The sequence below is a fragment of the Euphorbia lathyris genome, chromosome 5, assembly GCF_963576675.1.
Source record: "Euphorbia lathyris chromosome 5, ddEupLath1.1, whole genome shotgun sequence".
Lineage (NCBI taxonomy): Eukaryota > Viridiplantae > Streptophyta > Magnoliopsida > Malpighiales > Euphorbiaceae > Euphorbia > Euphorbia lathyris.
Window position 1 is genome coordinate 43,489,628 of NC_088914.1, and position 72,089 is coordinate 43,561,716.

Below are 72,089 nucleotides of genomic sequence, written 5' to 3' on the forward strand. Positions count from 1 at the left end.
GGGATCCGTGCCTTTTATAGGCACGGATCCCGAGGTTGGGCGTGCGGTCAACTGGTGTTGGGCGGACGCCCAACTGCTGGTTGGGCACGCGCCCAACTGGCGTTGGGCGGACGCCGAACGCAGGTTGCGCGATGCCCAACCTCTGTTGGGCAGACGCCTTACGCAGGTTGGGGGACGCCCAACCTTAGTTGGGCACGCGCCCAACGTTCGTTGGGCGTTCGCCCAATGGGAGTTGGGTGGCCGCCCAACGAGCGTCGGGCGTGCGTCAAACGCCCACTGGATGAGCGTTTTGACGCGTCGAGCGCCGTGTTTGGCGTTCGTGGGACGCTCGCCTGCCAGGGGGCGCTGTTAGTTGCCTGCTAACCGACACCCAATCCTTCGGGGCCTTCTCGTGATTTTTATTTTTAAATTAATGGAATCAACTGCTTTAGCCATTTATTGTGGGTTTTTGTCACAGGTCCTCCGACTCGGTGTCTACAGTTGCCCCTACTTTTCTATTTTGACAGTGACGTGTGTGCTTTTTCGAAAATCTTTTTCGTGGATGTGACACATGCAATGGGAAAAATATTAAAGTAAAAGACACGTGTAGAGTGGGAAGAGAAATACCTGATCTCCATGTCGCAAGCTCCTATCTCGTCTTCAATCTCCACATCGCCCGTCCAATCCTAGTCTCTACATCGACCTGGCGAACATTTCTCCCAACAACCCCTGTCTCGCAGGTACCTAGTTCTTTCTAGCAACCCTAGTCTCTACATCGACCGCATCTAATATAGCTCTTTCTAGCGACCCTAGTCTCTACATCGACTGCAGGTACATGACTCTTTCTAGCGACCCTAGTCTCTACATCGACCGCATGTATGTATCTTGTTTAGGTCCCTAGGTTGACCCTAAGACATGCGCGCTCAGGCGATTTTGAATTTCGACCTACTGTCGTCTGTATTTTGACTGGAGTTAATGTCTCGTGTACTAAAGTCATCAATAGGAATGACCTTATCCTTTCGTCTGGAGTTTTTTTTTACTGAAAATTATTTTCCTATTGACTGTCGTCTGTATTTCGACTGGCGCCACTGTTCTGTAAATTTTTCCTGTCGTCTGGAGTCATCTCTCTTGATAACAGTCATCGTTTAGAAAAAACGCAGGCTGAAACGGACTGCCGATCGGAGATTTGTGCACCTGGTAATTATTTATTTACTTTTCACCTTTATGTCACATCGTACCTTTTCCTCTTATTACGATTATGCCATTTTTCACCCTTATAAAAGGGTGGTGGGGGTCCATTTCAACCCCACACCTTCTCTCTCTTCTTCTCTCTCTCTCACTATCATTTGAGTTTTTGCGATGGCGTCGAGCAAATACGACGGTAGGAAGGGTATGAAGGCGATCTTCAAGGATTTGTCAAGCGTCGTTCCTTTCCAGAACCCCGACTCTCACCTTAGTAGGACCAACATAAATCGGGTAAGTACCTCTTTTTTTCTTTCGCGAAGACTTTTAGGATTTAGTAACCGCATTTGGACATTATTTGCATGTTAACATTTAAACCGCTTATGAGCCCTTTAGCTAGAAAACGCGAATTTTTCATGCATGTGAACAACACATTATGATTTTTGGAAAGAATGTGAACTTTACACACGTGAATAGTAAAAACGTGAATAGTAAAACGTGGATAGTGCACGTGAAATAGTAAAAACAACGTGAATAGTGCACGTGAATAGTAAAACGTGAGTAAAAACGTGAATAGTAAAAGCGTGAATAGTGCACATGAATAGTAAAAACATGAATATTGCATGTGAATATTGCACGTGAATAGTAAAAATGTGAATAATGCACGTGAATAGTAAAAAACGTGAATAATGCTAAACAACCTTCATCAAAAATTTGAATTGGATTAAGTTCCTCGCAAGTACGCGGGAGAGTGGAATGCCAAAGAATAACGAATTAAGTTAAATCCTATGCGAATGATCCTACGGACAAAACTTTAAAGAATAATGATCTTAACATAAAGAATTTTAAAGAGTAATGAATTAAGTTAAATTTCACGTGAATGCTCGTGAGAATAAACTTTAAAGAATAAAGGATTAAGTCAAATCCCACGTGAATGTGCGCTAGGATTAAACTTTAAAGAATGACGACTTTAGTAGCCTTAAAGAATAACGAATTACATTAAATTTCACGTGAAAGTACGTGAGAATAAAAACTTTAAAGAATAGTAATTTTGAAGAAACTTAAAGAATAACCAATTAAACTAAATCTCTATTGGACGTACATGAAAATGAAACTCTTAAGGAATAACGACCTTAGTTAAGTCCCGCTCTTATTCGTACTATCCTTTCACATGCCATCATCACATCTGGATCCACTGAAGACATTCATTCCAGGTTTTCTTTGCTTCCGGCGGCGGTGAGAGGCCGCGTGCGGGAGTTGGGCTTCGAGCCTTTTATCCTGGCGCTACCACGCGCCAACGGTGTGTGCGACCGGTGAGCCCTACGAGCCCTCTACGAGAGGTGGGTGGATTCTACCCATACGTTCCACCTTCTGTTTGAGGAGATGACCATCTCGCCTAGGGACTTCTCTTTGTTGACTGGACTACGGGGTAGTGACGTGCCGATCCCCTTTTGTTTCGATATGGTGCGCCCCGAGGTCGACCTTGACGAGATGGACGCCTTGCTTGGTTTAGGAGTCTATACGGGCATCCGATCTACTCCTGCGAAGTTCATTACCACCTTTCGACTGTTGAGTCGATGAGACTTTTGCGAGACGGATGATACGGATAGGGCTGCGCGTAGTTTTCTCCTATATGCTCTCGGCGAGACGATCTTCCGTACCCGGAGCGGGACCGTACACGTGGGTCTCATCCAGGCCTTCAGGGACTTAGGTGCGGTGTCAGCCTACGATTGGGCCGGAGCCGGCCTGGCATATTTGTACCGATTTTTGGACCTTACTTGCCGCAAGCGCAAGGACTTCGGTGGCTATACCTTCGCCCTCCTAGTGCGTTTTCTACAACTAGCTTGTCTTTTATTCTTTCCAGGACTTCCTTTTCTGACGCAGGTTTTTATGAGTAGGTTTGGGCCTATGAGAGGAGGATTCTCCCGAGCGTTCGTGGGAGTAGTCAGCGCGGGGATCCGCTGCCGCTTATGACGAGGTGGAGAGATTTTTATTTGAGTACCGACGCGGGGTCGTCGGTAGCACGAGCATTATCTTAGATTGACACATGGAGCTTGGGACAGGTGAGCGTCTCCTGATTATTCTGAATTTTTATTCGTTCTTGTCTGATTCTCTTTATACTTTAGATATCCTTTGGATGGGACGACCTCAATTTTGGCCCCGAGTATGCTTACGTTACCCGCATCCAGAGGCAGCAGTGCGTGCTGACCGGACCGTGCGTGCGGGCATGGTATTTGGGCAATCGGAGCTTTACTGGGGCCGACGTCTTCTATTGGACTCTGGGTGAGATCCCTGCCTCTATGTTTGCGGTGAGGATTATGCCTTTGCGGAGGATACGTCGTGACCTTGTCAGCCGCTTAGTGCCCCGAGGCAGATGGGCTTGCGCGAGGGATCGAGCTCATTATTTATCGACGCTCCTGACTCCGACAGTCCCGCCTGAGGTCGTGATGGATGTTGATCCCGCGACGGACGTGTTCTCTACGGTGGCTGTAGTTAGGGTCTTCGGCCTTGATGTGGTTCCGGTGAGTACTCGGTTTTGCTTATTCTTTATTTGTGAGATGGTTGGGTGTGTTCATTTTCCCTTTTGTTTGCAGGAGTGTTCTTCGAGGAGCGCTCAGACATCGGATTTCTTCGATGATATGTGGGCCCGGGCGTCCAGAGCATCCCTTACGAGTGAGCCTTCCTACTATGCAGGCGAGTCTTCGGGCGCCGCTCGACTAGAGCAGCTCTCCCTGGGTGTACCCTTCCCTACCCTAGGGAGGGAGTATTCGGTGATTCGATATGGTGAGGCGGGTGTGGCCTACTCAGGTGTTAAGACTGCCCCTCCGGCTTTTACCTCGACGGTGCCTTTTGATCCCCCTTATGCTCTTCACACTTCGAGGGAGACTTGCACAGATTTCGTAGGGTTATCCGATTATTTCCGAGAGCAGCTCAACTTGCGTTGTGCCAGCCACCTAGTGAGTATTCTTATTATGTTACAGTGTAGTGAAATGCATGCATGTGATGCACATATGTATGTATAACTTCTGTTTTTTCCTTTTTATTTATTTATTTATTTATTTGCAGAGTGATCTTCAAACTATCGATCAGAGAGTCGACGAGTTACAACGAGACACCGATGCTCGGGTCGGACGTGCCTACCGGGAGAGGGATGCTAGCTGGGCGGAGAGCATGCAGATTGAGATTGAAGGCCGCCATGTTGCTGAGGAGGGCCGTCGGATTGCCGAGGAGGGCTGCCGGATCGCCGAGGAGGCCCTACCTGCGGAGCGGGCGTCACATATGAGGGGCTTTGAGGACTTTTGGGACTTTCGGCAGTTTCGTCCTTGATAGGCCTATTATTATTATCATGTCTTGTAGCTTTCTTTTGTTAGTATTACCCCGACGTATAAATTGTATGTAGGAAGAGGGGTGGATATAGGTATATGCCTTTTTATTTGGTAGAGATAGGAAATGTACAACTCATGACTTATAATACAATGCATTTAGTCGATCATAATAATTCCAATCATTCTCTTCAAATATATTCATGCCTTTATTTATTTACAAACAACAGAAATACTTAGCCAATTATACATTATTTTTGTAATCGCTCAAGACATAACTACTGTTACCAGGACCCGCTTTTTTTCGGTTTTCAGATCCCAGCGATTTTTCAACTCTCCTTTTATTATCCCGAAATTTTCAAATGAGTGCCCTCTCGGGTTTTCACCCATTGGGATGTCCCTTATTGTTGCATAGATCGCCCTTTGCGGGTTTTCAATCTATCGGGAATTTTTATTTTCCTTTTTTTTACGAAAAGTATTTCTTAAGCCTATCCAGATTGGTAGGTTTGGAGAACTCCATGCCGTCCATAGTAGTTAGCTTCACCGCCCCTTTGCTTAGCATCTTCTTCACGAGAAACGGTCCTTCCCAGTTTGGCCTAAACTTGCCTCTAGGGTCAGTATGTGTCATTCGGATCTGCTTCAGCACCATGTCCCCTTCCTTAATAGGACTAGCCTTAACCTTCTTGTTGAAGGCTCGGGCCATCCTCCTTTGATATAGCTGCACGTGGTAAAGGGCCTCCATCCTTTTTTCGTCGATCAATGCCAACTATTCATACCGCTTCTTCACCCATTCCGCTTCGGGAATCCCTGCTTCTACCGCGATTCTCAGCGATCGCTTCTCAATCTCGATCGGCAGAACTGCTTCTGCCCCATATACTAAGGAGAACGGTGTTGCCCCTAGTAGATGTTCTAATAGTCATGCGGTAGGCCCACAAAGCAAGTGGAAGCTGTTCGTGCCAATTCCGATGTGATTCTACAGTCTTTACGAGAATCCTCTTAAGGTTCTTATTTGCTGCCTCTACTGCCCCATTAGCTTGCGGACGGTATGGGGAAGATCTGTGATGCTCAATACTATATTCCTGAAAGAGATTTTTCACTTCTCCCTGAAACTGAACCCCGTTATCCGTGATCATATGATGAGGCACCCCGAACCTGGTGATTAGGTGCTTTTCAATAAACTTCCTCATCTGCTTTGATCCTAACTTACTAAACGATTCTGCCTCTACCCACTTGGTGAAGTAATCAATGGCAACTGCGATGAACTTGTGTCCATTAGACGCATTAGGCCTCACCTCGCCGATGATATCGATGCCCCAAGCTGCAAACGGCCAAACGGGTGCCAACACGTGCAGCTCCATAGCTGGCAAATGATTATAATCCCCGTGGATTTGACAATCATGGCATTTCTTCGCATATTCGTTGCAATCTCTTTCTATGGTGAGCCAATAGAAGCCTTGCCTTACGATTTTCTTTGCTAACACTGCTCCTCCCATATGGGCTCCACAAATTCCCGAGTGCACTGACTCCATCGCTTCACAGGCTTCTCCCTCGTCTAAGCATCTCAATTGTAAACCATTAGTGTGCCTTTTGTAAAGCAAATCGTTGTGGATGATGAATTACTGAGCTAACCTTCTGATCACAGCCTGATCCCTAAGTTCTGATTCTGTCGGATAAGTTCCACTTTTCATGAAGTTGACAGTGTCGAAATACCAAGGCTTTCCATCCACTCCTAACAACATTACATCTTCGTAGCATGGTTTGTGAGACCTCCTCAATACCAGAGGTTTTGAGGCAAGGTTCCGTGGATTATCCCATACTGACACCAACGTAGCCAAAGCATCCACCGCTTGGTTCTGTGCTCAAGGAATATGATAAAAGCGGCACTCACTGAACCTCTCTGCCAACCCCCCTAGCTGGTCTAAGTATGGGCGCAACCTTTCTTCTCTTACTTCCCAATTTCCTTGGGCTTGTTCGATGATCAACTTTGAATCGCCCTAGATTTTGACATATGATGCTCCAAGCGCTGCTAACGATTCCAACCCATAGATGCATGCTTCATACTCGGCCATGTTGTTGGTGAGAGGAAACGACAACTTCTTTGCCATAGGGATCCTTTCCCCTTCTGGTGAGATAAGTAACACTCCTACCCCCGCTCCATTCGAGTTAACCGCTCCATCAAAGAACATTTTCCACGGTATAACTTCTATCGCATTTAGATGTTCGTCGGGGAAGTCATAGTTTATATCTCCTCTTTTTCCGCACTTAGGGGCTGATTGGCCAAAAATTCCGCTACGGCTCTCCCCTTGATAACCTTCTTCGTTACATATTCGATGTCGAATTCTGACAAAAGCAACAACCATCGGGCCAGCTTCCCCGTTAAGGATGGAGTTCGGTACAGATACTTCACAGGATCCATCTGGGAAATAATGATCACTTTGTAAGACTGAAAATAGTGCCGCAACTTCTTCGTTAGCCATACTACTGCCACGTACGTCCTTTCGATCATATTATACTTAAGCTCATATTCCAGGAACTTTTTACTCAAATAATACACCGCATGCTCCACCCTAGTGTCCCCTTCTTGGGCCAACATTGCTCCAATGGATCGCTCCTCGATCGCTACATATAGGAGAAGTGGTTTTCCGAGTTTAGGCGGTCTCAAAACCGGTGGATTAGTCAAATAGGTCCGGACGCTTTCCAACGCTTGCTGGCATTTATCGTTCCAAACCGTCGGTTGATCTTTTCGCAGCAGCTTAAAGATTGGTTCGCAGATTGTGGTGAGTTGTGCTATGAACCGACTGATATACTGAACCTGCCCCAGGAATCCTCTCACTTCTTTCTCATTCTTCGGTGCTGGAATTTCCTGTATGGCCTTCACTTTATCAAGATCCACTTCTATCCCCTTGTTACTGATTATATAGCCTAGGATTTTCCCCGATGAAACCCCAAAGAAGCACTTCTTTGGGTTCAACCTTAGCTTGAATTCTACAATTCGGGCCAAAAATTTCTCAAGTGCCACGAAATGCCCTTCTCTTGTATCTGACTTGACCATCATGTCATCCACATAGACCTCTACCTCTTTGTGAATCATGTCGTGGAACAGTGCCGTAGCCATTCGCTGATAAGTTGCCCCGGCGTTTTTCAAACCAAACGGCATAACTCTATAGCAGTACATCCCCCACTCAGTAGTGAACGAGGTCTTTGCTTTGTGCTTCTCGGCCATCTGAACCTGCATGTAGCCCATGAAACCATCCACATTTGTGTGCAAGACGCTTGAAGCTGCACTGTCAATCAATACGTCGATGTGAGGCAGCGCAAACTCATCTTTGGGGCAAGCCTTGTTGAGATCTCTATAATCGACACATATTCGCACTTTGCTGTCTTTCTTTGCGATTGGCACTACGTTTGCCACCCATGGAGGATAGTCGATTACTTCGATAAAACCTGCCTCTTTCTTCACTTCTTCTCTGATCTTATTTGCCCACTCTGGCCTCATGCATCGGAGCTTTTGCTTTACGGGCTTAGCATCCGGGTATGTTGGAATGCGGTGAGCTACGATTGATTTATCAATTCCTAGCATGTCCTCGTATGTCCAAGCAAACACTATTTCATATTTTTTTATTATTCTCTCAAATTCTTTTCTCTCTTCAGTAGTTAATTCTTGAGCAATTTGTATAAGTTTAAGATTTTCATCCGTGCCAAGATTGAAAGTTGACATTTCTATTGTATTGATTTCAAATGTAGGCATGTTATATGAATGAGAATGCATGGAATGATCAGAATCAACATCAAGCAAGTAAGCAAAATCAGAATTCATTTCATTGATAGTATTGACGAGTACATCGTCAGATTCAAACAAAGCAGTAATACAATTGTCATCATCGGGGTTCTCGGGGTTCTCATAGGCCTTGGAGGTGCTTGGTTCACCCACGGCTCCCACAGTTGCTTCAGTAGTAATGACCTGCTCCTTGGCATTCAAATCAAGCATCATGATCTCCTCTATGAAGCAGCTTGCCACTCCTTTGCCCCAGTTGGTAACATCATTGAAGATCTCAAATCCCGGTAGAACCTTTCCCTCGGCGACCCGGCCCGCTTCCGTCATTACAGCAATTTCTGGCTCATCATCAGATTCGTCCCAGATATTGATTGGAGCTCTCTGACTAAAACCTTTCTCGTCCGAGGAACTTCCCCAGATATCCACGACCATCAGATCCATCACGTGAGGGACGTTCGGATTTACATAGGAAGGGTCCGACGATCCATACTGAGCCCAACCTATCAGTTCATTATAATCCTTCAAGAACATCCTGCTCAACCTCTTTTCCACAAGTGGAATAGCCCCTTTTCGAATGCACATAAGTTGCTCTTGATCGCTCAAAGTGACCTGACATGAGGCATACTTGAACCTCCATCTTCTTGCGTAATCCACGAACGCCTCCTCGGGAAACTGCTTGATCCTTTCTAAATCCTCCAACGACCCTGTCCACAGAATGTATGTCTCATATCTCCGCACAAAGGCCTCCATGAGGGATCCCCAATCCCCTTTTGTCTTCCCCGAGAGCATTCGGTGCCACATCAAAGCTTCCCCTGTGAGTGTCTTTGGGAAATGCTGAATCAACTCACTGCGATAGAGTCCTGCGTCATACATATAGGCACGGAAACGGTTTATGTGATCGATGGGGTTCTCATCTCCCTTGTACTTAGCCATGGTTAATACCGCCTCTGTTGTCTCCTCCTCGGGTGACTCAGGCATTTCTTCCGGATGTCCCCATGCGGTGTATTTCTTGATGAATCTCTTAGTCATTTCAGCCCAATTCACCTTAACATTCATCGGAAGAGACATATACCACCCTAGTGATTCTCCTGCCAATGAGTTGCAAAACAAACTCATAATTTCCTCCTCTTTGAAGCCCAGAGGACCCATAACTGTCAAATAAAAATGCAGGTGCTCCATAGGATCCTTACCTTCATTATACTTGATAACAGTAGGCAACGGGTGCCTAATAGGCCCAATTTTTCATCGCGCTATGTTTCACCACCTGTGCTTTGGCTTTTCTATACTTCATCAAAAACAAGCTTGACATTAGTGACCAATCATGCTTAGTTGATTCAGGTAGCAACTGAAACCACCTCAAAGGTTCGCCCACTAGCGATAGATAGAACCACGGAGCGACATCTTCCACCTGATATGGCTCTCTAAACATAGCGCACACATACCCGAACAAATGGGCTTCGGGATCTTCTACCCCACTGAACAAACTCAACATGGGCCTGACCCTCTGAGATGACACCTCTTCGGATTTTCCTTCGTCATTTATCACTTCATTTGTTAGTCCTTCTCCTAAGATAGATACATGCAACCCACTTCCTACATTTATCTTTTCATCGGAGTCCAACAACTCTTCTTCAACCTCCCCGAAGGGTCCTACTATCAAGCTTCCTTCTAGCCCAGATCCGATCATGCTTACCCTATGGTTAGGCAGGGGATTGCGCCTAGTGGAAGGGTTCGCTGACGATGGATCAGCTATTTTCTTTTCCTCTATCAAATCTTGGATCTCATGCTTCAACCTCTCACAGTTCTCAATAGTGTGCCCGTAATTACTGTGGAACTCGCAGTACCCTCTAGCTTGCATCTGCGGAGTAGGCTGCGCCTTGTTATAAAGAGTGAGGGCTTTCAACAATCCCTTTTTCTGCAATCACTCAAAAACTTTTGCATAGGTTTGATCAAACTTGGCGAACTGCCTCTTCTCGATATCGTTAAGTTTAAGTACTTTCACTGCGGCAGGTTCTGTACTTGCACTCGGCCCTCCGGCACTATATCCAGACTTCGTCCACTTAGTATAAGTTTTCTTCAGCTCACCGTCCCCCTCAACTGTCAACGCGCAGCTATACATCTGATTGAAATCGGTAAAAGGCATATACCGCAACTCATTCTTAATATACGACAATGTGTTGCCGACTACCATTCGGATCTGATCCTGCTCAAGCGGTTTCTGCTTCATAACTGCCGCCTTTGCTCTCCACCTCCGCACAAAGTCGGACTGCTGCTTAGTACTCTCTAGCTCCTTCAAAGTAACCTCAAGCATAGTGTTAAAGCTATATTGAGCGATAAATGACTTCGCCAACTCCTTCTAATCTCTCTTCGTCACAAGAGGCAACGTATGAAACCACACGAAGGCAGCCCCCCTCCAGGTAAGTATTAAATAATTCGAGAACTTGTTCCTCGGTTAGGATCGTATGTTTCATTACCGCAACATACTGGTTCATGTGAGCCGTGGGATCCCCAGTTCCATCGAATTTCTTCATGTCACGGAGCCGGAATTTCAAAGGCAAAGCAGTCACCGATAAACAGTTCTTCAAATTATAAAAGTCCTGACTCCCGAAGCTTCCCTCGCGCAGATCCTGCACCTCAGGAGTGATGTGCTGCTTCCATTCCTCTTCCCTATCTTTCTCCTTCTCAAGCTGTTTCTGGATGTAATCCTGATAATCATCCTCATTCCCAAAGTGGGGACCAGTGTTCACATCATTCTCAGCGTGCTTACTACCACTCTTGTTGTCCTTCAAAGCCAGCTCAGCTAGCTGGACTAGGATTACGGCTAACTGATCATTAATGTTGTTCACAGAATTCTCCAATTCGGCCACTTTTTCATTGGTCGTAGACATACTGACCGACGACTGAGCAGACTCGAACTATCTGACTAGTCGACTATTCTCACGGAACCACGACCTCTTAATGATGACGTCTGCACGAGCGATACCCATTAGTATGTATGCATGATTTTATATGTATGATTCGTGGTGTGTGCGTTTACTATTTACGGATATATAAGATAAGAAGAACAAACGTTAGTCTAATTACACGTATCACAACATCTCTCTTCCACCCTTATTCCTCCACACACTCGATGGTCCAAGTCTCTTTCCTAAGATTTTGGTTTGGGGCTCACATTGCGGTCCATGGGACGCGTGATGCCGTCGATTATTGTGGAAAAATAAATCATTCATCAAATAATACAATTCGTTTTAACGTATCAGCGTTCGGTGACTAAGATATCGACCAAATTGGATTGTCCTTTTGAATAACTCGCCTTTTGTTATTTTGCGAGACGCATTAGTTCGGGTTTTGACTCCCTTTGAACGTGTCTCGGATTTAGACACGGTACGAGTTATTCTTTCGGTTCAATCGTTCGTTATTGACAATGATTCATCCCCTTTTATTCGCGTGGGTTCGTGTCTCGAGTTTTGGATTACGACGGGATCTTTTGGATCTATCGAGAGACGTAACCACGTGTTTGTTTAGTGATAATATCACTTTTGGATTTTATTTTAGGGAACAGACTCATCGCGTAACGTGTTTGTTTCTAGCATCAAAATTCGTTCGCTCGTTTTGGCTACGTGAAAAGATGGTGAATCTTATTCGAGCGTATGATAATCTTTCGGCAAGCAACAACTCCTTATTTCTTTCGATTTACGGGATATATCATCTCAGCGTGGTTATAGAAAAATCAACGTTTCGTTTAATTGCATGCTTATTCGAAGCAGAGCTATTACCTTTCTCTTCATTTATACACAGAGTAAGCAAACACGCAAATCGAGCCATATTTCTTGTAGTTTTGGTAACGGTTGAAATGATCGAGCCATTAGTCAAACCCACAGTCTCGTCCATATGGTGCAATTACGCGGTTTAGCTTATTTTGGCTTTATGATTTTGAGCGGCGTATATACCAATTCGAGGCACGTATTTAATGACATCGGTTCATTTTCTTTAACTACTCTCGGGATTGACATATATCGTAGATGCGGAATGATTTTGGTCGTTTTTATTTTCTTTTATTTATTTAGTCACTTTTGCGGACACGTCCATTTCTCCTTAGAACAACGCAAGGTGTAACGTAAGAGCTCGTTTTTCATTCGAAAGGGACGGGCCACATTCATAAAACTCTTTACGTTGCAACGGGGTCGTTCAAAACAGAAATGTTCTTCATTTTCGTTTTGTCATAATCTCGCTTTATCCCAACGTATTTAAAGAATGTGAATAACGGCTACCGTTAATATAGTCTTTTGAATCGAGATATAACTATCCTTAATACCAAACTGACTTGTACTAATATGTGCTTATGTGACAACATATTTCCTGAACATGTGCCTTCTTCGGGACACGGAAAAGGACTAGGCGGGTCGCACAAGTTCATTCATACGAGGTGATTAAGTCGTCTTTAGTTCAAATCGTTTCGATGTTTTGGGGTAGTTTATATATCGGTTTAAGAGTACATATTAACGTATTGCTTCATTTTCTTTACGTATTTTAGGATTAGACACGTATCATGGCAATTTGAAAACATGAATTGATTCATTAATCACATCAAAAATGGTAACGGGTAACCCTATGGCAACTTCTAAGGCTACTATATACTGACACGGCTGATCGCGGGACCTTACAGGACCGCACGAATTCGCCCCTAACGAATGGATGGGGACCCTTTGGCACCTTACTGTAAGGGGGAACTTACACTAGCCTCTTTCGAGCGACGAATGGACTCTCAATAGAGGTTTCGTGGAAATTACCCAAAAGGTTTGCAATAATGCTTATGAATGCATACGAAAAGAAATAATACGATCCGTCCCCGTTATGGGTTTAATACACGCCTTCCGGAATCAAATTTCTCGCTTCCTAGTAGAGTCGCCACTTATAGGTGTCGCGGCCTCGTCCGGAAGACCCGGGGGGTGGACACCGTTGACGACAGATGCTGTGATTGGCGCCGAAAGCAACCAATCGCGGAATCAAGCTGCTCGGCAGGGCCGGAGCTCGGAGTATGGAAGAGTCGCCACCCACGAATGCGAAATGAACACTGATCCCTTGCGGGAGACCGGTGAGGGTTCGGGAAATTTGGGTACGAGCTGAGAAGGCTAGCTACTTTCTGGAGAAAGGCTACTAGGCACCCCGACATCGCCCGGTTCTGAACCACCGGCCTCCTACTTAGCATGTTAGACGCTAACGGACTAATCGCATATTTCTTTAAGTTTAAAATTCATTTGAAACCTTTTCTTTCTCGTTTTGAAAACCGTTCTGAGCATATTATGGAAAGCCATTTTAGTAAAGAATCACCCATTTACACGAATTAGAATATGTGGAAGAAAGAGGGAGATAGAAGGAAGAATTGATTTATTTACAGTGTGAGTTATGCTTTAAGCTATACATTTAATCTAAACTAATCTCACTCCCCGAAGGAAGGTTTATTTACATGGTTCGTACCTTAATCGTCGTTGGAACGATTTAGATGCGTTTCAAAATCCCGTTAATTTACATGTTTTTCACTCGAATCGCCGTTGGAACGGTTCGAGTGTTTGGAAAACGTGAAATAAGAAGTTTTAATCGAAAGCGTGATTAAGCATACAAGTCCATTTATTTTTGTACAAAACCGTTTAGATAGAAAAACGATTCAAAACTCTATTATTTATAAGAAAAACGATTTTAACTACAAGGTTCGCTTAATCCGTCGTTGGAACGGATTAAGGTTTCAAAACGTGATATTTTGGGAAGTCGTTTGAAAATGATAACGAACTAAAACCTTTTATTTACATTAGGAACCTCTAAAAAACCCTTAGTTTAAATAACCAAATTGAAATCTCTTTTTGTGATTTATTTTCCCCCTTTTCACTCAATTAATCCACATTTGAGCACAATTACAATGATGATCAATTTAAATCCCAAAACTTACCTAATAGAACCCATTTGAAATATATACATATAGATGTCAAAAGAAGGGTAAATATACATATACCTATACATTTTGGTTAAAAATAATAGTTATATCTATAGATTAAAAATAAGAAAATAAAGGAATAACATATAGTATAATTGTTGATAAGTAAAAATAATAATGAAAACAATGCTTTAATTAAAAAAACAAGTAAAAACAATGAACAAGGTTCATAAAGAATAAGAAAATAACTTTTAAATCCCAAAATAACTATTATGATATATATATATATAATTTTACAAGACCCAATTAATATAAATGATACCCAAATGTAAAATAAATAGCTACTTAATTAAGTTATTATTAGTTATATAACCCCAAAATGATTTTAATAAATTAGTTACATAATTATACCTATATATATACAAGAACAAAGGCCAAAAAGTTAAGAAAAAGGTTCAAAAATGGGCTTTTTAAAGATCCATCAGCTTTAGCGATGGAAAATCTGTCGCTAAACAGCTTTTAGTGACAGAAAAGGGTGAATTACAGAAACAGTCCCAACATTTTCCAGATTTATCAAAAAGCTTTAAATATACTCTATTCGATCATTTTGGTCCATGAACTACCCAAATCGGGTCATGGTCAATAGCGGAGCTTCCTAAAACGATGTTTTATTTCAAAATGTTAATTTTAAAAAGCTTTTTAAATTCTATATTTACAACGTTTTAATCTCGAACTACCCTTAAATCGGGTCACGGTTCGTATTGGGACTTTAAAACGAGGTTTCTTTTATTTTAAATCAAAACCAAAACGTTTATCTAATACGAGACGGAAATTAAATAAATGCGGAAGAATAAATAAATGTGATAAAATAACTAACTAGAATTATAAAACTATATACTAAAATGAATAAATAAAATAAATAAATAAACGAAATAAATAAATTAAACGAGTCTAGTCCTCAGATAATACCTCAAGATCGGTATTGACAGTCGAAGTCGGTTGATTCCACGAGTTGTGAATTTTGCTGTTTTTTGTAAAATATTTAACTTTTTAGAAATTTTCAATTTTTAGGAAAAAAAAATGTTTTTCCCCAAAAATTTACTTTCTCTCTCTCTAAAATAATTTTTTTAGAAAGAGAAGCTCCCAAAATTCCTCCTCCAAAATGCATGGGGATCCGTGCCTTATATAGGAACGGATCCCGAGGTTGGGCGTGCGCCCAACTGCTGGTTGGGCGACGCCCAATGTCCGTTGGGCATTCACCTAATGGGAGTCGGGTGGGCGCCCAACAAGCGTCGGGCGTGCGTCAAACGCCCGCGGGACGAGCGTTTTGACGCGTCGAGCGCCGTGTTTGGCGTTCGTGGGACGCTCGCCTGCCAGGGGACGCTGTTAGTTGCCTGCTAACCGACACCCAATCCTCCGTGCCCTTCTCGTGATTTTTATTTTTAAATTAATGGAATCAACTACTTTAGCCGTTTATTGTGGGTTTTCATCACAGGTCTTCCGACTCGGTGTCTACAACGTGGATGAGGAGCCATTCAATAAACCATTTGAATACTCCTCCGAGATAGAACAATGTTTGTTGGCAAGGAACCGGTGCGAGGGTTTGGACCGAGATAGCAAAGCGAAGCCAAAGTCGTCTCTCGAAGAGCCCCCGACTTTGGAACTTAAACCCTTGCCTCCTAATTTGAAATATGTATTTTTACAACCTCCTAGTTTCTTACCCGTTGTCATATCTTCTCTTTTGACAGAGGAAATGGAGGAAGCATTGATTGCGGTGTTACAAAAACACAAAGGCGCATTTGGATGGACCATTCACGACATCAAAGGGATTAGCCCCACCATTTGCACACACCGCATCTTTATGGAGGATGAAGTCAAACCCTCCGTGCAACCGCAACGATGACTTAACCCGAACATGAAAGAGGTAGTAAAGGCCGAGGTAATCAAACTCCTCGATGCAGGTATAATCTTTCCTATCTCCGATAGTCAATGGGTTAGTCCGGTCCAATGCGTTCCCAAAAAAGGGGGCACAACGGTAACGGAAAATGATCAAGGGGAATTAATCCCTACAAGAAAAGTAACGGGGTGGCGGGTATGTATCGACTATAGAAAACTTAACGAAGCCACCCGAAAAGATTATTTTCCCTTGTCGTTCATTGACCAAATGTTGGAGAGAATGGCGGGACACAAATTCTTTTGTACCCTCGATGGCCTATCCGGCTATATGCAAATCCCCGTTGATCATTCGGATCAAGAAAAAACAACATTCACTTGTCCTTATGGGACGTTTGCATATAGGCGGATGCCGTTTGGGCTTTGTAATGCCCCCGCCACCTTTCAACGTTGCATGACGGCTATATTCTCCGAAATGATTGAGGACTTCATAGAAGTCTTCATGGATGATTTTTCGGTTTTTGGGTCGTCCTTTGAAAATTGCTTAAACAATCTTGATAAGATCCTTCAATGATGCGAGGACACTAATCTCGCTCTTAGTTGGGAAAAGTGTCAATTTATGGTACAAGATTGTATAGTGTTAGGACACAAAGTGTCCGGGGAGGGAATCGCGGTCGATCCGGCCAAGATTGAGGTGATTGAGAAATTGCCTCCACCAATCAATGTAAAAGGGATCCAGAGTTTCTTGGGTCACACGGGTTTCTATAGGAGATTCATTAAGGATTTTTCTAAAATAGCAACCCCCTTGACCCAACTCCTCCTAAAGGATACGAAATTTAATTTTTCTTTCGAGTGTTTAATTGCATTTAATACGCTTAAAGAGAAACTAATTAACGCGCCCATCATGGTGAAACCCAATTGGGATCTCCTCTTTGAACTAATGTGCGATGCTAGTGATTTGGCAGTTGGTGCTTGTTTGGCCAACAGGTGGATAAACTTTTCCGCCCAATTTTCTATGCGAGCAAAACTCTCAACGAGGCCCAACAAAACTATTCAATCACGGAGAAAGAGATGCTTGCGGTAGTTTTTACTGTTGGTAAATTTAGATCCTATCTTGTGTTATCAAAAATTATCGTATACACTGACCACGCAGCTCTTAAGTACTTAATGACCAAGCAAGATGCCAAACCTCGGTTGATATGATGGATTCTCCTCCTCCAAAAATTCGACATTGAAATAAAAGATAAAAAAGGAGTGGAGAATGTCGTGGCCGACCACCTTTCCCGTTTGCAAAGCGAGAAAGCCGAATCTCCGGAACTCGTGGAGATCAAGGAGACCTTTCCCGATGAGACACTTTACGCGGTAACCCCTCTACCTTGGTATGCCGACATGGCAAACTACAAGGCCGGTAATATTCTTCCCCCGCACCTTACCTACGAGCAACGTAAGAAGTTTTTTCACGATTCTAAGAATTATTTTTGGGAAGAACCATTTTTATTTAAATCTTGTGCTGATAATATTATTCGTAGGTGCATACCGGAGGAGGAGGTAAACCATGTATTACAAATGTGTCACACCCAAGAGCCGGGGGGCCATTTTGGTCCAAGACGAACTATGGCAAAAGTCTTACAATGCGGCTTTTATTGGCCCACCATGTCCAAAGATTCTCAAGACTTTGTCAAGTCATGTGACGCTTGTCAACGGAGCGGGAACATCTCCCGTAAACATGAAATGCTCCAACAAGGAATCCTAGTTTGTGAACTTTTTGATGTTTGGGGGATAGACTTCATGGGACCTTTCCCTAAGTCGCGTAACAACGCCTACATTCTCGTGGCTGTTGACTATGTCTCTAAGTGGGTGGAGGCCGTTGCCTTACCCTCAAACGACTCTAAGGTGGTAGGAAAATTTATAAAGAAAAATATTTTTACTCGGTTCGGGACCCCTCAAGCTATCATTAGCGACGGGGATCCCACTTTTGCAACCGGAAATTCGACCAACTTTTGCATAAATATGGGGTTGCACACCGAGTATCCACACCCTACCACCCATAAACTAGTGGACAAGTCGAGGTATCTAACCGGGAATTAAAATGCATTTTAGAAAAGGCGGTTAATACCTCTAGAAAAGATTGGAGCCTAAAGCTCGACGACGCTCTTTGGGCCTACCGCACGGCGTTTAAAACGGCCATCGAAATGTCACCTTATTGATTGGTTTTCGGGAAATCATGTCACTTACCGGTGGAATTAGAGCATAAGGCATATTGGGCTCTTAAATTTTTAAATTTTGATGTGTAGGTTACAGGGGAACATCGTCTCCTTCAACTCAATGTCCTCGATGAACTTCGTCTATGGTCATATGAAAATGCAAAACTTTACAAGGAGCGTACGAAAAAATGGCATGACAAACACGTGCAAATTCGGGAGTTCAACAAGGGGGACCAAGTTCTCTTATACAACTCCCGTCTTCATTTGTTCCCTGGAAAATTGAAAAGTCGGTCGTCGGGACCATACACGATCGTCAATTCACACCCATCCGGAGCGGTAGAAATCTAAAGTCCCGACAACACAATCCAACGGGTAAACGACCACCATTTGAAAATATACCGATACATAGCCCTCCCACAACATGGCGAAGCCACATATCTCCAGACTCCATAAGCACGCACGCACGAAAGTCGAGCTATTCCGACTATAAATGTAGCACCGGTTTGTATTTCCCAAACCTTTTGTCTATATGTATCATATACGTTTTTCAAATTATTTTTCTTCGTGTGTATTTTCATCTTCTTTCAAGTTTTTTTTTATGTTTTTATTTTCTTTCGGTTTTTAAACAAACTTACCGTATTCCTTTCTTTCGAGATCGTTTCGTCCATTTTTAATACAACCCTAAAACATAAAAAAATCACAAAACCCACAATATGAAAAACAAATCCCATTTTTAATCCAAACATCTACGCAGAGCGTACACACCGGTACGCCTCGCGTAGATGAGCTTCTGCTCAGTTCTTGGTGCTAAACAGCACGTTACGCGGGGCGTACCCCATACCACGCCCCGCATACTTTTCAACCTGTAAGTTCCCTACATTAAATGCGAAAATAAATGGTGACGCGGGGCGTGCCCCATTCTACGTCCCGCGTATCTTTGGGGAGTTGCGAAAATCAACTCCCCATGACACCCTACCCCCCTATTCACCACTCTAACACTCTACCTCTCTCATTCACCACTCACATCACTATCCCTCTTCCTCATACATCTTTCCCACTTCTCCACTCCACCTCTTCTAACCCCCAATCACTTCCTTTAATTTCAAATTCAAAAATAAATTAACCTTCCTCCCTAATTAATTTTTCATTTAACCACTCCCTTAATTACTCATTAAAACCCATAAACATTAAAAAAACCATTAAAACCACAAAAACATTAAATAACCTCTAAAAACCGCAAAAAAAATGGTTCCACTTCCGTCTTTTACGCAGGGCATACTCCCATGCACGCCCCGCGTATCATCCTTAATTCAACCATTTTTTAGTTAGAAACCCAGATACGCGCGGCGTACTCCCAAGCACACCCCTCGTACCTCGGTCTCATTGGACCAAAACTCGGTCCAGAGGGTGGGATACGCGTGGCGTGGCCCCTCCACACCCCACGTACCCCCTGGGAATCCGAAAATTCCTTGAATTCCCAGCCCCATCCCTATTTAAATACCACTATTTTCTTCACCTTTCTCCCTCACATTCCCTCAATACTCCTACATCTCTGAACATCTCACTCCTTTTCCCTCACCATGACCCGTAGCAAACGAGCCGCCGTTAACACCACCATGGATGAATGGTTACAGCTGAAGGAAAATAGGCAAACGTTTGGCAGCGGGAATATAAAATTTTTAACCTATGTCCTTTAACCAAGACCTGTTAATCGTTATTTCATATAAAGAGGGATAGAAGGAAATACCTTTTGATGATCTATCTACTGTTGCAATCGAAGTGCCCTCGACTCTTACTCCGAGTTCACGAGCACAAAACAAAAACACAATTCAAAAGTAGTTAGAACTCAACTGTATAATAGCAATCTAATTAGATTGCCTCTAATTAATCAACACAAGATTAAAGAGCAAAAGAAAGAGATGAAAATCGATTGATCGAAAGCAAACGGTGAAGAATTGATCCACTACAGTAGGGGCCGATTTTTCTCTCTCCCGGGTTGGTATGTGTGTGTCGAAATTCACACTAAATGGGGGTTTATATAACCTCTTCCAACTAAACCCTAGTCAGATAGAATTAGGTTACTGAATAAGAATTTAATTCGGAATAAAACTCTTATTATTATTATTTATAATTATATCTGAATATAAAGATAATAATAACTTATTAATAGGATAATAATTAGAAGTAATTTAATCTCATTAAACTTCCTGACTTATTTATCCTATAATTAATTTAATTCAGAATCATAATCTAATTATAATTTTTAAAATTAAATTAATTTCTTATGTGTTTTGACACATAGAAATCGCCCCCACCCCCATTGTTTACTGGGCCTTAGTGGGCTCAGTTGGGCTTCCGTCAATTAATTAACATCTGTTTCTCTTTTGGGCTCCAAGTCTTATGTGTGACCCATTAGGTTCTTATTGCTTCTAGCCGTATACAACTATTAAATTAATTCGTCAGAATTATATTCAATCTTTGTATAACGGAATGAGTACACGAACTGTGATTGGCAGATCTGAAACATTCCCCTAGAGCTATAAGAAGACAAGTTGATTCTGTCGTTGACCTTTCCGTATTAGTTACAGTATAATTCAATCCTTCATCAACTACATCCTTGAACAGAATCTTATGACTATGGGCAATGTCAAGTCATATATAGCGAGACGTTCATTTTACTTGTACAGGCCGAGTTAACTCCAATTAGATAGGTTAAGTGAAATCTGCATTTCAAGTCTTAAGCTATCACCTTGTAAGGATTTAGAGTTAAGTCTTCCACAAGCGATCCTTGGACGTATCTCCCATTTTATCAGGAGTGACAAAAGCTCAATCCAATGTATAACTATCCTGCAATTACTTCATGCGATACCCAACGTCTGCCGTACACACCCCAAAGTCATCCCTGTTATGGATCGTGTTACAACAGGATTAAGCATCACATTCCATAATCCAGAATCACTAATTAACATTCCTTTGAGGCTTAGGATTACTTATACCTATTAATACCAATGAGATGAACAAGTGACAAGGATAAATCTACCCATCCTGTTATCTCAAGTCGGGTCCCTGATCCTAATGAACTCCATTCATTGGATCCACGTAACTGTTCAGATATCTGCATATCTGAAGCTTGTGAGATCAGCTCTCTGTCTCGACAGAAAACATTGTTACATGCAAGTCTCAACAGTGTTATGTCAATCCCTATTCAAAACATATCACTTGACTTGGGGTGGCTTTAAGTTTATTAGTTTATTATAATGTTTCGTCTCACTTCATGCTTGTATGAACACTTTATAATCACTTTTAAATAAACTTAGGGATTTCCTTTTATTAGACTTATTTAGTTCTTTAAAAGAGGTTGCCTTTATACAGTTATGAAACCATATCTTATTAAAACAAATGATATAAAGAACAATTCATTTACATTAGGTTTATATCCTGGAACAATTGTCTATAGGACACTAAACCCTAATATACTCCCACTTGGACTAAAGCCAATTGTTTCTACAACTTATCCCAGCAGAACTCAAATGACGATCATGTACTTTCTGGGTTAAGGGCTTTGTCAACGGATATGCAACGTTGTCCTCTGTAGGTACTCTTTCTATTCTCACATCTCCTCTTGCAACAATCTCTCTTACAATGTGGTATCGCTTAAGGTAATGCTTGGATGCATTATGAGACCGTGGTTCCTTTGCTTGCACAATGGCTCCATTGTTATCACAGCACAGAGTAATGGGATTCATAATGTTAGGAACCACACCAAGTTTTGTAATGAACTTCTTAGTCCAAACTACTTCCTTTGCCGCTTCCGCAGCAGCGATGTACTCTGACTCGGTCGTAGAGAAAGCTACGCTTCCCTGCTTGGAACTCTTCCAACTGACCGCGCCCCCATTCAAGATAAACATGTATCCTAATTGGGATCTAAAATCGTTCTCATCCGTGAGATGACTAGCATCTGAAAATCCTTCTATTTTCATATCCCCTTCTCCGTACACTAGGAACATATCTTTAGTCCTTCTCAAGTACTTAAGAATGTTCTTGACGGCATTCCAATGCTCGTCACCCGGATTACCTTGATAGCGACTTGTTATGCTCAACGCGAATGCAGCGTCAGGTCTAGTGCAAAGCATAGCATACATAATCGAACCGATTGCGCTGGCATATGGAATTACAGCCATGCGTTTCTTATCATCTTTGGTTTTAGGACATTGATGATTGCTTAACTTTACCCCATGTACCATGGGTAAGTTACCTCGTTTCGATTCAAGCATGCTAAACCGCTTTAGCACCTTTTCAATGTATGTAGCCTGTGAAAGACCAAGCAGTCTTCTTGATCTATCTCTATAGATCTTTATACCTAGTATATAAGCTGCTTCACCAAGGTCTTTCATGGAGAAGTTACCTGATAACCATACTTTCACCGACTGTAGCAGAGCTACGTCATTTCCCATCAGTAATATATCGTCCACATATAATATGAGAAATGTTATTGAGCTCCCACTAACTTTCTTGTAAAAACAAGCTTCTTCGCAGTTTTGTTCGAAACCAAACTGTTTTATGGTTTCGTCAAAACGCTTGTAACAGCTTCTTGATGCTTGCTTGAGTCCATAAATGGATCTCTGAAGTTTGCAAACCTTGGTTGCATCCTTCGATATGAAACCTTCAGGTTGCATCATATATACATCCTCAAGCAGGTTTCCATTTAGGAAAGCTGTTTTCACATCCATTTGCCAAATCTCGTAATCGTAGTGAGCGGCAATAGCAAGCATGATTCTGATTGATTTGGACATGGCTACTGGAGAGAAGGTTTCGTCATAATCAACTCCTTGCTTTTGACAATATCCTTTCGCTACTAACCTAGCTTTATAGGTGCTAACCTTTCCATCCATGTCAGTCTTCTTCTTGAAGATCCACCTGCACCCAATGGGTTTTATCCCTTCGGGTGGATCAACCAAAGTCCACACTTGGTTGGTATACATGGAATCCATTTCAGAATCCATGGCCTGAAGCCATGCTTTAGAATCTGGACTGGTGAGAGCCTCTTCGTAGTTTTCAGGTTCGTCGTCTAACACGGGAACCTCTTCATCATCTCCCACTAGAAAACCATATCTAACTGGGAGTTCACGAACTCTTTGTGATCTACGAGTAGGTTTTGGCACTTGAGTCTCATCTAATGTGACTGTATCGGGTTCCTCTATCGCCTCTGTTGTTTCAGTTGGTGTTTCTTCTTCTTGAACTTCATCAAGTTCAATCATGCTTCCCGTTTGTGTTTCTTCAAGAAACTCTTTCTCTAAGAACACTGCATGCTTGGATACTATTACTTTCTGATCATCTGGATGATAGAAGTAATACCCCAAAGTTTCCTTAGGATATCTTATGAAGAAACATTTATCAGATTTAGCATCCAATTTATCTGATGCTATACGTTTGACAAATGCTGAACAACCCCATATTCTCATGAATGAAAATATAGGTTTCCTACCAATGAACAATTCATATGGTGTGGAACTGGCGGACTTAGTTGGTACTCAATTTAGGGTAAAGAAGGCAGTTTCTAAGGCATAGCCCCAGAATGTCTTTGGAAGTAACGTTGTGCTCATAATGGATCGTACCATATCTAATAAGGTACGATTTCTCCTTTCGGATACACCATATCTAGAATGGTCATCTATGAAGCTAATGAAGTATCTGAATCCTCCTCTTGCTTGGACTAACATAGGACCACATACATCCGAATGTATTAATCCTAAAGTGCCTGATACACGCTCACCTTTATTACTAAAGGGTGTCTTTGTCATTTTTCCTTTTAAACACGCTTCGCATGTTTCCAATGATTCACAATCAATTGAATCTATAAGCCCATCTTGATGTAGCTTAAGCATGCGTCTTTTGTTTATATGGCCTAAACGACAATGCCACAAGTAAGTTGAATTATCTAGCTTATATCTTTTGGTATCAATTGCGAATACGGAAATTTTATCATCTAACACATAAATCCCATTTAATGATATTCTTGAAAAATAGAAAATCCCATTTCTATAAAACTCACAATCTTTGTTCTTTATTGAAATATGAAAGTTGTTGTCAACAAGACAGCTAATAGAAATAATGTTTCTGGACATCTCTGGAAAATACAAACAGTTCCTTAATTCTATTACAAGCCCAGAGGGCAAACTTAAAACATAATCTCCAATTGCGAGCGCGGCAACTCTTGCTCCATTTCCTACTCGCAAGTTTATGCTTCCTTTCTTCAATTCCTTAGTCCGTTTTAGTCCCTCCATATTCATACAAATATGAGATCCACATCCGGTATCTAATACCCAAGATTCAGACTGTGAAATTGTATTTATTTCAATATAGAACATACCAGATGTTGAAGCACCGTCTTTTCCCTTCTTGAGGGATGCTAGGTACTCCTTGCAGTTCCTTCTCCAATGCCCGTCTTTACCACAAAAGTGGCACTCTCCTTTGGGCTTCTTCACTTGCTTCCCCTTAGTGGGCATGGCCCTCATGCCTTTCTTGGGATGTTTAGGATTGGGAGGGTTCCCTTTCCTCTTCTTTGATCCCTCTATGACAAGAGCCGGTATTGCCTTGTCTTTCTTCATATTGGGCTCAACTGTCTTGAGCATGTTTGCAAGCTCTTCAAGAGAGGTATGCAAGTCATTCATTTAGTAGTTCATGATGAACTGTGAATAACTCTCTAGGAGGGATTGAAGAAGTAAGTCCATACTTAGTTCATGATCCATCGCGAATCCAATATTAGAAAGCTTGGTAATAAAGCCAATCATCTTGACACAATGTGTCATCACAGATGTGCCCTCTTGCATCCTGCAACGATATAACAGTTTTGATATCCTGTAGCGTTCGTACCGAGTTTGTTTCCCAAACAACTCCTTCAGGTGCATGATGATGGAATAGGCATCCATTTCCTCATGTTGCCTCTCCAATTCCGGTGACATCGATGCAAGTATGATGCATCCCGCATGATCGTCATCAGCCTTATGCTTCTGGTAAGCATCGATCTCTTCGATGGGAGCATCATCAGCCGGGGTAGGGGGTATCGATGTATCAAGTACATACCCTATCTATCGAACTTTAAAACGATTTTGAGGTTGCGATACCAGTCGGTGAAGTTTGAACTGTTCAACTTGTTATCAGTAAGTATATTTTGAAGATTGGTTTTAGTCATGATTTTACGTGTTTTAATTTAAACCTGAGAGTGAGAAAGAGTAAACGTATGTTATTCATTTGCTTTAAAGTATATCAATCTAAAATTATAGGTCTTTTAATTTCATTTTAAATTGCTCCCACTATTTTGCCAAATTAATAGCCCTCCATATTAATTCGAAGAATTTCACAAATCTTTTAGTGAGCTAGGATTCTAACTCCTGAAATTTCACCTTGAGTTTGTTCAACAAACTAGTCTCATTTGTTAGGTAGATTCATGCAATCAATCACATCAACAATGCGATTCCTAGGTTATTGGGTTACTAACCACATTAGTAACTAATATGCATTCATATTAGTCCCAACCATATTGCCCATTAGTTTATAACAACATGAGTTTGCTCATCCAATTATCATAATCTAATTTAAGTATTACTCCATATTCGTGAAAACGATTTTCGATAATTCAGGTGTTACCATAAGACCCCGAGCTTGAGTTTTCTCAATAACCCAAAGGCCCCCAGTACTGTCGGCTGAATTATAATATTAGGGAGGGGCAATCGATTTTAATAACTTGCTTATTTACTTAACTTTTAATCAGCGATGGATTTTTATTTTAAGCCTCATAATCTAACCTAGTCTTGATTTGCTTTAGCATACATCAAACACATACAATTTACATTGGTGTTATGGACATATTATCTAAATTATTCCGTTGAGCCAAAAACGGAATAAAAGGTCAAACCTAGGGAAATACTAACTATTACATATTTCTCTTTAGGTCCCCCGTCTTCTCTATGGCGCCTCGAAATTACATCAATATTAATTTATATACTACTAAAGAAAACTTCAACTAATTTGAAGGGAATTAGATGAGAGAAGAAATTACAATAGATAGTAGATAGGCAGGACACGCAGGTCCTATTTCAAAAATACCAAAAGACTAAAAGAGGGTCCAAATATGTCAATAACTCCAAACATGCATAGACTCAATTAAATAAATTTAATTGGTTGATTACATAGATTATTTATGTAATATTTAAGTTAATCACATTAACTTGTCAAATTAACTTTCATCCAATTTTAATTCTGTCAACTTTGTATCTTTTATATCTAATCTAATCAAACTGTAACAATTACATATTAGATTAATATAACTATACAAATTTTTTTATTATGCATATCCCAATTAATTTGTTTTAATTCATTTAACAACTTTGATTTACAAATATCAAATAATAAGTAAAACAAACTTTTAAACAAATTATTTTATTTGATAATAAAAAACATAAAACTATTTTATTTCTGAAGACATATAAATATATCTATATTTAAAATAATTAATTTTTCAAAATAATTTTTAAAAATCAACAGCTGTCGGGTCAGGCCGATAGACGGCCCGACCCACCACGCGCTGTTGCTGCCTATCGGCGGCAGCAGCTATGCGCAGCAGGCGCGCTGCTGCCCTTGCGGCAGCAGCCGCCCGCTGCGCCTAGGTTGTTGCCGCGAGGCAGCAACCCAGCGTTATGGGCAGCACGGGTTTCTGCCTTGCGGCAGAAAACCCGAGCTGCTATTTTATTTTTTTTATTTTAAACCATATATTTATATTTTGTTTTAAAACGATTTTAAAACAGTTTTCAGAACATCAGAAACTTTCAAAAATTTCTGTTTTATCTTTAGAATCAATAAAACAACTTTTATTATTCTAACTATAAAACCTCAAGTTTTTGTTACAATGATTATCAACCAAATTAATTAGGAGCCTTTGCATAATCAATTTTAATTAACAATTAATTAAAACTTATTTATCTTTAGATTAATTAATCAAAACAATTTCATCAATTAACCTAACAATAAATATTTATTCAATCTGATTGAAAAACCTTTTAATTTTCATATATGAAATAACGGATTTAACGCAGGCTCTGATACCACTGAAGGAAAATAGGCAAACGTTTGGCAGCGGAAATATAAAAATTTTAACCTATTTCCTTTAACCAAGATCCGTTAATCGTTATTTCATATAAAGAGGGATAGAAGGAAATACCTTTTGATGATGTATCTACTGTTGCAATCAAAGTGCCCTCAACTCTTACTCCGAGTTCACGAGCACAAAATAAAACACAATTCAAAAGTAGTTAGAACTCAACCGTATAATAGCAATCAAATTAGATTGCCTCTAATTAATCAACACAAGATCAAAGAGCAAAAGAAATAGATGAAAATCGATTGATCGGAAGCAAGCGGTGAAGAATTGATCCACTACAATAGGGGTCGATTTTTCTCTCTCCCGGGTTGGTATGTGTGTGTCGAAATTCACACTAAAGGGGGGTTTATATAACCTCTTCCAACTAAACCCTAGTCAGATAGAATTAGGTTACTGAATAAGAATTTAATTCGGAATAAAACTCTTATTATTATTATTATTATTTATAATTATATCTGAATATAAAGATAATAATAACTTATTAATAATAATTAGAAGTAATTTAATCTCATTAAACTTCCTGACTTATTTATCCTATAATTAATTTAATTCAGAATCATAATTTAATTATAATTGTTAAAATTAAATTAATTTCTTATATGTTTTGACACATAGAAATCGCCCCCCCCCCCCCTTGTTTACTGGGCCTTAGTGGGCTCAGTTGGCCTTCCGTCAATTAATTAACATTTGTTTCTCTTTTGGGCTCCAAGTCTTATGTGTGACCCATTAGGTTCTTATTGCTTCTAGCCGTATACAACTATTAAATTAATTCGTCATAATTATATTCAATCTTTGTATAACGGAATGAGTACGCGAACTGTGATTGGCAAATCCGAAACATTCCCCCAGAGCTATAAGAAGATAGGTTGATTCTGTCGTTGACCTTTCCGTATTAGTTACAGTATAATTCGATCCTTCATCAACTACATCCTTGAACAGAATCTTATGACTATGGGCAATGTCAAGTCATATATAGCGAGACGTTCGTTTTACTTATACAGACCGAGTTAACTCCAATTAGATAGGTTAAGTGAAATCTGCATTTCAAGTCTTAAGCTATCACCTTGCAAGGATTTAGAGTTAAGTCTTCCACAAGCGATCCTTGGACGTATCTCCCATTTTATCAAGAGTGACAAATGCTCAATCCAATGTATAACTATCCTGTAATTACTTCCTGCGATACCCAACGTCTGCCGTACACACCCCAGAGTCATCCCTGTTATGGATCGTGTTACAACAGGATCAAAGCATCACATTCCATAATCCAGAATCACTAATTAACATTCCTTTGAGTCTTAGGATTACTTATACCTATTAATACCAATGAGATGAACAGGTGACAAGGATAAATCTACCCATCCTGTTATCTCAAGTCGGGTCCCCAATCCTAATGAACTCCATTCATTGGATCCACGTAACTGTTCAGATATCTGCATATCTGAAGCTTGTGAGATCAGCTCTCTGTCTCGATAGAAAACATTGTTACATGAAAGTCTCAACAGTGTTATGTCAATCCCTATTCAAAACATATCACTTGACTTGGGGTGGCTTTAAGTTTATTAGTTTATTATAATGTTTCGTCTTACTTCATGCTTGTATGAACACTTTATAATCACTTTAAATAAACTTAGGGATTTCCTTTTATTAGACTTATTTAGTTCTTTAAAAGAGGTTGCCTTTATACAGTTATGAAACCATATCTTATTCAAACAAATGATATAAAGAATAATTCATTTACATTAGGTTTATATCCTGGAACAATTGTCTATAGGACACTAAACCCCAACACCAACAACGCCGCACCCGCGCTTCTCGCTCCTCCCGCTCAAATCGCACACCCTCACCACCACCCGAAACAAGCGAGATACCACCCCTCACCGCCCAATACCGCGCCCCCTTTCACATTCTCACTGAAGGGGAGGCGATCACCTACCAAACTATCTTCTCTTCCACCGTCATGGCTCTCCCCTACATCGACATCAACATGCTCGACCATTATGATGTTGGCCGTGCCTTCGAGGATCGCCTTCGTGCCCTCGGATGGCACCACCATTTTTGTGCACACCACCGCGTGTACCCTTCGTTGGTCCAAGAATTCTTCACTTCCCTCAGTTCCAACGGTGTCCCCGGTGCCGTGGTCATCACTTTTCGCCTCCAAAACCGACCCCACTCAATCGACACGGCTTGGATCCGCAACCATTTCACCATGCAAACGGTTGCCAGCCTTACCCATTGGCCCACCGATGCCTCTCCCCGTGAATTTTAGACGACCATCACCGGGTCAGACACTTATGACATCTCCAACCTCCACCCGGGTAGCATCCGCGATCCCGTCCTCTACCTCCTCCATCGCTTCATCAGCTACTACTTCTCGGGGAAATCCGAAGCCACCAAGGTCAACAAGCATGAGCTTCTTGCCCTTTATTGTTGCGAGAACGACCTTACTTTCGACCTCTCCTACCTTGTTGCCACCATGCTCCACCACATGCCCTCACGGAAGCGTGCCAAACTCGGGTTGGGGCACTTAGTCACCATCTATGCCTCCTCCGCTCTTGGCACTGCCGCCCTTGTTCCCCTTCCCTACTATTACCCCCGCCTCTTGGATAAAAATGCCTTCCAAACCCTCTAACGACGTGCCTCCGGTCCGGGTGAAAGTTCAGGGGCGCGACAACAACGAGCGGACGACGAGTGGGACTCGGACTTTGGCCTCAACTTTAGCCCAACCCCAACCCCAACTTCCAATCGGTCTATGCCTGGTTGGACATTTTGGAGGGGCACCAAAAGCAAGATTGGGCCCACTTCAACTCCCGGTTTGACACCCTCGAAGCCAACCTCGCTACCCGCTTCGACACCCTAGAGGCTCATCGCCTCATGGACCAAGCCGCCCTCGCCACTCACTTCGACACACTCGAGGCACAAAGGCAAGCGGATCGGGCTAGCTTCGAGGCCTTCACCAACTCCTTTTTCACTCATTTCAACATCCATGGGAACCCACCCCTTCCGCCACCATAGTTCTCTTTTTTCTACTTTTCCGTTTTTATGTTTTAAGTTTCATGCTTCTTTTATATTTTGTGTTTTTATTGTATCTTATTTCTTTTCTCTAATATATCTATCTCTTTCCTTCGGTATCTACTTGTGTTTTGTTCGTTTATTTTTCACCCTTCTGTTTTATTTTTCACTAACTCATTATTTACATTTACGTTTGTGTTTGTTTTTAAAGTTTTTGTATGCATTAATAAGGTTTACGCGGAGCGTCCCCTGTCTACGCCCCACGTAAACCACCTTCCACGATCAATAACGGCTTCACACTCGGTCTACGCGGAGCGTCTCTCTAGGCACGCCCCGTGTATGCGAGTCTCTGCCCAAAAATAAAAAAAATAAACTTCTTACGTAGAGCGTCCCCTTGGGTACGCCTCGCGTAAGAACAGACCTGTAAGGTCCATGTTTCTCTTTAATTCCATCTTTATTTTTCATTTTGTTTTATTTTCGTTTCTTTTCGACGTCTTTGGAATACACGTCATTTTAATCACGCGGAGGGCCATGCAACCCCGCACTTACAGTTTGTTTTGCACTAACAAAAACAAAAATACAAATAAAATAAACAAAAATAATTGAACTAATTTATTAGCTCATAAATTACCCGACAAACTACCTTCTACGGATAATAATTAAAAGTTCTGTTATTTGTCGTCAAAGGTAAATATGTCGAAACACAAAGGATCGGTTTAATTAAGAAATTTAATTCTTGATTTTGAGTTATGGAATTTATGCAAAGCCAAGATCCGTACTAAACAAAAGCATTGAGTCATAACCCACAAGTTATATCTATAATGAAATTTAAAGAGGCAATAAAAACGGGATTTTTGAAAATTTACGAGAACTTGAAAGTACACAATTTAACCCGAAATTCATGTGAGGTATTTTTGAGCCTAAAAGAGTTCGTACGAGAACTCTATTTCTTTCACAACATTCTGAGAGCTTTGACTTCACTCAACTCATAGAGTTTGCATCTAATACGGGGTTAAGTACATTTATTTTGGTAATAAAGGCAATAGATGATAAAACAGACCCACTTAGGCCAATTCTTTTCTTAATTATTTTTCTTGTTTTCATAAACCTTTAGGAAACCCTCTCGAGCCTATTAACCGACTTCTTTGCTAACACCTTTTCAACATTTAATCCTTTTTCCTCTTGTTCAAATACCAATAAAACCAACCGCATCGGAACTACCCAAAACAAATCATAGCCTTAGCAAGTAAGCACAACAAGCTTTGAAATCGTTTTTGTGCTGCTCTCAATTAAAAAGAAAAAGAAAAAAAATGAACAAGGAGCAAAAAGGCATTCTCAAGCTCCACCCGTTTCAAGTTATATTTCACGAACTTACTAAAGCCAAACAAATGAAAAGGTGATGCGATCATCAAACTGGTATTTGGACTCGAGTTTCTGAAAATTAACCACTAAAAAGTCACCCACATTACAACCCCCCTCCGGGTCCATTTTTAATATTGCCTAAACCATAATATAGGTGGAAAAACCCGGATGAACATGCAAACTCAAGGTGACTTTGAGTAAGTGCAAAGAAGAGCGCAAAAACACCGACCCACTAAAAGTTTGAGCGTAAGAGTGAAATCCCTTGGTGAGGTACAATCAGGTTCTCAAAAGATAATCGATCCCCGTTAATATTGCCTACTAAGTTTGATTATGGAGGTTTCGACTAAGTTTTGGTCACTCGTTCGCTTGCGTAAGTACTTGCCGAAAACTTTTCGTAAAACTTTAGCTTCGAAATCACGCACTTGGTAAAACCAACCGGAAGTTTGTTTCTTAATTGTCTCAATCCCTTGTCTTTCAACTTCTTTTACTTGAGGACAAGTAAAACTTTAAAGTCCAAGGAGGTTGATAGGGGCATTTTGCCCCTATCTTTTAGCATGATTTACGGTTTAATTTTGGACTAAATAAGTAAGTTTAATTACAAAAATAATGTGTTTTTAATAAAATAACAAAATAAAAATAAATTTTATGCTTTTGGTTAATTTCCTTTGTTTTTTATTAATTTCAGAAAAATAAACGTCAAGCTAACTCGGCTCTCGAGAATTGTACTTCGCAGGTACGAGTTAAGGAGTAAAAATTCACCGACACACGCGGGGCGCAGAAGCAACCACGCAGGGCGTACCTCTCAATCAGATTGCATGATCCCACTAAGTCAACAGGCACCACGTGGGGCGTCCCCACTTATACGCGGGGCGCAGAAGCAACCATGCGGGGCGTAGAACAATGCCCTCTCAATCACGGCACTCAGACTGCATGGTCCCCCTAAGTCAACAACTACCACGCGGGGCGTCTCCACTTATACGCGGGGCGTACATAAGCAATTCTTCAATCTAAAGCTCTAGAAGCACAACCACGTGGGGCGTACTCCAGTCTACGCGGGGCGTGGTTGAGACAACAAGTCTGAATCTAGTCCACACGCAAGAAATTATCGACGGAATGGGCAGACATGCGAGGCGTCCTCTTGTCCACGCGGGGCGTGCCACGTGAAAACTGCAAAAATAATGTGAAGTCCTACTTGTAACTTGTGTATTTACGATTCTACCCCCGAGCTTGATGTATAAATAAGAGTGACTAGCACTCATTTCCTCATTCAACTTTTCATGTAATAAAGTTCCTTACACCTTGAGAGCTTGTATAAACCTGTCGTCACTCCGCTGAAATTCCGCTCAATCCACGTCCACCAAGCTCGAGAGTTCCACCACCAAGTCCTATGAGACGGCTTTTGAGTCCGGTTAGCTAGTCCTAAGGGTCGATTCTTCTTCCCTTTTCACTTGTTAATTAGCTTGTACTCTTCCTATGTACTAGGCTTGGTTGTATTTCGTATCTTTACATTCCGCATTTATAATATATGATTTACAATTTCATTTTCTCTATACGTGTTGGTATTTATTGCTTGTTTTGATACTTATAATTGATTATTGTGTAGGTCGCATACGAGCTCCGAAATCCACTAGGATTCATATAGGTGTTGCCTTACCGGAATTGACAATCCGGAAACCGTAGGAATTGACGAGCCATGGAATTTACGAGTGTAGACACCGAGTCGGAGGACCTGTGACGAAAACCCATGACAAACGGCTAAAGCGGTTGATTCCATTGGTTAGGAAATTTTAAAAAATAAAAAAAGGAAAAGGGGGCACGACGCGTCGAATGCCCGCCCGATGGGCCGGGTGTGAAACATCGCCCGTCGGACGATGGGCGTCGCTCGTCGAGCGTTGGACGCGGCCCGAGGGGTGTCGGCGTCGTCCGACGTTCGATGGACGGACGCCCCACAACGTCGGACGAAAGCCCAACGCTCGTTGGGCGGACGCCCAACGACGTCGGGCGAACGCCCAACATTCGTGGGGCAAGCGCCCGACGAGGTTGGGCGTTCGCGCAACGTAAGTTGGGCGCTCGCCCAACAGAAGTTGGGCGTGCGGCCAACTTAAGTTGGGCGTCTGCCCAACCATTTTGGGCGTAGCCTAAAAATTTTTGGGCGTAGCCCGTCAGGCCACGTCCAAAATATTTTGGGATTCGTGCCTATAAAAGACACGGATCCCAATGCATTTGGGAGAGGATTTTTGGGGACTCTCTCACTCTAAAACATTTTTTAGAGAGAGAAAGTAATTTTTTTGGGGAAAAATATTTTTTTTTCCTAAAAAATCCGAATTTCGTAAAAGTTAAAATTTTATAAAAACACCGAAAAACACAAAAATCGTAACTCGTGGAATCAACCGACTTCAGTTGTCAATACTGATCTTGAGGTATTATCCGAGGACTAGACTCGTTTTAATTATTTTATTTTGTTTATTTTTATTTATTCGTGTAATTAGTTAGTTATTTATTTAAACACGTTTATTTATTTTTCTGAATTTATTTAAGTTTCGTCTCGTATTAAATAAACGTTTGGTTTTGTTTTGAATTAAAAAACCTCGTTTTAAGTCCCAACAGGAACCGTGACCCGTGTTAAGGGTAGTTCGGGACTAAAACGTTGTAATTATAAATTTTAAACATTTTGTAAATAACGTTTCGAATAAAACATCGCTTTAGGAGTCTCCGTTATAGACTATGATCCAATTTTGGTAGTTCGGAGATCCAAAACGATAGAATAGATTAAGTTTGAAGTGTTTGAACAAATCTGGAATGTTGGGTACTGTTTCTGTAATTTTTCCATTTTCTGTCACAAAAGGCAGTTTACCGACGGAATTTCCGTCGGTAAAACTGCTGAAATGTAAAAAATGCTGTTTTGGTCCTTCTTTCTCAACTTTTAGACTTTTGGTCCTTTATATATCTATATGTATAATTATGTAATATATGCATTCAAATTATTTTTAATTATTTTGTATATATTTATTCAACATGTTTAGATATTATTTTTCATTAATTTGATTTGATAAAATTATATGTATATATATAGATTTTCCTTTAAATTCATTTAAACTATACATACTTGTCATTTTGGGGTTATTAGGGGTTATTTTCTATATATACTTATCATAATAGTTTTGGGGTTAAAAGTTAATTTCTTATCATTTGTGAATATTATTGTCATTTTTTATCTATTAATCATAGTCTTTATTATTTACCTTTTCTTTTAAATGTATATATATAATTATCATTTCTATCAAATATATATATATATATATATATATATATATATATATATATATATACATCTTTCTTCTTTTCCTTTTAAATTTCCTATATGTATATATGATTTGGAAAATGTTTTGGTTGGGTGAATTTGGATTTAATTTATTAATTGTTGTCATTATGTTCAAATGAAGGATAATTGAGTGAAAAAGGGAAAATAAAAGATAAAAAGAGATTTCAAGTTGTTTGTTTAAATTAAAGCTTTTCTAGATATTCTTCAAGTGTAAATAAAAGATTTTTGTCATTTTAAACCATTTCCAAAATATCACGTGTTGAAACCTTAATTTGTTCCAACGGCGGATTAAGCGAACCTTGTAAATAAAACCATTTTCATTATAAATAACCGAGTTTTTGAATCGTTTTCCTAATTAAACAGTATTGTACAAAAATAAATGGACTTGTATGTTTAATCACGTTTTTTGTTAAGACTTCTTATCTCACATTTTCAAACGCTCGAGTTGTTCCAACGGCGATTCGAGTCGATGTCATGTAAATTAACGGGGTTTTGAAACGTACCTAAATCGTTCCAACGACGATTAAGGTACGAACCATGTAAATAAACTCGTTTTTGGGGAATGAGATTAGCTTAGAGTTAGTGTATAGTCTAAAGCATTAAATCACACTGTGAATAAATTAATTCTTTCCCCTCTCCCTCTCTCTCCTATATACTTTAAATTTATGCAAAATGGGTGATTCTTTACTAAAATGGCTTTCAAATAACATGCTCAAAACGGTTTTTAAAGCGAGAAAGAAAAGGTTTCAAATGAATTTTAAACTTAAAGAAATATGCGATTAGTCCGTTATCGCCTAACACGCTAAGTAGGAGGCCGGTGGTTCATAACCGGGCGATGTCGGGGTGCTTAGTAGCCTTTCTCCAGAAAGGAGCTAGCCTTCTCGGCTCGTACCTAAGTTTTTCGAACCCACACCGGTCTCCCGCAAGGGATCAGTGTTCATTTTCCCATTCGTGGGTGGTGACTCTTCCATACTCCGAGCTCCGGCCCTGCCGAGCAGCTTGATTTCACGATTGGTTGCTTTCGGCGCCAATCACAGCATCTGTCGTCAATGGTGTCCACCCCCCGGTCCGCCCGGGCGAGGCCGCGGCACCTACAAGTGGCGAATCTACTGGTGAAGCGAGAAATTTGATTCCGGAAGGCGTGTATTAAGCCCTTAACGGGGATGGATCGTATTATTTCTTTTCGTATGCATTCATGTGCATTATTGCAAACCTTTTGGGTAATTTCCGCGAAACCTCTAGCGAGAGTCCATTCGTCGCTCGAAAGAGGCTAGTGTAAGTTCCCCCTTACAGTAAGGCGCCAAAGGGTCCCCATCCATTCGTTAGGGGCGAATTTGTGCGATCCTGTGAGGTCCCGCGATCAGCCGTGTCAGCATATAGTAGCCTTAGAAGTTGTCATAGGATTACTCGTTACCATTTTTGATGTGATAAATGAATCAGTTCGTGTTTTCAAATTTCCATGATACGTGTCTAATCCTAAAATGTGTAAAGAAAATGAAACGATACGTTAATATATACTCTTAAACCGATATACAAACTACCCCGAAACATCGAAACGATTCGAACTAAAGACGACTTAGTCATCTCGTATGAATGAACTTGTGCGACCCGCCTGGTCCCTTTCCGTGTCCCAAAGAAGGCACATATTCAGGAAATACGTTGTGACGTAAGCACGTATTAGTTCAAGTCGGTTTGATATTAAGGATAGTTATAGCTCGATTCAAAAGACTATATTAACAGTAGCTGTTATTCACATTCTTTAAATAGGTTGGGATAAAACGAGATTATGACAAAACGAAAACGAAGAACATTTCTGTTTTGAACGACCCCGTTGTAACGTAAAGAGTTTCATGAACTTGGCCCGTCCCTTCCGAATAAAAGATGAGCTCTTACGTTATACCTTGCGTTGTTCTAAGGAGAAATGGACGTATTCGCGAAAGTGACTAAGAAAATAAAAGAAAAGCAAAAATAAACAAATGACCAAAATCATTCCATATCTACGATATATGTCAATCCCGAGAGTAGTTAAAGAAAATAAACCAATACCGTTAAATACGTGCCTCGAACGGGTATATACGCCGATTAAAATCATGAAGTTGAATTAAGCTAAACCGCATAATCGCACCAAATGGACGAGACTGTGGGTTTGACTAATGGCTCGATCATTTCGACCGTTACCAAAACTACAAGAAATATGGCCCGACATGCGTGTTTGCTTAACTCGTGCCTAAATGAAAAAGAACGGTAATATCCCTGCTTCGAATAAGCATGCGATTCAACGAAACGTTGACTTTCTATAACCACGCTAGGATGATATATCCCGTAAATTGGAAGAAATGAAAATTTGTTGCTAGCCGAAAGATTATCGTGCGCTCGAATAAGACTCACCGTCTTTCCACGTAGCCAAAATGAGCAAACGGATTCTTGACGCTAAAAACAAACGCATTACGCAATGGGTCCGTTCCCTAACAAAAATCAAAAAGTGATATTCTCACTAAACAAACATGTGGTTGCGTCTCTCGATAGATCCAAAAGATCCTGTCATAATCCAAAAATCGAGACACGAACCCACGCGAATAAAAGGGAACGAGTCATTGTCAATAACGAACGATTAAACCAGAAGAATAACTCGTACCGCGTCTAAATCCGAGATACGCTCGAAAGGGAATCAAAACCCGAACTAATGCATCTCGCGATATGACAAAAGACGAGTTATTCGAAAGGACAATCCATTTGGTCGATATCTTAGTCACTGAATATTGATACGTTAAAACGAACTGTATTGTCTGGTGGATGATTTACTTTTTCCGCAATAATCGTCGGCATCACGCGTCCCCTAGACCGCAATGTGAGCCCCAGACCAAAATCCTAGGAAAGAGACTTGGACCATCGAGTGCGTGGAGGAATAAGGGTGGAAGACAGATGTTGTGATACATGTAATTAGACTGACGTTTGTTCTTCTTATCTTATATATCCGTAAATAAATAAACGCACACACCACGAATCATGCATATAAAATCATGCATACATACTAATGGATACCGTTCGCGCAGACTTCATCATTAAGCGGTTGTTGTTTCGCGAGAGTAACCAGCTAGTCAGGCAGTTTGATCAACTACAGATTGACAGTTCCGAATCGGCAGTTGTGGCTTCTAAATCATCTTCGTCCGAGTATACTCAGTCTTCACCCAGTATGTCTGCAACCGACGAAAAGGTGGCCGAATTGGAGAACTTTGTGAACAACATTAATGATCAGTTAGCCGCAATTTTGGCCCAGCTAGCTGAGCTGGCGTTGAAGGATAACAAGAGTGGCAATAAGCGCGCTGAGAATGAGGTGAACACTGGTCCCCGCTTCGGGAATGAGGATGACTATCAGGATTACATCCAGAAACAGCTTGAGAAGGAGAAGCTAAGGAAGAGGAATGGAAGTAGCACATCACTCAAGAGGTGCAGGATCTGCGTGGGGGAAGCTCCGGAAGTCAGGACTTTTATAATTTGAAGAATTGTTTGTCGGCAACTGCGTTGCCTTTGAAATTCCGACTCCCTGACATGAAGAAGTTCGATGGAACTGGGGATCCTACTGCTCACATGAACCAGTATGTCGCAGTGATGAAACACACGATCTTGACCGAGGAACAAGTTCTTGGATTGTTCAAAACTTACCTGGAGGGGGCTGCCCTCGTGTGGTTTCATGCGTTGCCATTGGTAACAAAGAGGGATTGGAAGGAGTTGGCAAAGTCATTTATCGCCCAATATAGTTTCAACACTATGCTTGAGGTTACGCTGAAAGAGCTGGAGAGTACTAAGCAGCAGACTGGGGAGTCTTTGTCCGATTTTGTGAGGAGGTGGAGAGCCAAAGCGGCAGTTATGAAGCAGAAGCCGCTTGAGCAGGATCAGATCCGAATGGTAATTGGCAACACTTTGCCGTATATTAAGAATGAGCTGCGGTTATGCCTTTTACCGTTTTCAATCAGATGTATAGTTGTGCCTTGACAGTAGAGGGGGATGGTGAGCCGAAGAAAGCTTATACCAAGTGGATGAAGTCTGGATATAGTGCCGGAGGGCCAAGCGTGAGTACTGAATCTGCTGCGGTGAAAGTGCTTGAACTTAATGCTATCGAGAAAAGGCAGTTTGTCAAGTTTGATCAGACCTACGCAAAAGTTTTCGAACGATTGTAGAAAAAAGTATTGTTGAAAGCCCTCACTCCTTACAACAAAGCACCACCTACTCCGCAGATACAAGCTAGGGGGTACTGCGAGTTCCACAGTAATTATAGGCACAATATTGAGAACTGTGAGAGGTTGAAGCATGAGATCCAAGATTTGATTGAGGAGAAGAAGATAGCTGATCCTTCATCGGCGAACCCTTCCACTAGGCGTAATCCATTGCCTAACCATAGGGTGAGCATGATTGGGTCTGGGTTCGAAGAGAGTTTGGTGATGGAATCCTTCGGGGAAAACGAAGAGGAGTTGTTGGACTCCAATAAGCAGAGTAATGTGGGAAATGGTTTATATGTGTCCTTTCTAGGCAAGGAGCAGGAGGGTGAACCGATGGATGAAGGACTAGACGGCGGAGCGCCGTATGATGAGGATAGTGCCGAAGAGACCGGGGAAGGCTCGTCTCGAACCATTGTGCCAGAGTTGAGTTTATTCAGCGGAGTGGAGAATCTCGATGTGCACTTGCGCGAGTATATGCATGATATGTTTGTCAAATCCTTTGGGGTGGACGAGGTTGCTCAGTGGTTCCACCATTCATTAATAGGTGAGCCTTTGAGGTGGTTCCACTCATTGCCCGACTCCTGCAAGCACGATTGGGAACAGTTGTCCGACCTATTCCTAAAGAAGTATAAGAAAGCTAAGGATAGGACCGTGGAATGTTTTGCGCTCCAAATTGGGCCTATTAAACGTCCGTTGCCAGCCGTCAGTAAGTATAACGGCAACAAGGATCCAATGGAACACCTTCACTTCTACTTGTCGGCCATGGGGCCTTTGGGTTTTAACGAAGAAGATATCACCAGTTTGTTTTGCAATTCACTAATGGGGGAGCCGCTGATGTGGTATATGTCTCTCCCGATGCGTATCAAGTACGACTGGGCCGCAATGACCAAGAGGTTCATTAAGGAATATACGGTATAGATGCTTGCGGAGCAAACACCGAACTCGCCCTCTTACGAGACACCTGAAGCAGTGTTAGCAATACCCAAGTATGGTGGATATCGGGATCCCGCTGAACATGCAAGGATATTCCGCAACCATATGTATGACGCTGGGTTCCCTCAAAGTGAGTTACACGAACACTTTTCGGAAACTCTCATGGGAGAAGCCTTGTTGTGGCATCAAGGGCTATCAGAGGAAGAAATGGGTCATTGGATACCTCTTCGGGATGCGTTTGTGTCGAGATATGAGATGTATATTCCATGGACGGGATCCCTGGAAGATCTGGATAGGATCAGACAATTCCCCGAGGAACCGTTTGTTGATTACGCTAGGAGGTGGAGGTATCACTACGAGCACTGTCAAGAAACGATGAGTGATAAGGTACAACTCATGTGCATACAGAGAGGCGCTATTCCGATGGCGGCAAGAAGGATGAATAGGGTGTCCCTCAGGGACTGTGATGAGTTGATAGGCTGGGCCATGTATGGATCAGTGGATCCCTTGTATTTGAATTCGAACGTCTCCCACGTGATGGATCTAATGATCGTGGATATTTGGGAAAGTTCCTCGGAGGAGGAGGATGCCGATCAGAGAATTCCTATCAATATTTGGGATGAATCTGATGATGAGCCGGAGATTGCCGTTATGACAAGATCAGGTCGAGTGGCCGAGGGAAAGGCGCCAATGGTTGAGACAGAGATAGGGGAAGGATCGGCTCCCAAGCCCGATGATCAAGTCCTCGAACAGTTGAAGAAGACACAAGCTAAGTCTACTATGTGGGAAGTCTTGTGCCATTCTAAGTACCACCGTGAAAATTTGATGAAAGAATTGCAGAATTTGGTCATCTCTACCGATACTGAGCCAACGGCATTAGTAGGGGCAATCATGGCCCGAAAGAGAACTGAAATCACCTTCACCGACGAAGATCTCCCGGAAGAGGGGAAAGCTCACAACAAGCCCTTATACATCCGAGCTGAAATTAATGGAAAGAAAACTAGTTGTGTGATGGATCGACCATTAATGTTTGCCCGCTGAAACTCTTGTCCAAATTGGGAGTAAAAATAGGGGATTTAACTGCCTCGGAAACCGTGATCAGGGCCTATGATGATAGCCGTAGGCACATTGAAGGAGTCTTTAAGGCCAAGCTAAAAGTAGGGCCGCATGAGGAAGAAACTGAGTTCACTGTGCTGGATATACTAGTGACCTTTGCTGTGTTGTTGGGACGCCCATGGTTCCATAAACTAGGAGGTGTGCCCTCCACGCTTCACCAAATGATCAAATTCCCCTTCGGGGAGGAGATAGTGACTATCCGAGCCGAAAAGCTAAGTTCAGTGGCTGCATTGGGAATTGAGCCTCAGCTTTTCTCCGAATTCCAGGTTTCTAGGATCTACGAGTCCAGTATGACCACCGATGTGGTGAAGATGATGAAAGGGGGTTTTATCCCCGGTATGGGCTTGGGAGCACACCATCAAGGGTTGCCAGAATCTCCAGACTTCAAGAGTCAGAAAACCCAGAGGGGTTTGGGATATGAGCTGGGAGGTCCGTCCAACACGGGCACTGAAGGAAAAGTGGGCCTAAAGAAGTATTTCGTGAATGAAGGCCATTGGAAGGTTTATTCTGGGACCCCCGAGTCATGGACTAGCACCGAAGGAAAGATTTTACCGGGCTTTGAGATCTTCAATGATGTTACCAACTGGGGCACAGGAGAGGCAAGCTGCTTCGTCGAGGAGATCATGATGTTAGATCTGAATGCCGAGGAACAGGTCATCACTATGGAGGCAACTGTAGGAGCGGTGGATGAGCCCGGTACCTCCAAGGCCTATGAGAAACCCGAGAACCCCGATGATGACAATTGTATTACTGCTTTGTTTGAATCTGATGATGTACTCGCCAATACTATCAATGAAATGAATTCTGATTTTGCTTACTTGCTTGATGTTGATTCTGATCATTCCATGCATTCTCATTCATATAACATGCCTACATTTGAAATCAATACAATAGAAATGTCAATTTTCAATCTTGGCACGGATGAAAATCCTAAACTTATACAAATTGCTCAAGAATTAACTACTGAAGAGATGAAAGAATTTGAGAGAATAATTAAAAAATACGAAATAGTGTTTGCTTGGACATACGAAGACATGCCGGGAATCGACCAATCAATCGTAACTCATCGTATTCCGACATACCCCGATGTTAAGCCTGTGAAACAGAAACTCCGACGCATGAGGCCGGAATGGGAAGATAAGATCAGAGAAGAAGTGAAGAAACAATTAGAAGCAGGTTTCATAGAAGTAATCGACTATCCCCCTTGGGTCGCAAATGTAGTGCCAATCGCAAAGAAGGACGACAAAGTGAGAATGTGCATCGATTATAGAGATTTCAACAAGGCGTGCCCCAAAGATGAGTTTGCATTGCCTCACATCGATGTATTGATCGACAGTGCAGCATCGAGCGTCTTGCACACGAACGTGGATGGTTTCATGGGCTACATGCAAGTTCAGATGGCTGAGAAGCACAAAGCAAAGACCTCGTTCACAACTGAATGGGGAACGTACTGTTATAGAGTAATGCCATTTGGATTGAAAAATGCCGGGGCAACTTATCAACGGATGGCTACGGCACTGTTCCACGATATGATACACAAGGAAGTGGAAGTCTATGTGGACGACGTGATGGTAAAATCGGAGACAAGAGAAGGGCATTTCGCTGCACTTGAGAAGTTTTTGGCCCGAATTGCAGAATTCAAGCTAAGGTTGAACTCGAAGAAGTGCTTCCTTGGTGTTTCATCGGGGAAAATCTTAGGCTACGTGATCAGTAACAAGGGGATCGAGGTGGATCCCGACAAGGTAAAGGCCATACAGGAAATGCCGGCACCAAAAAATGAGAAAGAAGTGAGAGGATTTCTGGGGCAGGTTCAGTATATCAGTCGGTTCATAGCACGACTCACTGCGATCTGCGAGCCTATCTTTAAGCTGCTACAGAAAGATCAACCCACGATTTGGAATGATAAGTGCCAGCAAGCATTGGAGAGTGTCTGGAATTATTTGTCTAATCCACCGGTTTTGATACCGCCTAAACTCGGAAAACCGCTTCTCCTCTATGTAGCGATCGAGGAACGATCAATTGGGGGCAATGCTGGCCCAGGAAGGGGACACCGGTGTGGAGCATGCGGTATATTACCTGAGTAAGAAGTTCCTGGAATATGAGCTCAAGTATAACATGATCGAAAAGACATGTGTGGCGGTAGTATGGCTAACAAAGAAACTGCGGCACTATTTTCAATCTTACAAAGTAATTATTATTTCCCGAATGGATCCCGTGAAGTATCTGTACCGGACTCCGTCTTTAACAGGGAAGCTAGCCCGATGGTTGTTGCTCTTGTCCGAATTCGACATCGAATATATAACGAAAAAGGTTATTAAGGGGAGAGTCGTAGCGGAATTTCTGGCCAATCAGCCTCTAAATGCAGAAGAGGAGGAGATAAACTATGATTTCCCCGATGAGCACTTGAACGCAATAGAAGTTATACCGTGGAAAATGTTCTTTGACAGAGCAGTTAACTCGAATGGAGCCGGGGTAGGAGTGCTACTTATCTCACCGGAAGGAGAAAGGATTCCAATGGCGAAGAAGTTGTCGTTCCCTCTCACCAAAAATATGGCCGAGTACGAAGCATGCATCTACGGGTTAGAGTCGTTAGCAGCGCTGGGAGCGTCATATGTTGAAATTTGGGGCGACTCAAAACTGATTATCGAACATGCACAGGGAAACTGGGAAGTAAGGGAAGAAAGGTTGCGTCCATACCTAGACCAGCTAGAGGGGTTGGCGTAGAGATTCAGCGAGTGCCGCTTTTATCACATTCCTCGAGCACAGAACCAAGCAGCGGATGCTTTGGCCATTTTGGTGTCAGTATGGGATAATCCTCGGAACCTTGCCTCGAAACCTTTGGTGTTGAGGAGGTCCCACAAACCGTGCTATGAAGACGTAATGTTGTTGGGAGTCGATGAAAAACCTTGGTATTTCGATATCGTGAACTTCATGAAAAGTGGGACGTACCCGGCAGAATCAGAACTTAGGGATCAGGCTGTGATCAGAAGGTTAGCTCAGCAATTTATCATCCACGATGACTTGCTTTACAAAAGACACGTCGATGGTTTACAATTGAGGTGCTTGGGTGAGGGGGAAGCCCGTGAGGCAATGGCGTCAGTACACTCAGGGATTTATGGAGCCCATATGGGAGGAACAGTGTTAGCAAAGAAAATCGTAAGGCAAGGCTTCTATTGGCTCACCATGGAAAGGGATTGTAACGAATATGCGAAGAAATGCCATGATTGTCAAATCCACGGAGATTATAATCACTTGCCAGCTATGGAACTGCACGTGTTAGCACCCATTTGGCCGTTTGCAACTTGGGGCATTGATGATCATCGGTGAGGTGAGGCCTAATGCGTCGAACGGACACAAATTCATTGCAGTCGCCATTGATTACTTCACCAAGTGGGTAGAGGCAGAATCGTTTAGCAGGTTGGGATCTAAGCAGATGAGGAAGTTCATTGAAAAGCATCTAATCACCAGGTTCGGAGTGCCTCATCACATGATCACGGATAATGGGGTCCAGTTTCAGGGAGAGGTGAGAAGTCTCTTCCAAGAGTACGGAATTGAGCATCATAGGTCTTCTCCATATCGTCCGCAAGCTAACGGGGCAGTGGAAGCCGTAAATAAGAACCTTAAGAGGATCATCGTAAAGACAATGGAGTCGCATTGGAATTGGCACGAGCAGCTTCCGCTCGCTTTATGGGCTTATCGCACGACGGTTAGAACGTCAACTGGGGCAACGCCATTCTCCTTGGTATATGGTGCAGAAGCCGTTCTCCCAATTGAAATTGAAAAGCGATCATTGAGAATCGCAGTAGAAGCAGAGATTCCCGAGACGGAATGGGTGGAGAAACGGTGTGAACAGTTGGCATTGGTGGATGAGAAAAGGATGGAGGCTCTTTACCATGTGCAGTTATATCAGAGAAGGATGGCCCGAGCCTTCAACAAAAAGGTCAAGGCCAGCCCTATCAAAGAAGGGGATATGGTGCTGAAACAGATCCGAATGACGCACACTGACCCTAGGGGCAAGTTTGGGCCAAACTGGGAATGACCGTTCTTCGTGAAGAAGATCCTAAGCAAGGGGGCGGTGAAGCTAACTACTATGGACGGCATGGAGTTCTCCGAACCTACCAATCTGGATAGGCTTAAGAAATACTTTTCGTAAAAAAAAAAAATGAAAATTCCCGATAGGTTGAAAACCCGCAAAGGGCGACCTATGCAACAATAAGGGACATCCCAATGGGTGAAAACCCGAAAGGGCACTCATTTGAAAATTCCGGGATAATAAAAGGAGAGTTGAAAAATCGATGGGATCTGAAAACCGAAAAAAGGCGGGTCCTGGTAACAGTAGTTATATCTTGAGCAATTATGAAAATAATGTATAAGCGGCTAAGTATTTCTATTGGTTGTAAATAAATAAAGGCATGAATATATTTGAAGAGGATGATTGGAATCATTATAATCTACTGAATGCATTGTATTATGAATCGTGAGTTATACATTTCCTACCTCTTTCACATAAAAAGCCTAAGTCCTATCCACCCCTCTCCCTATATACAAGCTATACATCGGGGTAATAGCAATGAGAAAACTACAAATAATGAGCCTAATAAGGGGGAAAATCCCAGAAGTCCTCAAAGTCCCACAGACGAGAAGCCCGCTCCGCAGATAAGGCCTCCTCGGCAACCCGACGACCCTCCTCCGCGGCAAGGCGCCCCTCGGTCTCCACTCGCATCATCTCCGACCAATGAGAATCTCTCTCTCGGTAGACATGTCCGACCCTAGCATCGGCATCCCGCTGCGACTCGCTGAACCGTTGATCGTTTGCATGAAGATCGCTCTGCAAATAAAAAAAACACCAAAACAGACAACAACAGAAGTTATACATACATATGTGCATCACACGCATACATTTCACTACACTAAAACAGAATAAGAATACTCACCAGGTGGCTGGCGCAACGCAGGTTGAGCTGCTCTCTCAAATAATCAGACAATCCCACGAGGTCGGTGCACGTCTCCCTCGAGGCATGGAGGGCATCGGGGGGATCGAATAGCACCATCGAGGTGAATACCGGAGGGGCTGTCTCAAAGCCGGAGTATGCCACGCCCGCCTCGCCATAATGAACCGTCGAATACTCTCTCCCTGTAATCGGGAAAGGTGCGCCAAGGTGGTGTCGCTCTGGTCGGGCAACGCCTGAGGACTCGTCGGCATAATAAGAAGGCTCCTCCGCAGATGTCCGGGCTCGGGTACCATCGAAAAAGTCCGACGTCCGAGCACTCCTCAAGGAACCCTCCTGCAAGCAAAGACAAAGTAAATACACCTAACTGTCTCACAAATAAAAGAATAAATAAGTCAAGCACTTACCAGAACCTCATCTAGGCCAAAGACCCTAGCCACGGCCCCCGCCGAGAACACGTCATCCGCAGGATCCACGTCCATCGCAACCTCGGGAGGGTCCAATGGAGTCAACATTGTTGATAAATAGTGGGCACGACCCCCCGCGTGGTCCCACACGTCCCGAGGCACGAATCGATGAGTCAGCTCACCGCGTATCTCCTGCAGGGGCATGACCCTCACCGCGAATATGGACACAGGGATCTCGCCTGGTGTCCAATGTGTGGCGCTAACCCCGGTAAAGCTCCGGTCGCCCAAATACCATGCTCGCACGCACGGGCCGGTGAGCACACACTGCTGCCCCTGAATGCGGGTGACATAAGCGTAATCGGTACCGAAGTCGAGGTCGTCCCATCTGAACGAAATCTGAAAAACAAAAGAAAAGTCAGACAAGATCAAACGAAAATCCAGCATAGTTAGGAGACGTTCACTTTTCCCAGGCTCCGCGTGTCAATCCATAATAGGAGTCGTGCCACCGTCCGCCTCCTCTCAGTGCGCAAATCAAAGTCACTCCACCTCGCCATGAGTGGAAGCGTGACCGCGCGCGGCCTACTCCTGCGGGCGCTCGGAAGAATCCGCCTCTCATAGGCCCAAACCTGCCCGTAGAAACCGACGTCAGAAGCAGAAATCGTGAAAAGAATAAAAAGACAAGCCAATGATAGAGGACGTACCAGGAGGACAAAGGTGTAACCGCCAAAATCCTTGCGCTTCCGGCAAGTCAAGTCCAAGAACTTGTATAGAAAGGTCAAGCCAGCTCCATCCCAATCGTAGGACGACACCGCATCCAAATCACGGAAAGCCTGGATGAGACCTGCGTGTATGGTTCCGCTCTTGGTGCGGAAGATCGTCTCGCCTAAAGCATATAGGAGGAAGCTGCGAGTGGCCCGATCCGTATCATCTCGGTCGCAGAAGTCCCTGCGGCTTAGTGGCCCGAATGTAGTAACAAACTTCGCCGGAGTGGCCTTGACACCCGTATAAACTCCGGGTCCGATCAGATCGGATATCTCGTCAAGGTCGACCCGAGGACGCACCATGTCAAAGAAAAGGGGGACTGGAGTGCCGCTACCCCGCAATCCGGTCAATAGCGAGAAGTCGCGAGGTGAGATCGTCATCTCCCCAAACGGAAGGTGAAAGGTGTGAGTCGAGTCTACCCACCACTCACATAAAGCACGCAAGCCACATCGGTCGCACACACCATTGGCACGAGGCAGCGCCAGAATAAAGGGCTCGAAGCCCAACCCTCGAACACGGGCTTTGGCCGTTGGGCTAAGCATGGCATACCAGGCATGGATACCCTCGGTGATCCCACTAATGCCAATAACCTGGAAGGAACAGTGCGGGTAAGACAAGAGGCTAAACTAAAGTCATTATTCCTAGAGAGCCTCACTTCTATAGGTACATCTAATAAGAATTCCGTTAAGCTAGTTATTCTTTCGGTTGTGTTTAAATCTAACATAGAAATTCCTTTCGGTTATGATCGTTACTCTTTGAGATTTCATTCGTAGGATCATTTGTATAGGATTTGATTAATTCATTATTCTTTGGTGTTCCACTCTCCCGCGTGCTTGCGAGGAGCTTAATCTAATTCAAGATTGGGTTAAAAGCATTTAGTTTAGTTGTTTACGTTTTCACTATTCACGTGCACTTTTCATGTTTTACTATTCACGTGCACTATTCATGTTTTTACTATTCACGTGCACTTTTCATGTTTTTACTATTCACGTGCACTATTCACATTTTACTATTCATGTGCTCTATTCACGTTTTACTATTCATGTGCACTATTCACGTTTTACTATTCACGTGCACTTTTCATGTTTTTACTATTCACATGCACTATTCATGTTTTTACTATTCACGTGCACTATTCACATTTTTTTTACTATTCGCATGCATTGTTCGTATTTTTACTATTCACATGTATATAGTTCACATTCTTTCAACAAACAAAAAAACATAAAGCATTGCCCACGTGCATGAAAATTCGCGTTTTCTAACTAAGAGGCTTCTAAGTAGATTAAAGGTTAGCATGCAAATGACGTTCAAAATAGGGCCGCTAAAGCCTAGAAGTCTTGACAAAGGATAAAGAATAAGGGAGTACTTACCTGATTGACGTTGGTCCGGCTCAGGTGAGAATCAGGATTCTGGAAAGGAGCCACTCTAGTCAAGTCCTCGAAACCCGCCTCCATACCCTTCGTGCCATCACGAGAATGCTCTAAGTTTGGTGCTAGAGAGAGAGAGAGAAGAGAGAGAAGGTGTGGGGTTGGAAATGAACCCCACCACCCTTTTTATAATGAAGGTGAATGGCATTTTCGTAATAAGCGAAAAGGTACGACGAGACATAAAGGTAAAAAGTAAATAATTAATTACCAGGTGCATAGACCTCCAATTTGCAGTCTGTTTCAGCCTGTGTTTCTGCCAGGCAGTGACCAATACCCCGAGGATATGCCTCTAAACGACAGCCGAAATTTTACAGAACAGTGGCGCCAGTCAATATACAGACAACAGTCAATAAAAAATAATTTTTAGTCTAAAGTGTTCCCGATAAAAGGATAAGGACGTTCCTATCAACAACTCAAATACTCGAGACGATAGCTCTAGTAAAAATACAGACGACAGTGTTTTGAAGTTCAGAATTGCTAGAGAGAGCCTTTTTTGCTATTGACCCATCTTACCTACGATCGACGACCGAGGTTGCTATTGAGCCATCTTACCTACGGTCGATGACCGAGGTTGCTTTTGAGCCATCTTACCTACGGTCGATGACCGATGTTGCTTTTGAGCCATCTTACCTACGGTCGACGACCGAGGTTGCTTTTGAGCCATCTTACCTACGGTCGATGACCCAAGTTGCTTTTGAGCCATCTTACCCACGGTCGACGACTCAGGTTGCTTTTGAGCCATCCTACCTACGGTCGATGACCGAGGTTGCTTTTGAGCCATCTTACCTACGGTCGATGATCAAGGTCGCTAGAGAGAGCCATTCTTACCCGCGGTCGATGACTAGGGTCGCTAGGAAGAGCCATTTACCCGCGGTCGATTTAGGCTAGGGTCCCTAAAAAAAGCATCCACCAGCAGCCGATTCAAAGGCAAGGACGGTGAAGACGGAAGACGAAGCTGGAGCGCGCGGCGCGGAGATCAGGTATTCTTCCTCTTACTCTATATGTGTCTTTTACTTTAATATATTTCCATTGCATGTATTGCGTTAGCAAAAAAAACGTTTTCAAACCACACACATCACTGTCAAAATAGAAAAGTAGGGGCAACTGTAGACACCGAGTCGGAGGACCTGTGACGAAAACCCACGACAAACGGCTAAAGCGGTTGATTCCATTGGTTAGGAAATTTTAAAAACTAAAAAAAAAGAAAAGGGGGCGCGACGCGTCGAATGCCCGCCCGATGGGCCGGGTATGAAACATCGCCCGTCGGACGATGGGCGTCGCTCGTCGAGCGTTGGACGCGGCCCGAGGGGTGTCGGCATCATCGTCCAACGTTCGATGGGCGGACGCCCCACAACGTCGGACGAAAGCCCAACGCTCGTTGGGCGGACGCCCAACGACGTCGGGCGAACGCCCAACATTCGTGGGGCGAGCGCCCGACGAGGTTAGGCGAACGCCCAACGGTAGTTGGGCGTTCGCCCAACATAAGTTGGGCGTGCGCCGTTGGGCGTTCGCCCAACATAAGTTGGGCGTGCGCCCAACCATTTTGGGCGTAGCCCGACGCCCGTCGGGCCACGTCCAAAATATTTTAGGATCCGTGCCTATAAAAGGCACGGATCCCCATGCATTTGGGAGAGGATTTTTGGGGACTCTCTCACTCTAAAACATTTTTTAGAGAGAGAGTAATTTTTTTTGGGAAAAATATTTTTTTTCCTAAAAAATCCGAATTTCCTAAAAGTTAAAATTTTACTAAAAACACCGAAAAACACAAAAATCGTAACTCGTAGAATCAACCGACTTCAGCTGTCAATACCGATCTTGAGGTATTATTCGAGCACTAGACTCGTTTTATTTATTTTAATTATTTTATTTTGTTTATTTTTATTTATTCGTGTAATTAGTTAGTTATTTATTTAAACACGTTTATTTATTTTTCCGAATTTATTTAAGTTTCGTCTCGTATTAAATAAACGTTTGGTTTTGTTTTGAATTAAAAAACCTCGTTTTAAGTCCCAACACGAACCGTGACCCATGTTAAGGGTAGTTCGGGACTAAAACGTTGTAATTATAAATTTTAAACATTTTGTAAATAACGTTTCGAATAAAACATCGCTTTAGGAGTCTCCGTTATAGACTATGATCCAATTTTGGTAGTTCGGAAATCCAAAACGATAGAATAGATTAAGTTTAAAGTGTTTGAACAAATCTGGAATGTTGGGTACTGTTTCTGTAATTTTCCATTTTCTGTCACAAAAGGCAGTTTACCGACGGAATTTCCGTCGGTAAAACTGCTGAAATGTAAAAAATGCTGTTTTGGTCCTTCTTTCTCAACTTTTAGACTTTTGGTCCTTTATATATCTATATGTATAATTATGTAATATATGCATTCAAATTATTTTTAATTATTTTGTATATATTTATTCAACATGTTTAGATATTATTTTTCATTAATTTGATTTGATAAAAATATATGTATATATATATATTTTCCTTTAAATTCATTTAAACTATACATACTTGTCATTTTGGGGTTATTAGGGGTTATTTTCTATATATACTTATCATAATAGTTTTGGGGTTAAAAGTTAATTTCTTATCATTTGTGAATATTATTGTCATTTTTTATCTATTAATCATAGTCTTTATTATTTACCTTTTCCTTTAAATGTATATATATAATTATCATTTCTATCAAAAAAAAAATATATATATATGTACATCTTTCTTCTTTTCCTTTTAAATTTCCTATATGTATATATGATTTGGAAAATGTTTTGGTTGGGTGAATTTGGATTTAATTTATTAATTGTTGTCATTATGTTCAAATGAAGGATAATTGAGTGAAAAATGGAAAATAAAAGATAAAAAGAGATTTCAAGTTGATTGTTTAAATTAAAGCTTTTCTAGATATTCTTCAAGTGTAAATAAAAGATTTTTGTCATTTTAAACCATTTCCAAAATATCACGTGTTGAAGCCTTAATTTGTTCCAACGGCGGATTAAGCGAACCTTGTAAATAAAACTATTTTCATTATAAATAACCGAGTTTTTGAATCGTTTTCCTAATTAAACAGTTTTGTACAAAAATAAATGGACTTGTATGTTTAATCACGTTTTTTGTTAAAACTTCTTATCTCACGTTTTCAAACGCTCGAGTTGTTCCAACGGCGATTCGAGTCGATGTCATGTAAATTAACGGGGTTTTGAAACGTACCTAAATCGTTCCAACGGCGATTAAGGTACGAACCATGTAAATAAACTCGTTTTTGGGGAATGAGATTAGCTTAGAGTTAGTGTATAGTCTAAAGCATTAAATCACACTGTGAATAAATTAATTCTTTCCCCTCTCCCTCTCTCTCCTATATACTTTAAATTTATGCAAAATGGGTGATTCTTTACTAAAATGGCTTTCAAATAACATGCTCAAAACGGTTTTTAAAGCGAGAAAGAAAAGGTTTCAAATGAATTTTAAACTTAAAGAAATATGCGATTAGTCCGTTATCGCCTAACACGCTAAGTAGGAGGCCGGTGGTTCATAACCGGACGATGTCGGGGTGCCTAGTAGCCTTTCTCCGGAAAGGAGCTAGCCTTCTCGGCTCGTACCTAAGTTTCCCGAACCCACACCGGTCTCCCGCAAGGGATCGGTGTTCATTTTCCCATTCGTGGGAGGCGACTCTTCCATACTCCGAGCTCCGGCCCTGCCGAGCAGCTTGATTCCGCGATTGGTTGCTTTCGGCGCCAATCACAGCATCTGTCGTCAACGGTGTCCACCCCCCGGTCCGCCCGGACGAGGCCGCGGCACCTACAACGGGCCCTAGTTTCTGATCCTAAAAGTTAGAGTCGCCTTAAGAGGAAATCACGACCCTAGGACCTCACGGAGTTGTTCGGTCTATAGATAGTCGTCTTTGCAAGAGTAAAGTACTAATCGTATATGTCTTGAAGTGTTGGTCATATGCTATAACTTATCATTATTCATATCATTATTCAAGGTCTTGAAATACATGAAAGTTGTCTCACTATAGTTTAGGAGTAGTTCTTAGTTGTCACCCAACCCAAACTAAAGTATTCACCGCTTAGATAACGTATAAAACCGAGTAGTTTAATACTTATAGATATAAATCTCGTGGATTCGATACCCGGTCTTAACCGGATTAATACTTGATACGACGGGGTACACTTGCCTCTACGTAGTAGCGTCTATTAGAGTTAGAGCACTTAGAAAGATCATAACCATAACCGTAACACACATATCATAAAAAATTTAGAGCTCTACCGGACACTCATCACACATTCAGCATGCTCCCTAGAAGCTCTATCTTGTCCATAAAGACTAACCAACTTCAAATAATTCATAACACGTTTGTTATTCCATTCAATAGCTTCCGGATGAGCTACAATCAAAAAGAAAAAAAGTGAAACAAACTCGTAAAAATAAATGTAAAATAGTTTGTTGCAATTTCATTGCAGCAAACTGATTTGCTTGCTGCCAATTGCAGCAAACTGATTTGGAGAAATGAAATGCAAATTGAATGATTTTATAACATTAATCTTCAGTTACTGATATACTGAGTAGAATTAAATCCGGGTGATTCATGAACCTTAATTTGGTGGTGGTCTTGGAAAAGAAAGCAGCTTTTGGTGATAAATGAAAAGGTAGGGCAGAGGAATAATATGTCTATATACGAAAGAAAGCTCAAATGGAGTAGGTCCTTTTTATTTATTTTTATTGATAACAAAACAATAATGGTGCTTTTTCTTTAGGCATTGATTACAATATGTCCCTTTATCACGTGATTTTTTTATGGCAATTAAAATGTCAATTCCTATCATTTGTCCAAATTTTTGGTCAAATCAAACCCAATATCCATTTACATCTTTCTTTTAAAAAAGGAACCAAATTGTTTGCTATAATTTGGTTTAATTGCAGCAAAACAATTTGGTTTAATGGCAGCAAAGCAAGTCAGCAAATCTGATTTGCTGCAATTAAACCAAATTACAGCAGACCAAATTGTTTTGCTGTAATGGCAGATCAGTTTGTTACAATTCAGCAAACCTGATTTGATGCAATAAAATTCACAACGGTTTGCTGCAATTTTAAGTTTAAAAAATTCATCAATGCATATAAAAAAAATTCACGGGTTAATATACATATTTGCCCTTGTATTATTACGGAAAAACAGATATGCCCTTATATCAAATAAACTCATAAATATACCCTGAAACTTTTCAAAAACATGCAAATATACCCTAATCTAACAGATCTGTGATGTGGTATGAACGACGTGCACAACTAGAGACAAAAAAAACACCATGTCCACTCTTGTCCATTGGCAAAATTGGTTTTTGATTTACAGTCCCACTTCTTTTTTCTCTTCTTTATATCCCAACTCTCAAATTCTTTCATTTTTTTGTCGAATTCTCTGCTCTTCTTACTCTTTTCTCCTATCCAATTCAACCTTCAATGGCGCTTTCTCTTATTAGTCCCATTTCCCTCTACGGTTACTATCTCTGTTACTGCTACACCTCCTCCGGCCTCTCTCAACAATCAATCCAAATCCACGATGAAACCACACTCCATTTCTGGGCCCTCAAGATCCTCATCCCCGTAAACCGTCTCTCGTCCTCATTCACGGCTTTGGCCCCGCCGCTCTCTAGCAATGACGCAAACAGGTATAATAGATCACTTTTGTTTTTCTTCTTAATTTAGTTCCATAATCGAGAGAACGATGGGCGGATTTGAAATTCGGAATTCGAAATTGCAGGCTCAATTCTTTGCTCGTAAGTTCAACGTCTACGTATTGACAATATATGAATAAGAGAAAGAAAGAAGTGGGACTATAAATCAAAAACCAATTTTGACAATGGAGAGTTGGGATATGAAGAACAGAAAGAAGAAGTGGGACTGCAAATCAAAAACCAATTTTGACAATGGAGAGTTGGGATATGAAGAAGAGAAAGAAGAAGTCGGACTGTAAATAAAAAAACCAATTTTGACCATGGAGAACGGTGGACATGGTGTTTTTTGGTCCCTGCTTGTGCACGGCGTTTATGCCACATCACAAGTCTGTTAGATTAGGGTATATTTGCAGGTTTTTGAAAAATTACAGGATATCTTTATGAGTTTATTTGATATAAGGGCATATCTGTTTTTCCGTGATAATACAAGGGCAATTATGTGTATTAACCCAAAAATTCACAAAAGAATGAACTTAGGGAGCTTCAATGGGAAACAAGATAGCATCAACTCATATGAAAATCCAACAAAGCTTACCTAGAAAATCGAAGAAGAAAAACGAGAGGAGCAGCTTCAGGAAAACGCACGAGCAGAGAACGCGAGTAGAAAAGAGGGAGAACGATGTAGATAAATTGACCTAGGCTCAATGGAATTAATTAAATTGTCTGAGGGTATTTTTGTCCGAAAAAGATTAGACCTTTCTACACCCACCGATTTGGTGGGTTGAAATTCTGTTAAAAACTCATTTATTTTGAACCCTTCAAACCCTTTCATCAACCCTTCAAAACTCTTACCCTCATATTTTTTAATCTTCCAAACAAGGGTTTCCACTAACCCTTCCCTACCCTCCCTTTAATTACCCTTCAAAACCTCTCATCCAATCAAAGCCTACAAAAACTCAAATTTCGAACCGGCTTCTTTCTAATTTCTCTTCAACAACAACAACAACAAAGCCTTAGTCCCGAAATGATTCGGGGTCGGCTAACATGAACCATCATATAAAACCGTGAAATCAAGTCGTGTCAGCGACACAAATTCGCTCCCTCCACTCCGTCCTATCCACTACCATATTTTCCTCAATTCCCAGTAAACTCATATCACTCTCGATCACCCTCCTCCAAGTTTGCTTAGGTCTTCTCCTACCCCTCACCACTACATCCCTTTGCCACTCTTCGGTTCTCCTAACAGGCGCATCAAGCGCTCTGCGTCTCACATGGCCAAACCACCTTAGTCGGTTTTCTCTCATTTTATTCTCAATAGATGTGATCCCTACTTTTGTCCTAATTATTTCATTACTCACCCAATCTTTTCTCGTATGACCACACATCCATCTCAACATACGCATCTCCGCCACCAACATCTTATGGATGTGGCAGTGTTTCACTGCCCAACACTCCGTACCATATAACAATACTGGTCTAATTGCCGTTCGGTAGAATTTTCCCTTCAATTTATTAGGCATGCCGGGGTCACAAAGGAAACCCGTAGCACTCTTCCACTTCGATCAACCAGCTTTAATCCTATGAGCAACATCTCCATCTACTTCTCCATCCGTTTGGATAATAGATCCTAAATACCGGAAGCAATCTGAGGCCTGAACAACTCTCACATCTAGGGTGATTGTCCCTGCCTCCCTACTCCTATTGCCGCTAAACTTAACTCCAAATATTCTTTCTTACTTCGGCTCAACTTAAAGCCTCTAGATTCTAGAGTTTGTCTCCATAGTTCCAACTTCCTCTCCACTCCTTCTTTCGTCTCATCAACCAACACAATATCATCTGCAAATAGCATGCACCATGGTATACCATCTTGAAGTGAACTTGTTAGTTCATCGATAACGATGGCAAAAAGAAATGGGCTTAGTGCGGAACCTTGATGCACTCCAATCGTAATAGGGAGCTCTTCAGTCTTCCCAACACTAGTATGTACACTCATGCATGCTCCCTCATACATGTCCTTTATGATGTCAATATATTTCCGCGAAATCCCTTTCCTTATCAAGGCCCACCAAAGTACTTCCCTTGGTACCTTATCATATGCTTTCTCCAAGTCAATGAAAACCATATGCAAGTCTTTCTTCTTATTTCGATAGTGCTCCATTAATTGTCTCATTAGATGGATGGCTTCCATAGTTGATCTTCCCGGTATAAAGCCAAACTGGTTTTCCGAGATCTTCACCGTCCTCCCTAGCCTTTGTTCGATTACTCGCTCCCAAAGTTTCATAGTGTGACTCATTAATTTGATTCCCCGATAGTTGGCACAATCTTGGACATCGCCTTTGTTCTTATACAAAGGGATTAAGATACTTTTCCTCCATTCTGATGGCATCTTATTGTTTCTCCAAATTTTGTTGAAGAACGTCGTCAACCATTCGATTCCTCTTTCTCCCAAACATCTCCAAATCTCAATTGGGATGCCATCCGGTCCTACTGCTTTCTTCAACTTCATCTTACTTAATGCCATTTTGACTTCACCCTTTTGAATTCTCCGCATGCATTCATGATTTATCATATCGTGATGGATACTTATATCTCCAACATCTTGTCTGCGATCTCCATTAAATAAGTCATCAAAATAGGACCTCCATCCTTCCTTGATATCCTTATCTCCAACTAGGACTTTCTGGTCCACATCCTTCACACATTTAACTTTTCCGAGATCTCACGTCTTCTTATCTCTCATCCGAGCAATTCTATATATGTCTCTTTCCCCTTCTTTCGTATCCAATCTTGTATATAGATCCCGATTCACCTTTGCTCTAGCATCTCGTATGACCTTCTTTACTTCCCTTTTAGCCTCTTTGTATTTTTCGTAGTTCTCGTCACTCCTACATTTCCCCAATATTTTATAGGATTCTTGCTTACTCTTTACTGCTTGTCGTACTTCTTCTGTCCACCAAGATGTGTCCTTACCCGGTGGCATGCTACCTTTAGATTCCCCTAGAACTTCCTTCGCTACTTCCCTTATACTATGCTCCATCTTAGTCCATATCGAATCTATATCTAAATCCATATTACAAGTCCAAACATCTTTTTTGGTCATCTCATCCACAAATTTTTGTTGATTCTCCCCTTTCAATTTCCACCACTTAATCTTAGTCTCTACTTGTGGTGTTTGTTTTCTTATACATTTCCTACTTCGAAAATCAAGCACCACTACTCTATGTTGGGTTGTCGTACTCTCACCAGGGATCACCTTACAATCAATATAACTCTTTCTCCAAGCACTCCTTACTAAGAAGAAGTCAATTTGGCTCGCATTACCGCCACTCCGATAAGTCACTAAGTGGGATGTTCTCTTCATAAACCATGTGTTCATGATACTCAAGTCATAGGCTGATGCGAATTCCAAAATATCATTTCCTGCTTCATTCTTATCTCCAAAACCATACCCTCCATGAACACTCTCAAACCCATCTCGCCTAGAACCCACGTGTCTATTGAGATCACCCCCAGTACCATTTTTTCATCCCTAGGAACCTGTTGCACCACTTCCTCTAGGTCCTCCTAAAAAGCTTGTCTGATAGAGACATTTAATCCTATTTGTGGCGCATATGCACTAATGACATTCATAATTCTATTGCTAGCTTAACACTCATAATTCTATCGCTCTTCCTAGACACCGCTACTACATCATCAATATATTCCCTATCAATAAGAATACCTACTCCATTTCTACCCTTATCCTTTCCTGAGTACCAAAGCTTATAACCCCAAGGAGCTATCTCTCTAGCCTTGGCTCCAACTGATAGGGGCGTTTCGTCCCTATCTTTTAGCGTGATTTACGGTTTAATTTTAGATGAAACAAATAAGTTTAATTGCAAAAATAGAGTGTTTTAATAAAATAATGAAATAAAAATAAATTCCGTACTTTCGGTTAATTTTCCTTATTTTTGATTAATTTAGAAAATAAAACGTCAAGCTAACTCGGCTCTCGAGAATTGTATTTCAGGTACGAGCAAGGAGCGAAAATCCACCGACATACGCGGGGCATGGAACACTTGGTCAGAAATAATTGTTCAATCCACAGGCACCACGTGGGATCTACTCACCGATACGCGGGGCGTATCAACCTCCACGCGAGGCGTGTGACATATGTCAAAAATGATAAGCCTAATCCTGAAAGTCAGACTGCATGGTCTCCCAGAGTCAACTGCTCCTACGCGGGGCATCCCACCTTACACGCGGGGCGTGTAAGGAAGTTCTTCGACCTAAAAGACTCAGAGACCTATTTACGCGAGGCGTGCTTCAGCTACGCGGTGCGTAAAAGACCCAATTCAAGCAATAAAATCTCAAAAACTCAACCACGCGAGGCGCACCCCAGTCTACGCGGGGCGTGGTTGAGACAACAAGATCTGGATTTGGTCCACATGCAGGAGATTTCTGACGAAATGGGCAAATACGCGAGGCGTATCATGGGAAATCTGCAGAAAATCATGTTCCTCCATGCTTGTATCTTATGAAATTACAATTCTACCCCTAGCTTGATGTGTATAAATAGGAGTGACTAGCACTCATTTAATACACTTTTTGATATAGAACTCTTGTTATAGTTTAAGTTTTTGTTATATAGTTTGAGATTTTATTTTACATAGCAAAACTCTTTCACCTTGAGAGCTTGTTCGTTGATTCCGGCATTCCGTCAAAGTTCCATTCCATCTCCGTTCACCAAGCTCGAAAGCTCCACCTCCAAGTCCTAAGAGACGGCCTTGAGTCCGGTTAGCTAGTTCCGAGGGTGGATTCTTCCCTTTTCACTTGCTAATTAGCTTGTACTCTTCCTATGTACTAGGCTTGGTTGTATTTCATATTTACATTCTCCATATTTATAATTTATGATTCATAATCTCTTTTTCTATATATGTGTTGATGTTTGCTACTTTTTTTGATACTCATAATTGATTATTGTGTAGGAGAACGCGATTTCCGATGCCATTCGGGCTATCTTTAGGGATTCATATAGGTGTTGCCTTACCGGAAGTGACGCTCTGGAAACCATAGGAATTGACAAACCACGAAACTTACGGGCCCTAATTTCTGGTCCCAAGCATTAGACACGCCTTGACTAGGAACCACGTAGTCTAAGTACTTCACGGGTCGGTCACACTACACGTAGTCGTCATTGCAAGAGTAAATCATTAACCGTATATATATTTGGAGTCATTGTTTGTCATATTTATAACTTATCGTCATCCGTATCATTTCGTAGAGTTTTTGTTATATAAATTAGTCTCACCCGTAGTTAGGAGTAGTTTGTAGTTGTTCCCCGAATCAACTCAAAGTATTCACCGCTTAGATAACGTATAAAACCGAGTCGTTTAATACTTGTGGTTATAAATCCCGTGGATTCGATACCCGGTCTTAACCGGATTATTACTTGATACGACGGGGTACACTTGCCCCTAAGTAGTAGCGTCTAGTAGAGATGGAGCATTTAAGAAGATCACATCCATAGTCGTAACGCACTTATCATAACATATATTTCGTCGTAGAAGCTCTACCTAACCGTACGCTACGCGCTATCAAGTTTTTGGCGTCGTTGCCGGGGATTTATAATTTCTTGCAATATTAGACAAAAACGTTTTATTGTTAGTCTAGGCATTATTTTTGTATAAATTGTTTATATATACTTTTTATATATACTTTTTACTAACAACATTTTTTCTTGTTTATAATTTATTTCATTCATTTATTTTATGCACACCCGATCTCGGAGTGATACTCTCGTTCCTATTGATCTTGAAATTGAACGTACTCTTTGTAGGATTCGGAGAGAGAAAATGGCAAACCTCAACAATGAAGCTAACCAGCCCGAGGTCAACCAAAGGCCGCCGGCGCAACCCGTGAATAACAACCGCAATGGTGGAGACATGCGCTCGATGATGGAGATTCTCGCTCCGCATCGCCCTCAAAACCGCAACGGAATCGTTGCCCCCACCATTCGCGCCAACACATATGAAATCAAGACTAGCATGATCCAACTCATCCAACAACTTGGCCAGTTCGGAGGAGAACCTCATAAAAACCCTAACGAACATTTAGATAAATTTCTTATGTGTGCCAAAACTTCTCGGCAAAATGGTGTACCGGTTGAGGCCGTCCGACTAAAGTTGTTTCCTTTCTCTTTGACAGGACAAGCGTTGGAGTGGTTGCACTCGTTGGAGGCGGGTTCGATTACATCATGAGTGGAACTTGAGAAGGAGTTCCTTTCTTACTACTTCCCACCCTCCAAAACGGTTAAGTTGAGGAACGACATCACTACCTTTCGGCAGCTCGAACACGAAACCATTCATGCGGCTTGGGCAAGATTTCGAAAGTTGCTTCGAAGCTGCTCGCAGCATGATATCCCCAAGCACGATTTGGTAAGCACTTTTTATCACGGATTAACACCTACTAATCGTGCCACCGTGGATTCCGCAACAGGTGGGGACCTGTTTAGGAAGTCGGCCAGTGAAGCATATGAGCTCATTCACGAGCTCGCAAGGAAAAGCGTACAGTGGCAAGAAGATCGGCTTGCCGGACCTTCACGACATCAAACGTTCACCGTGGAGAAAGAGGCTCCAAAACGTTCCATGGCGGAAATGAATAAAAAACTTGACGCTTTGATAGCCCAGTTGAGCCTTAACAAAGTTGCACAGGTCCTGATGTGCAATCATTGTGGTGGAGATCATGACGGACTTAATTGCCAAGCCGGTAGCCCTTTCGCCGGCGATACCGAAAATGTAAGTTACATAGGAGGCAATCCAAGGTACAATCCTAACCCGAACTCCTACTCACACCACCACAATAATAATAACAGCGGATGGAGGCCTCGGTACCAACACCCTAACTTGTCGTATGGCAATAATAATAATGTATTGAGGCCCCCATCCGACTTTGATCAAGAATATCGGGAAAATGGGCTAGGGCAATCATAAACCATGCCCGGTAATCGGAACACTCCACCTCCCGATAATGTGCATGGCCAGTCTGTAACGTCCTTGTTAAAGGATATCTTAACCCGTCTTACCGATAGTGAGGTGTTTTGCAGGGACCTTAGCCGCCAGGTAGCTCACTTAAATCGTCAGCAACAGGAGAGGCCATTAGGAACCCTCCCGGCAAACACCGAGCAGAACCCGCGGGGCAAAAATAGAGAGTCCGGACAGGCGATAACGCTCTTAAATAGTAGAAGTTCGGACCCGTCGAGTTCCAACTCGGACAACCTGCAGTAAGTCGCCGCATGAGAAAGTCGAGCTACTTCGACTCTAAACGTAGCATCGGTTTGAATTTCTCAAACCCCTTGTTTATATGTATCATAATCTTTGTTTATTTTTATTTTATTTTTCTCTCTTTTCTGTTATTTTTATTTTTATTTTTATTTTTATTTTTATTTTTAGTTATTTTATCCCGTCTCATAAATCAAAAGAAAAACAAATCCCATGTTTAATCCAAAAAATATATAAGCAACGCGGGGCGCCATGCCTTTCACGTCCCGCGCATCTGTGTGTCTGATCCAATTTTCGCAATAAAAGACACGTTACGCGGGGCGTCCCTCCTACCACGCCCCGCGTAACCTTCGGCAGTTAAGTTCTCTCCTGAATAAGCGCCACGTATTGGGACACGCGGGGCGCCCTATAGGGCACGCCCCGCGTATCCTAGGGGAGCTACGAATTGCAACTTCACATGGCAGCCTTTTCTCATTCCACCCTTCCCATCACTCTCTTCTCTTCCCCAAAAATCTTTCCCACTTCTCCACTCCACCTCTTTTTCCCTCCAATCACATCCCACCTTTTCAAATTCAAATTTCTTCAACCTCCCTCCATCATAAATTTTGTCTTAACCACCCTCTTAATGATAATTTAAAAACCATAAAAACATTAAAAAGAAATAAAAATATCATAAAAACATTAGATAATAATCAAAAACCACGAAAAAATTCAGTTTATCCTTTTTCCACGCGGGGCGTACCCCCCTGTACGCCCCGCGTCCTCGCCCTTCTCCCACCAATTTAGGGCCAGGAGGTGCGATACGCGAGGTGTGCTTCCCCGCACGCCCCGCGTACCGTGCCATTTTCGTGTCAAATAACGACCACGAGGTGGGATACGCGTGGCGTGGCCCTTTCACGCCCCGCGTACCCCTCCTGGAATTCCACTCCTCCTCTCTAAATACTCCCCCTTTTCCCTTCTTCTTCCTCACAACTTACTCTAACTTCCCACACTCTTCCTACACTCTCTCTCTCAATCCCTCACTAACACCATGGCAAGACAAAAACATGTTGTCGACATGCGCCCCCCACGGTCCACTCAGGCCCGTACTTCTCGTTCCCAACCACGCCAATCACCACCACCCCCCGAACGAGAAGAAACACCACCACTAACCCGCCAATACCGGGCTCCTTTCCATCTTTTCACCGAAGAAGAAGCCTAATCCTACCAAACACTCTCCGCGGCCCACGTAATGGAACTCTCGTACATCGAACGTAGCGTTCTTGATCGCTACAATGTTGGAGGTGCTTTCGAGGACCGCCTCCGTGCTCTAAATTGGCTCGATCACTATCGGGCACGCCACCACGTCTATTCTTCGTTGGTCGTGGAGTTCTACACCACCCTAGAATCCAATAATGTTCCCGGAGCCGCCCTCTTCAACTTCCGCCTTCACAACCACCCTTTCTCCATTGACACATAATGGCTCCGCAACCATTTCACCCGTCAAGCGGAGGAGGGCATAACACATTGGCCCGAGGGTGTCTCCCCTCGTGATTTTTGGACCTCCATCACCGGGTCCGACGATTACGATATCTCCAACCTCCGCCCGGCCTGCATCCGCGATCTAATCCTCCAACTTCTCCACCGCTTCATCTCCTTCTACTTCTCGGGGAAGTCCGAGTCCACCAAGGTCAATAAGCACGAGCATTTGGCCCTTTATTGTTGTGCAAACGGCCTCACCTACAACCTTTCCTACCTCGTGGCCGTCCAACTCCACCACATGCCCACCCGAAAACATGGCAAAATCGGGTTGGGCCATCTCATCACCATCTTCGCCACCTCCGCTCTTGGCGAAGCTGCCCTTGACCGCCTTCCCAGCTTGGAGCCGCGGCCCTTGGAGAAAAATGCCTTCAAATCACTCAAGCGCCCTACCTCCGGCCCGGGTGAGAGTTCGGGGGCAGCCCAACCTCAAGACGACGAGGACGAGGACTCGGACATGGGCCTCAACTTTATTCCACCCCCCCAACCACGACTTTAACTCCATCTACGCCCGGTTGGATATTTTGGAGGACAACCAACGACGTGATCGGGCCCACTTCGACTCGCGCTTCGACGCCCTTGATGCTCGCTTCGACGCCTCCGAGGCTCAAAGGCAAACGGATAGGGCCAGCTTCGACGCCTTCGCCAACACCTTCTTCACACATTTCAACATCCACGGCAATCCTCCTCCGCCTCAACCTTAGTTTCCCTTTCTTTGTTTTCCTTTGTTTTGTGTTTTCTATTTTCGTGTTTATTTTAGTTCGTTTCGTTTTATTTGTTTCTTTTGTTGTTTTTGTTATCTTTTTGTGTTTCTATTGTACTTTTTTTTATTTTAATATATTTACGATTTCCCTTTATGTTTCGTTTTGGTTATTTTCTCTTTTCGTGATCATTTTTCTTTGTTTATGCACCATTAATAACCTTCACGCAGGGCGTACACCATTTTACGCCCCGCGTGCTCACCATTTTTCTTGTATAACTAGCCCAGAAACTCAAACACGCGGGGCGCCCCTCTTAGTGCGTCCCGCGTATCTGAGTCTCTGGCCACAATTGGTTTAAAACGCACCTCCTACGCGGGGCGCCCCCCTGGGCACGCCTCGCGTAGGACCTGACCTTCAAGGGTCCTTTTTATATTCCATCTTTATTTTTGTTTTTGTTCTTTTGCGACGTCCTTGGAATAGACGTCATTTTAATAACGCGGAGGGCCGTGCAACCCCGCACTTACCGTTTGTTTTGCACTAACAAAAACAAAAATAAAAATCAAATAAACAACAAAATAATTAAACTATTTTATTGATTCTTAAATTTTTCCGATACACTACCCCCCTCGGAAATTAATTAAAGTTCCGTTATTTGTTCATAAATGTAAAGACGTTAACACAAAGGATCGGTTTTAGTAAGAAATTTTAGTCTTAATTCTGAAGTTATAGAATTTATGCAAAGGCTAGGTTCGTACTAAACAAAAGCATTGAGTCCTAACCCAAAGGTCATCTCTATAATGAAATTTTAAAAGGCAATAAAAACGGGATAGTTGAAAATTTGACGAGAACTTGAACGTACACAATTTAATCCGAAATTTTGTGAGATATTTTTGAGCCTAAAAGAGTTCGTACGAGAACTCTATTTCTTTCACAATTTTTTGAGAGCTTTGACTTCACTCGATTCATAGAGTTTGCACCTAATACCGGGTTAAGTACACTTATTTTGGTTAAAATGGCAATAGATGATAAAACGAGCCCACTTAGGCTAATTATTTTCTTAACTTATTTTTCTCGTTTTCATTAACCTCTAGGAAACCCCCTCGAGCCTATTAATTGACTTTTTTTGTTAATACCCTTTTAACATTTAACCCTTTTTCCTCTTGTTTAAATACCAACAAAATCAAATCGCACCCGAAATAAGCCAAGGCCTTGATGAGTAAGTACCATAAGCTTTCGAAATCGTTTTTGTGCCGCTCTCAAAACAAAAAAAAAAGAAAAAGAAAAACACAATAAATAGCAAAAGGCATTCTCAAGCTCCACCCAAGCAATTTCGAGTTATATTTTACGAACTTGCTAAGGCTAAAATAAAAACACGGTGCGATCATCAAAATGGTGTTTAAACTCGAGTTCTTAAAAATTAACCACAAAAAAGCCACCCACATTACAACCCCCCTCCGGGTTCGTTTTTAATATTGCCTAAACCATAACATAAGAGGAAAAACCCGGATGAAAATGCAAACTCAAAGTGATTTCGAGTAAGTGCAAAGGAGAGCGCAAAAACACCGACCCACCAAAATTTGAGTGTAAGAGTGAAATTCCTTGGTGAGGTACTGTCGGGTTCTCAAAAGATAATCGACCCCTGTTAATATTGCCTATTAAATTTGATCATGGAGGTTTCAAACAAGTTTTGGTCACTCATTTGTTTGCGTAGGTACTTACCGAAAACTTTGCATAAAACTTTAGCTTCAGAATCACGCACTTGGTAAACCCAACCGACGGTTTGTTTCTTAATAATCTCAATCCCTTGTCTTTCGATTTCTTTTACTTGAGGACAAGTAAAACTTTAAAGTCCGAGGAGGTTTGATAGGGGTGTTTCATCCCTATCTTTTAGCGTGATTTACGGTTTAATTTTAGATGAAACAAATAAGTTTAATTGCAAAAATAGAGTGTTTTAATAAAATAATGAAATAAAAATAAATTTCGTACTTTCGGTTAATTTTCCTTAGTTTTGATTAATTTAGAAAATAAAACGTCAAGCTAACTCGGCTCTCGAGAATTGTATTTCAGGTACGAGCAAGGAGCGAAAATCCACCGACATACGCGGGGCATATCACCCTTCACGCGGGGCGTGGAACACTTGGTCAGAAATAATTGTTCAATCCACAGGCACCACGTAGGATCTACTCACCGATACGCGGGGTGTATCAACCTCCACGCGAGGCGTGTGACATATGTCAGAAATGATAAGCCTAATCCTGAAAGTCAGACAACATGGTCTCCCAGAGTCAACTGCTCCTACGCGGGGCGTCCCACCTTACACGCGGGGCGTGTAAGGAAGTTCTTCGACCTAAAAGACTCAGAGACCTATTTACGCGAGGCGTGCTTCAGCTACGCGGTGCGTAAAAGACCCAATTCAAGCAATAAAATCTCAGAAACTCAACCACGCGAGGCGCACCCCAGTCTACGCGGTGCGTGGTTGAGACAACAAGATCTGGATTTGGTCCACATGCAGGAGATTTCTGATGGAATGGGCAAATACGCGGGGCGTCTCCCACCATACACGAGGCGTATCATGGGAAATCTGCAGAAAATCATGTTACTCCATGCTTGTATCTTGTGAAATTACAATTCTACCCCTAGCTTGATGTGTATAAATAGGAGTGACTAGCACTCATTTAATACACTTTTTGATATACAACTCTTGTTATAGTTTAAGTTCTTGTTATATAGTTTGAGATTTTATTTTACATAGCAAAACTCTTTCACCTTGAGAGCTTGTTCGTTGATTCCGGAATTCCGTCAAAGTTCCATTCCATCTCCGTTCACCAAGTTCGAAAGCTCCACCTCCAAGTCCTAAGAGACGGCCTTGAGTCCGGTTAGCTAGTTCCGAGGGTGGATTCTTCCCTTTTCTCTTGCTAATTAGCTTGTACTCTTCCTATGTACTAGGCTTGGTTGTATTTCATATTTACATTCTCCATATTTATAATTTATGATTCATAATCTCTTTTTCTATATATGTGTTGATGTTTGCTACTTGTTTTGATACTCATAATTGATTATTGTGTAGGAGAACGCGATTTCCGACGCCATTCGGGCTATCTTTAGGGATTCATATAGGTGTTGCCTTACCGGAAGTGACGCTCTAGAAACCGTAGGAATTGACAAACCACGGAATTACGGGCCCTAATTTCTGGTCCCAAGCATTAGACACGCCTTAACTAGGAACCACGTAGTCTAAGTACTTCACGGGTCGGTCACACTACACGTAGTCGTCATTGCAAGAGTAAATCATTAACCGTATATATATATATTTAGAGTCATTGTTTGTCATATTTATAACTTATCGCCATCTGTATCATTTCGTAGAGTTTTTGTTATATAAATTAGTCTCACCCGTAGTTAGGAGTAGTTTGTAGTTGTTCCCCGAATCAACTCAAAGTATTCACCACTTAGATAACGTATAAAACCGAGTTTTTTAATACTTGTAGTTATAAATCCCGTGGATTCGATACCCGGTCTTAACCGGATTATTACTTGATACGATGGGGTACACTTGCCCCTAAGTAGTATCGTCTAGTAGAGATAGAGCATTTAAGAAGATCACATCCATAGTCGTAACGCACTTATCATAATATATATTTCGTCGTAGAAGCTCTACCTAGCCGTACACGCATCACCAACCCACTTGGTTTCTTGTAGGCACATTATATTTATTCTCCTCCTCTTCATAACATCTACAATTTCAGATAATCTTCCGGTCAAAGAACCTATGTTCCATGTCCCAAAGCGTAACCTACTACCCTTACCCCTACCCCTACCATTACCGTGGACTAGCTTATTTACCCGCAACCCTTGCATATTTGACACCACCCCCGGGTCCTGGGGTGGCGCGCCGCTTCGGTGCGACGACCTAGCAACCCTTGCACATTTATCACTACACCCGGGTCTAGGAAGTGCAGCGCGTCGCTGAGTAGGGAACGACCCAACGGTATTTATGGTATGGTTCATGTCATAAGATGTGGCTACGTTTTACGCTGCCCGCCACAAACCTACCGCAACCCTCCTCCTTTGTCTGGGCTTGGGACCGGCTGTAAAGGCCACCAAGTGACCCTCACAGGCAGAGTTTTCTAATTTCTCTTCATACAAGGAAATTGAGATCTCTACCCATTTTCACTATTATTTTAAAAGCATAACAAATGAAGAAGAGTTGAATTGATACACACTTCTGAGCTACCTGTTTGATTTGAGATTTGGGATACGATAGATGACAAAAATGTAGAAAGATATAGATAAAGGAACCGAGAAGAGAAAGAATGTACTGGTGTAAGAGACAACACTATTGTCGATAGGTTGAAGCTTTACGCCAGAGAGAAGAAATGACGCGGTTAAGGAGGAGCGCCCGACAAGAACCTTGGTCTTCATGGTTTTAGTGGAGAGAAGAGGAAAGGTAGTGAATGAGAGTCTAACCCTAAAAATTCTAAAAATAAGTCTTATATATCCTATGTTTTTATATTACAAATTAACCCTCTATTTTAATTTTGTTTTAATTTGATCCCTATCAACTCTAACCCTTGTACAATTTTAGAGTCGGTTTAAAAAAAAAATTGTTGCCAATGATAGACTAATAGGTCGATTGAGTCACAAAACTGACCCCAATGATAATACTTGTAGCAACAGTTTTTATTTAAACCAAACACCAAAGACCATTAGAGTCGGGGTTTTATACAAACTTTTGTCAATAAATAATTTTTTGGGTCGGGTTTTTTAAGACAACCAACCCCAAATACATTTAGGATCGGTTTTTTCAATAAACTGTTGCTAATAAGGCATCACGAAAGACCCTTTTTCCACTAATGTAAATAAAAATATATAAAAATTAAAATGAAAAAAAAAATCAGGATTCCTATAGGGTTTTGTCAAAAATTCCCATGTGGATTTATTTGAGAGCGGGGCTAGGATCACCATGGTTTGGGGATAGTACACCCCGCTCTTACCCTTGTTTTAGCTTTAGGGGAAAAATGTCCCCCGCCACCATCCCCATCCCTAAATATGTTGGTGATTTTCCACCCCTGTTAGTTCGTATCTCGGTGGGTTTTATGGAATCCCCACCCCATTGCCACTCTAATAGAAGATATTGTGTTAGATATCAAAGGGAATATTTTTTTATACTTTTCAAAAGGTGTCATGAAGAGTCATGATGACACAAATTATAAAGCCAACTCTTTTTGAAATTGCTTCTAACACTTCACAAAAGAAATAATATACACTTCTCTCATTTATTTCCTTGTGTATAACGATCACCTAATGTGGGACGAAGATGTAGTAATTAATTCTATCTTACCAAACTTGTATGGAAAGTAAGAAGAAAGAGAAAAGCCATTATTACCTGCCATATTACTCTTTCGGTAACAGAAAAAGAAAGGCAAAAGAGAAAAGAAGGGAGATAGAGAGTTGAAGAAGATGAGCTCAAGGAAGTGTTGGGGTTTTATGTCCTATAGACAATTCTTTTAGGATATAAATATTAGTGAATAAATTGTTTATTTAAATCATTTGTTTTAATAAGATATATTATGATTAAAACTATATATGAAAGTCATTAATCTTTTGTAAGTAAAAGTAATCCCAAGTTTAATTTGAAGTAGTTATAAAAGTGTTCATACAAACATGAAGTGAGACTATGCTTTATAATAAGTTAATGAACTTAAAATCAACCCAAGTCAAATAATATGTTAAAGGGGTTGGCATATTACTGTTGAGACTTGCATGTAACAGTGTTTCCTATCGAGACAGAGAGCTGATCTCGCAAGCTTTAGATGTGAAGATATCTAGACAGGTACATGGATCTGGTAAAGGAGTTCATTAGGATTGGGACCCGACTTGAGATAACAGTATGAATAGATTTATCTAAGTGTCAACTGTCCATCTCATTGGTGTTAATATGTAGTAATCCTCAAACTCAAATAATCATTAATTAGTGATTCGGGATTATGGAGTGTGATGCTTTGATTCTGTGCGAGCACGATCCACTATAAGGGAGGCCCTATGGTGTGTGAGAGCAGGGTTGGGTGTCACATAAAGTAATTGCAGGATAGTCGATAGATTGAACATTCGTCACTCCTGATAAGTAGGAGATATATCCAAAGGGCCGCTTGTGGTGAATTGACTGAAATCCGTGTAAGGTGATAGAGTTAAAAGTAGAAATGGAGATTTCACTTAAGTTATCTTTTCAGAGTTAATTCCACCTGGACAAGTATAACAGACTTTTTGTTATATGTAACATGACACATTCCATGGTTATAAAATTTTTTTTAAGAATATAATTGATGAATGATCGAATTATACTGGACCTAATACGGAAAGGTAAATGTCAGTATTCAACCTAGCTTCTTATTGCACTGGGGGAATGTCTAAGGTTCTACTAGTAACAGCTCGCGAATTAATTCCGTTCTATATAAGTTGAAATTAATCAGGATGAATTAATTCCAATAAATATATACAGCTAGTAGCAATAAGAACCTAATGGGTTGCACATGGGACTTGGAACTAGAGGACGAAATTGTAATTTAGAGGGACTTACCTATATGGGCCGAAATTTGTAGTATTATTAGGGATAAGATAATTTGATTAATAATTATAATTGGATTATAATTGTAAATTAAATTATATGATTATGTGATAATATTAATTAGAAGTTTTAGTGTGATTATAACTCTAATTAATTATCCCTAAAATAAATTAATATCTAATTGGATTAGAATTATTGTCTAATTATATTTTGATATTATTAAGATAATAATAAGTATTTATTTAATTATCTAATAAGTAATCTTATTCCGAATTGGATTCTAATTGATTAATTAAATAATACAACTAGGGTTTGGATTTGAGAAGTCTATCCCTCCCTTGCATATTTCAGCCAACACATAATTGGAGGCTAAGAACTCTTCCGAAATCATCCCATCTAAATACTATCTCCTTTACCCTTTCTTTGATCTTGTGTCGATTCCTTTAGAGGCAATCAATTTAGATTGTTATTCATTGGTTGATTACTAATCGCTTTTCTTTTTCTGTTGTGATAATTGTTCGTGATACACGGATTAAGAGTTGTGGGCACTTCGTTTGCAACTGTAGATAGTTCGTCAATAAAGGTATTTCGCTCTATCCCTCTTTATATGAAATAACGATTAACAGATTTTGGAAAAGGGAAATACATAAAATAGATAAAATTTTATAATTTCGTTGTGCCTGGGCTTGTCTATTTTCCATCATTTGTATCAGAGACTATGTTAATCTATTATTTCATATATGAAAATAAAAGGTTTTTCAATCAAATTGAATAAATTTATTATTAGGTTAATTAATAAATTTGATTAGTTAATTAATATAAAGATAAATAGTGATTTTAATTATTTGATAATTAAATCTGATTATGTATTGTTCCTAATTTAATTTTGTTCAATAATCATTAAAGCGAGATTAAAGGTTTTATTGTTAGATTTGATTTGTTAATCTAAAAGATAAAACAGGAAATATTAATTTTGAAAATTAAAACTGATATTCTGAAATTGTTTTTAAAACTGTTTTGATATATATATATATATATATATATATATAGGGCTCTTGTGAAAAAAAATGCTGCTGCCATTGGGGTTTAAACCTTAGACCATTTGTTTACACTCCTTATTACTTACCACTGAGCTAATTACTTTTCTTGTGTGTTATGTCGCGCGCTGATTAATATACCACTGCACTTCTAGCTTCTATTGTTTAATATTTGACGCATGCACTTATTAATATCGATTAAATGTGCATTATAATGAATTATTAATAGAAAAAAAAACGAAACGTGCATAATAATTAATTATTAATAGAAAAAAAAATCCAAGAACATGCTCTAATTTCTTATTTATTTAATTCCTCCATATTTTTGTAATTTATGTTTTAAAATGTTAAGGACGATGTTCTAAATATTGTTTAATATTTGACGCAT